Source organism: Theropithecus gelada, chromosome 12 (genome assembly GCF_003255815.1).
Source record: "Theropithecus gelada isolate Dixy chromosome 12, Tgel_1.0, whole genome shotgun sequence".
Classification (NCBI taxonomy): Eukaryota; Metazoa; Chordata; class Mammalia; order Primates; family Cercopithecidae; genus Theropithecus; species Theropithecus gelada.
In genome coordinates this window covers 62,983,674-63,055,762 of record NC_037680.1, presented here as the reverse complement: position 1 = coordinate 63,055,762, position 72,089 = coordinate 62,983,674, and the positions used below count along the sequence as shown (strand labels likewise).

Here is a 72,089-nt window from a genome sequence, read left to right as displayed (position 1 = left end):
CACTAAAGGTACAATCCATGAAAAAAGAATGGTAAGCTGGACTGCACTAAAATCTTCTGCTTTATGAAATACACTGTCAAGAGAATGAGAAGACAAACCATAGACTGGGATAAAATGTTTGCAGATATATTTGATAAAGGATTATTAAGCAAAATATATAAACAATTTTTTTTTTTGAAAAACAAAACAAAACAAAACTGTCACTCTGTCGCCCAGGCTCCTGGAGTGCAGTGGTGTGATCTGGGCTCACTGTAGCCTCCGTCTTCCAGGTTCAAGTGATTCTGCTGCCTCAGCCTCCTGAGTAGCTGGGATTACAGGCCTCCACCACCACGCCTGGCTAATTTTTGTATTTTTAGTAGAGATGGGGTTTTACCATGTTGGCCAGGCTGTTCTCGAACTCCTGATCTCAGGTGATCCACCCACTTCAGCCTCCCGAAGTGCTGGGATTAAACTCGAGAGCCATACACCTGACCCAAATATTACAAACAATCCTGAAAATTCAACAGAAACAACACAATTTTAATATGGGCCAGAGACTTGAGCAGACAACTCACTGAAGAAGATATATAAATGGCATATAAGCATACAAAAAGATGCTCCACATCGTATGTTATTAGAAAACTGCAAATTGTAATAAGCTATCACTATACACCTATTAGAGTGGCCAAAATTCAAAACACTAACACCACCTAATACTGGCAAGAATGTGGAGCAACAGGAACTCTCATTCACTGCTAGTGAGAATGCAAAATGGTACATCCACTTTGAAGACAAATTGCCAGCTTGGCAATTTCTTATAAAATGAAACATATATGATCCAGCAACTGTGTTCCTTTGTATTTACTCAAATGAGTTAAAAACTTTATGCGGGAGGCTGAGGCAGGAGAATGGTGTGAACCTGGGAGGTGGAGCTTGCAGTCAGCCGAGATCACGCCACTGTGCTACAGCCTGGGTGACAGAGTGAGACTCCATCTCAAAAAACCAAACCAAACCAAACCAAACCAAACAAAACAAAAAACCAAAAAAACAAAAAAACTCACGTACACACAGAAACTTGCACATGGATGTTTATAGTAGCTTCATTCATAATTTCCAAAACTTTGAATTTTGACATTAGAACCACAATGTCCCTCAGTAGGTGAATAGATGAATAACCTGTGGTGCATCCAGACAATGGAGTATTATTCAATGCCAAAAAAAATGAGTTATCAGTTTATAAAATGGCATGAAGGAAACTTATATGCGTATTACTAAGTGAAAGAAGCCAATCTAAAAAGGTTACATACTTTATGATTCCAAGTATATGACATTCTGGGAAAGGCAAAACTATGAAAACAATAAAAGGATCAGGGGTTGCCAGGAGTTAGGTGGGAGAGACGGATAAATAGGAGGAGCACAGAGAATTTTTAGGGAAGTGAAACTACTCTGTGTGATACTATAATGGTGGATACATGCCATTATACACTTGGCCGGGCATGGTGGCTCATGCCTGTACTTTGAGAGGTCAAGGTGGAAGGATCCCTTGAGGCCAGGAGTTTAAGACCACCTTCAGCAACACGGTGAGATGACCCCATCTTTACAAAAAATGGAAAAAAAAAAAGTTATCTGGGCATGGTGGCATATGCCTGTAGTCCCAGTTACTCGGGAGGCTGAGGTGGGAGGATCTCTTGAGCTCAAGAGTTCAAAGTGGCAGTGAGCCACAATTGTGCCACTACACTGCAGGGTGGGTAAAAGAAAAATATCCTGTTTCAAAAACAGACAACCCCTTCAAAATCCCCTGTAATTATACATTTGTTCAAACCCATAGAATGTACACCAAGTGTGGACCCTAATGTAATCTATAGACTTTGGGGTGATAATGTATCGATGCAGGTTCATGGATTGTAACGTATGTGCCACTCTGGTGCAGGGTTTTGATAGTGGAGAAGGCTGCACACATGTGGGCTTAGCAGGGAGGTATATGAGAAATCTCTGTACCTTCCACTTTATTTTGCTGTGAATCTAGAACAGATCTGAAAAATAAAGTCGTTAAAAAATAAAATAAAACCGGAAACAAACAAAACAAAACAAAGAGCCTTCCTGGACCTCATATCCCTTCCAGTCACCATCTCATTTTTCTGCTGCATCTTACAGAAAAATTCACGAGTTGCCTATGCTCACTGGTTGTCTTTATTTCCTCTCTTCCCATTCCCTCTTGAGTCTCTTCCCACCAGGCTTTTGCCCTCACTATTCCACTGAAATGTGGGCAATACTCAAGTAAGTCCTCATCTTACTTGAAATATCGGTAGCTTTGGCACCATGATGCTTCATCTTTCCTGATTAACTTATTTCACTTGATTCCTCGGACACTCATTCACCTCCTCCATTATGGGCCACTCTTTCTCGATTTCCTTTGTTGGTGTCCCCTGATGTCCCTAAATGCTAAGCATTAGAGTGCTTCTAGCTCAGTCCTTGGTCTTCTTTTCTCCATCTACACTTACTTTCTTGGTGATCTCATTCAGTCTTGTGATTTTTAAATCCTACTAAGAACTGAGGACACATCAATTCAAAATACCTCATTTACTGGCTGTAGTGAAGATTAAATGAATTAATGTTGATTAGGCACTTAAAACTGTCTGGGACAGAGTAAGTACTTTATATAATCAGCTATAAACTTGTAAGCTGTCTAATAGGCACCATAAATGTCACAAGTACAAAACCAAGCTTCCAATTGTCCTCCCTTAAACTCACCCTCCTGCAGACTTTTCTCACATACCTTACTATTGCTTCCTATCGTATACCGCATCTAGTCTATGAGAAAATCCTAGTGGTTCTACTTTCAAAATATACTTGGAATTCAAATTCTTTCCAATAACTTCATTACTACATCCTTATCCAAGGTATAACTATTTTCCACCCGTTTTATTGCAAATGTACTAACAAGTCTCCCTGCTTTCTCTTGTTTCTCTGTGGTCTAGTTTAACATGGCACCCAGAGTAATTCTTATAAAATGTGAAATCATGTGACTTCTTTTCCAAAATCCTCCAATCTTATGCAGGGCCATAGCCAATATCCATGCAATGCCCTATAAGACCCTATGTTAACTGGCCTTTTGATCTTTCTCTGATCTCATGTCCTACCACTCTGTGTGATCACTCTGCTTCTGCCATATTAGCCTTCTTGCTAGTGTATTTGCCACTAGTGTGTTATATTAGGTTGGTGCAAAAGTAATTGCTCTTTTTGGCATCACTTTTAATGGCAAAAATATTATATTAGTGTGTAATATATCAAGTATACTCCTTGCTCCATTACCTTTGCATTTGATTTCCTTCTTTCTGGTATGTTCTCCCCACAAGATAATCTGCCCAAATATCTGCTCATCCTCTCTTGCTTTCTCCAGTGTCTCTCTCAAAGAATTTTCCTCTCTCTCCTGCATCATAAGGGCCATGAGGGGACAACGCAGCCTGTGCACTAAGCAAAAACTACATATTCAGTTTCTTGATGAGATCCTCTGAGCATAGATCAAGGCTTGCCTATTGATAGATTCAGTTACAGGAAGCAATCATGACCTTTAGAGTTTATTATAATATTTAGCAAGTTCTTCAAACTTGGGAGGTGATATACATTGAAAATATCATTAGTAGTAGTATATTTTAATCATAAGTTGTTATTTTAATGTGGTAGAATTGCATAATGATTCATATTAGAAAGAAACATGTAATTTGTGTAAATAGAGGATAAAGAAATTCATGGCTTAATCTTTTCTTCTGGAAACATGATTATATTGTACAACATCAAAAGAAGTGAAAGAAGAGAGGGGAAGGAGATAAAGAAAAGGGAGGAGAAAGTTATGAACATTCAGGCTTTGTGCTAAGTGCTTCATATACATTTTCTTCTTCAAAACTCAGCATCCCCAGGGCGAGTCTTTTTTGCTTCATTTTACAGGTGAGGATGGTCAGAAGGTTACGGTCATCCAGCTATTAAGGGGAAAGAGTCAGGATTTGTGACTAGGGTTGTGTTACTCTGAGACCCATCCTCTTGCCATTTTACCATGCTGGGTTTGGTCTTTAAATCTTTCTACAATAAATAAGTCTTGTTTATTGAGTCAGTGAGTGAAGCCAGAAACCAAGTCGAAAAAAGAGTTCTTTTCAGTCTGCAAATGTCAAGCGTGATAATATGTAACTGTGTTCTTACCATCCAGCTTAAAATCTTGCAACTTAGGCTTTCACAAAAATATGAGGAAGGGAAGAAATTTTCCATCAGCACTTCCAGTGTATTAAAGAACTATGAAATGTTACTGCACACAGTTACAATATCCTGCCTCTTTCCTGGAATCCATTCTATGATGGAGAAGGATATGAATCAACTATAAATAGAATGCATTAACCCATCTGTTCTTGCCAGAAGCAGTGAAATTTAGTATCTAGGGTAAGGAGAGGTTTAAGGGTCTCCCTGAACTTACTTTTCAGGGGGCAAAGAATTTTGAAATAGTGTATGTCGAAGAAACTATGATTATTCACTGTATTATGATATAGATTGGGGCTTAAACTGTATCATATTAGAAATATTTCAAGAAAAACAATGTGATACTGTCTCAGGAGAGATTAACCTTAAGCTACGGGGAAAAAAATCTAGTTAATTCATTCAAGTCAACATTGTTTACTAAGTGCCTATTTGTACTTTGAACTCAGCTGGATACTGTGTACAAAGAGAGCATGGTGTACTCAAACGATTTCATAGCCCTAGAAATCCTTCAGGGACCCCTCTTCTTTTGTGAGCTCCCAGGAAATTCAAAAGCTACTTGGGATGAGTTATATCCTGGGCACAAAGAAATAATTTAAGTTGGCCAGCTCCACTCCTTCACAGAGCAAGAAGAATTGAAATAAGGGCAGGGTATTCTTTTTCAGTCCTTTGCCTAACCAACCTAAATATAATCCTTTAAATACCTTCTAAAATAGTTTGTCTTACACATTAATTATTTTTTGAATCCGTATCAAAATACATATTCCCAGTACTTAGAGATACTTAGAAATGGATACAATAATTTCCCAATAATTCTTCTGGATACATATGTGTTTAAAAAGTCAACATTCTGGTTTTTTATTGGGACAGCTGATCTGCAAGGTTTATTGTTGACATTCTGTTACTTTAAGTTTGATAGTCATGTTTTCCTTTTAGATTCAATGTTTAATTCATTTGTTGCTGAGACTGTCCTCACCTCCATTCAACTTTTGTGCTGTGTCAAGAACATGTTGTAATCTATATAAATCTTTTGCCTTTTGTTTCTGCTCTCTCAACAATTTGCAATAGTAGTCACTCTCTATTTGGGGCCACTAGTGTGTCACTGTGCTATCCTTTCATATAAAAGGAAGTTGTTCATGGTGTTATGTCATACAGTTAGAAGTTTCCAAGAAAAGGGTTATTCAGTTCCAAATCAACCATACCTTTCAATACACACATACAGCAGTGTCTGTACATAGATGGGAAAAACACTTGGAAAACAAGACTACAATACTCTTGCAGGAGAAGGAAGATGACATACTGGCTATGAATTTTTACTTCTGAGACCAAAAGGGCCTTTCTGTCTGCACTTTTATACTCTCTCATCCACTTTGGGCTTTTGAGTGTCCAGGTTCAAGAAACCCTTACCAGTTCTGGCAGCCTTGCCTTACTTGTATGGTTTCTGGAGTTTGGGTGGGGCATCTATGCTTGTTCTGAATGTGAGGCAATTTTCAGGGACCCTAATAAGCAAGGAATTATGACTACTACATAATTGCATTCTTTAACAGTTATGGGACATACAACTTTTGTCAGTTTGTGGTCTGTGCATAAGTTGGGCAGCATCCATGGAAGAGTATAAAGAGAGAGAAAAAACGTTTCTCTGTCCTTACATACAATATGTTGAGATACATTTTCAAACATGTAACTCTAAAACATATTTATAGGAACATCTTCCACTTTAGTGGGAAATATTAAGCTCCAATATTATTTTGCTATTCTTTAGAAAGAAAAGCCTAAGGTAATGGTTGAAAGACCTAGACAGTTGATAGAAACTAATTTGGAATTGAGGTAAACACTGGAAATGTGTTTTTTCATTTTCATGTTGAATATATGAAATAATTAAATAATAATTTTTCTAGGTTGGGTTTGGTGGCTCACACCTGTAATCCCAGCACTTTGGGAGGCCGACGTGGCAGATCACTTGAACCCAGGAGTTCGAGACCAACCTGGACAACATGGTGAAATGCTGTTTCTACAAAAAAATACAAAAATTAGCCAGGCGTGGTGGTGCAAGCCTGTAAGTCCCAGCTACTTGGAAGGCTAAGGTGGGAGGATCACCCAAGCCCAGGAGGTTGAGGGTTGAGGCTGCAGTGAGCTGTAATCATGCCACTCCAGCCTTGGCGACAGCAGGACAGTCTCTCTCTCTCTCTCACACACACACACATACACACACACACCATTTTCTGTGTTAATACTGGACATGTATAGCTTACTCTGTTTTAAAATTTTCATTTATCATGTAAATTAGTATTGTTTAATTCTTTTCTCTGGGTTATCTAAGTCAATAAATATGAGAGAACTTGGTCAATGTAGTTAAATCTAACTTTTGTTCTATGTTTGGCTAATGCCTATCAAATTATAAGCATATTAAAACAAGACATTATTAATAATAATTATATTTGAAAGTTATTGATGAGTAATTCATTCAGATTCAGAGGAAGCTAGGGAAGGTGGGATATATAAGCAAGGAGAACATCATTTTGGGGTTAAAAATCTGGCCCTTTTTGATGGCATAATAGTCAATAAAATTAACTCAGTTATTGCTTGGGTTTGATGAAATTTTTTGCTAAAGATCACCATTTCTGGCAACATTGAGGACTCAGTAGTGGCAGGGGCTTCTTAGCCACTATTGGATTTTAAGAAGCAGGAGCTCACTAGCTTTGTTGTGTGAGCTATTTCTTGAAATATCTCAGGAATGAGCTTTGCTATAGTCTTCATTCCTCTGCGCAAGCCACCTCAGAACCTCTTATCTTACTCTCTAGCTTTATCTAAAGGAAAACTGCATGACATTTGTTTATCATTAAAAGCCTTAGCAGCATCTAATAATTTGATCACTTTGGAGGAATGCCAAGACAAAAACATTCCTTTAATTTTAGCAATAATTATTTGACTGTGAAAGCTTGCTTTTGGAGTTCTGAAACTCTTAATTATTGTTTCCTTAGGTCTAGAATGTTTTTCAACTACTAAATCAGAAATCTCTTACCACTCCTCCTTAGCTTCATGTTCCAACTATACTGAACTAGTTTCATGGCCTTTACATGAGCTGGGCTCACTCACATCCTGTACCTCTGCTAATGCTGCTCAAACACCAACCTTCACTTACTCATCTGGGCAATTTTAACTTGCACTTCAAGTTTTAGTGAAAGCATTATTCCATCTTGCTCCTGCTTTGGTTAGATGCTCCTCTTACATGCTCTCATAGCACACATGCATCTCTCTATCACACAGTATTAGAACCATTTAGTTTTCTGTCTTCCTCATTAGGCTAGGGCTTCCTGGAGACAGGATTTTTTTTTTCTCCTGTTATCCCCAGTACCCAGCACAGTGCTTGGCATATAGTAGCTGCACAAGAGTTTGTTGAATAAATGAAGGAAATAAGTTGAGATGCTTAACAAAGGAACAAAACTGTAGGGATTTGACTACTTTTTGCCTCCATGTTTGAAAAAACAAAAACAAAAACAAACTGGAGTCATTGCTAAGCAGACACAGCACCCAAATGGCCAGTTTCCATACTGATCCCTGCTCCTAAAATTATTTCAAGTAAATTACTCTCTGTAGCAACAAGTTCTCCATGTGAAGCAAGCATGTTAGCTTCACATCATTAACATTATGTATAATGGCAGTACATTATTGATGGGGCACTTTGATCATTCTAATTAAAAAGTTCTAGTTATAAGGATTGCTATAAGGATGTCACACTGAGAAACAAGGAATAAGTACATATAGGAATGTAACAAATGGATTCATTTAATGGCTAAGTGGCCTGCTTTAGAAGTTCACTGCTGTCATTTCACAATCTTTTTTTGACACAGAGAGATCGGTATCCATTTTGAATGGATCTGTTATGCCTTGATTCAATTAATTAATATTGCAGATCCATTGCCCAGAAATGAGTTGCTGAATAGACTCAGATATTCTTCCAACTAAATCACAGTAATGTTGATTTTTATATTGGTAATTATAATAGCCCCACAGTATTCAAAGTTTAGGTTAGGAATAAAGAGCTACTCATAAAATAATGCCCTTAGGAAAGCTCTTAAGACAAATCAGGATTTGAATTCTGCTTCAGATGCTTACTAGCTCTGTACCTTGGGTAATCTTCTTAACTTTTCTGGGCCTCATTTACATTTTATGTAAATTAGGTATAACAGTACTCAGATCATAGGATTATTGTGAGGAATACATGAGATTATCATGTAAAGAATTTAGCATGATGCCTGGGACATAGTAAGTGCTCAGCAGACATAAATTGCTCTCCTCCTCTCCTCTTCCTCTTCCTCCATATCATCACTACTACTGCTCCTTATGTGACTGTTATTTCTCCTCAATTCCATTGGGTTTGAGCTCCAAGTAAAGGAAAATCAAATCTAAACTTAATAATTAACAAAATCCAAATTTTAAAAAACCCTTCAAAGTACTTTTAATTATAATATCTCATTTGTATAATTATATTTACAATAAAATGCAAATTTAAATATATATTTCTTATATTCATGCTATGTAAATATTTTAGAAATTTAGGCATAGTCCCATGAATGTTTCTGCCATTCAACTTATTAAAATGATTTCAATATAGTTTTTAAGATAGGAAAGTAATACTATAATGTAGAACAAAAAAATTCCCAATCACAATGGAGGAAAAATATTAACTGTGTTTATGAGTTGTGCGATTTGGTAACTTTTCTTTTTTATACTCTCTATATTTTTCAAATTTTATATAACAAAACATTTTATTTTAAGCTTTTAATACATTTTTAGGCAGTAAACATATTAATCTTGTCATGTATATATGCAAATATTACACAAACATAATTTTGTATTTTAGAATACACACTCCTTATAAAAATGGTATAAACCAAATAGGCATGTGTAAAACAGAAAGTTAATTCAACATATGAAAATCAATCAATGTAATACACCACACATTAACAGACTGAGAAATAAAAACCACACAATCATCTTGATTGATGCAGAAGTCTTAAAAAAATTTTCTTGTGAGATAGGGTATCACTCTGTCACTCAGGCTGGGGTGCAGTGACGCAGTCAGCTCACTGTAACCTCAAACTCCTGGGTTTAAGCAAAGAGAAAAATTTTGATCAAATTCAATACCCTTTAATGATAAAAATACTCAACAAACTAGGAATAGGTGAAACACAGTACCGAAAATTCTAGTCACAGCGGTTAGACAAGAAAAAGAAATAAAAGGCATCCATATTGGAAAGGAAGAAGTAAAATTATTTCTATTCACAGACGACATTCTCTTGTATTTAGAAAACCATAAAGATACCACCAAAAAGACCCGTTAATAATTTCAGCAAATTTGCAGGATATATAATCAACATATAAAAGCCAGCTTCATTTCATTTCTTTTTTTTTTTTTTTGAGACGAAGTTTCACTCTTGTTGCCCAGGCTGGAGTGCAATGGTGCGATCTTGGCTCACCGCAACCTCTGCCTCCCGGGTTCAAGCGATTCTCCTGCCTCAGCCTCCCAAGTAGCTGGGATTACAGGCATGCGCCTCCACGCCCAGCTAATTTTGTGTTTTTAGTAGAGATGGGGTTTATCCCTGTTGGTCAGGTTGGTCTTGAAGTCCTGACCTCAGGTGATCCGCCTGCCTCGGCCTCCCAAAGTGCTGGGATTACAGGCGTGAGCCACCATGCCCGGCCTGCCAGCTGCAATTCTATACTCTAAAAATAACCAGTCCAAAGAGGAAATTTAAAAACAAGTCCCATTTGCTGTATCATCAAAAAGTATAGAATATTTAGGAATAAACTTAACCAAGGAGGTGAAAGACTTGAATACTCAAAGTTATATAATATAGCTAAAAGAAAGCAAAAAAGATAAAATGGAGAGACATCCATGCTCATGGATTGAAAAACTTTAATTTTGTTAAAATGCTCATACTATCCAAAGCCATTTACAGATTCAATGCATTATTTATCAAAATCCCAATGGCAAGCTGGGTGTTGTAGCACATGCCTTAGTCCTAGATTCTTGGAAGGCTGAAGTGGATCACTTTATCCCCAGTTCGAGGCCAGCCTGGGGAACATAGTGAAATCCTGCCACTAAAAACCAAAAAAATCCCAAGGGAATATTTTTGCAGAAACAGAAAAAAAATCTTAAAATTCATATGGAATCTCAAGGGACCATGAATAGCCAAAATAATATTGAAAAAGAACAAATTTGGAGAATGCTTCTTCCTGATTTTAAAACCTACTTCAAAGCAACAGTAATCAAGATGATGTGGTACTGGCATAAATAGATATATAGACCAATGGAACATAACAGCCCAGAAACAAACCCTTGTGTATATGGCCAAGTGATTTTTGACAAGGATGCCAAGACTACCTAATGGGGAAAGGACAGTCTCTTCAACAAATGGTGTTGGGAGGACTGGATAACCATATGCAAAGAATGAAGTTGGACTCTTACCTTACACTATATGCAAAAATTAATTCAAAAGAAATTAAAGACCTAGATAAGACCTAAAACTATACAACTCCTAGAAGAAAACATAGGTGAGAAGCTTCGAGGACACCAGACTTGGCAAAGATTTCTTGGATATGACATCCAAAGCATACGTAACAAAACCAAAACCAGACAAATGTGACTATATCAAATGTAAAAAAAATGTGCATCAAAGGAAATAACTGAGAGTAAAAAGGCAAGGTATGGAATGGGAGAAAATATTGCAAATCATATATTGGATAATGTACTGATATACAGAAAATAAAAGGAACGTTTACAACTCAACAACAAAAACCAAATAACTCAATTAAAACATGGGCAAAAGGCTTGAATAGGCAATTCTCTATTATAAATGACCAACAAGCATATGAAAATATGCTTGACATCACTAATTGAGAGAAATGCAAATCAAAACCACACTGAGATATAACCTCACACCCCTTAGGATGGTCACTATCAAAATAACAGAAAGTAAGTGCTGGGGAGGATGTGGAGACACTGGAGGCCTTGTGCACTGTTGTAGGGAGTGTAAAGTGGTACAGCCATTATAAAAGACAATACAACATTAAAAATAGAATTCTCAAAAAATTAAAAATAGAATGTGATCCAGCAACTCCGCTTCTGGGTATATATCAAAAAGAATTCAAAGCGGGCTCTTAAAGAGAAATTTGCACACCCATGTTCACTGCAGAAATAGCCAAGAGGTGGAAGCAATCCAAATGTTGGAGAGATGAGTGAATAGAGAAAACATGGTATATACAAGCAATGAAATACCATGCAGCCTTTAAAAAGCGGGAAATACGGTCACATACAACAATGTGGATGAACCTCAAGGACATTATACTGGAAAAACAAGCCAGTCACAAAAGGACAAATACTGTATTATTCCACTTATGTGAAGTATCTAATGTAGTCAAAATCATAGAAATGAAAAGTAGAAAGGTAGTTGCCAAAGGATTGGGAAGAGGAGAAAAATTAGGGTTTTATGAGTTTTGAGTTTCAATTTTGCAAGATGAAAAAGTTCTAGAGATCTGTTGCACAACAACGTGAATATACGTAACACTACTGAACAGTACATTTAGAAATGGTTAAGGTGGTAAATTTGTTAGGTGTCTTTTACAATTTAAAAACAATAAAAACATGAAAATCAAATTCTCTGTAGTTATACCTCTTCCGCCCTACAAACACCAAAGACGACTACGGTTAACAGGCCTATAACTTCTAGATCTGTTTTCATTACATACACACATACACAGTATACACTCACCTAGCTTGAGTGCAGTGGTGCAATCTTGGCTCAGTGTAGCTTGGACCTCCCAGGCTCAAGCGATCCTCCAATCTCAGCTTCCTGAATAGCTGGGACCAAAATAAGTCCTGGCTTATTTTGTTTATTTTTTGTAGAGATGGGCTCTATGTTGCCCAGGCAGGTCTTGAACTCCTGAGCTCTAGTGAACCTCCTGCTTCAGCCTCCGAAGTGCTGGGATAACAGGTGTGAGCCACTGCACCCAGTCACACATGCATGAGATTCTCATATAAGCTTGCTTATTTATTTATTTATTTATTTATTTATTTATTTATTTATTTTGGGGGGAGGTGCGACAGGGATCTTGCTCTGTTGCCAAGGCTGGAGTGCAGAGGTGCAATCAACACATTATAACCTTAAATTCCTGGACTCAAGTGATCCTCCTGCCTCAGGCTCCCAAGTAGCTGGTACCACAGGCATGAATCACCACGTCTGGCTTTTTTTTTTTTTTTTTTTTTCTTTTTTGTAGAGACAAGTTCTCAGTACATTACCCAGGCTGGTCTCGAACTTCTGGCCTCAAGTGATCCTCTTGCCTTGGCCTCCCAAAATGCTGGGATTACGGGTGTGAGCCACTACACCCAGCCATACTTATCTTTTAAAAAAGGGAAAAAGGGCGCGCGCAGTGGCGCCTGTAATCCTAGCACTTTGGGAGGCCGAGGCAGGCGGATTGCCTGAGTTCAGGAGTTTGAGAACAGCCTGGGTAACACAGTGAAACCCTATCTCTACTAAAATACAAAAAATTAGCTGGGTATGGCGGTGTACGCCTGTAGTCCCAGCTACTCGGGAGGCTGAGGCAGGAGAATTATTTGAACCCAGAGGCGGAGGTTGTAGTGAACCGAGATGGTGCCACTGCACTCAACCCTAGGCGACAGAGTGAGACTCCGTCACCAGCAAACAAACAAACAAACAAACAAACAAAAAACAAAAACCACTAAACAGAACATCATGGTCATCTTTGTCAGTACATGGAAAAATCTTTTCTCATTCTTGTAAACAGCTGTGTAGTATTTTACTGTATGGATATACTATATTTGGCAAAGGCAGTACCATAAGTCTCAGAGTCTTAATATTTCCAAAGGAATGGTCCCTTTAATGAAAAAAATTTAACAAATATTAAAAATATTAATTAAAAAACTAAAAAAAGTTAACAAATATTCTTTGCCTAAATGTACAGCACTAAGGAAGAGGGCACCATCAAAGAATGACAGAGTTCCTACTCTCAAGAAAACAACATTCTTATTATAAGAGCCAAGATACATAAAGAAGGTAGAGAAACAGTCTTAATTGCCATGTGAATTTTGAATCCCCAGTTTCGGGGAATCAAAGTCTTCATGGGAATACATCTTCAAAACATTCAAGGATAGGAAGGATTTAGGAATGTGAACACTATCAAAAGGGATTATTTCATGAAGTAGGAACCCATAGAAAAGGCATAGAAAACTACAGTGTATGGGCTTGGTGTGGTGGTTCATGCCTGTAATCTCAGCATTTTGGGAGGCCAAGGAGGGCGGATGACTTGAGGCCAGGAGTTTGAGACCAGCCTGACCAACATAGTGAAAGCACATCTTTACTAAAAATACAAAAATTAGCTGGGTGTGGTGGCAAGTGCCTGTAATCCCAGCTACTCGGGAGGATGAGGCACAAGAATCGCTTGAATCCGGGACTTGGAGGTTGCACTGAGGTGTAATTGTGCCACTGCACTCCAGGTGACGGAATAAGTCTGTCTCAGAAAACAAAACAAAGCAAAACAAACAAACAAACAACCCTACAGTGTATGTGATAATAGCTACTAATACCTCAGTGCCTATGTAGTAAGTACTTGCTGCTAAGTACTTATATACCAACCTACCTTCTCTAGATATAATTACAGCTTCACAACTGAGGAAGAGACATTTTAATCCCTACCTTACTAATGAGGTAACTCGTTAAGCATTACATTGTGAGTTACTTGAAAAGAAGTAAGAAGGTAGGGGAGGGAAAATGGGGCCACCAAAGAAGAGTTTGAAGATCAGGCCTAAATATTTAGATTGTATTTGGTAGGCAATTTAGAGCCATTAAAGAATTATGGAGTGGGAGACCTCATGATTAAAACTATGCTTAAGAAGATAAATCTGGCAATGCCTTGGATGGATCAGTTACAGGAAGGAAAGGAAACACGTTAAATTAATTACAAGTACAGTGACCATATGCCCAAGTTTGCAAAGGACAGTTCCAATGTATACCAGTTAATATAAGTACTAAAAGAGTTTTCTTCACTCTCCATAGTGTCCCTTCCACACTCAAAAAATGTTTCAGTTTTTAAGATAAATTACATGTGACTAATTACAAAAAGGAGGTGATAGCCTGAGTAATATAGGATAGTGGCCATATGAATAGAAAAGAGGATGGATGTGGGAGAAATCTTGGTCTGGCAAAATAACCAATAGATATTTTTTAGTCCACTTGGCTGGACAATAAAATCTCAATAATAGGTAAAAAAGAAAGGGGAAAAAGGAGGAAAAGATTTAGGAAAGAAAATAACGAATCTGAAGTTTAGTTTGGAATCTGAAGAACTGGTGGATATTCATGTTGAGCTGTGCAGTAGCTTACTGGACATGTGAGGCTAAAGATATAGTTGTTCATATGGAAGCAGTTATTTAAATCATGAAAGTGAATGAGACTGCCAAGGGATAGAGAATAATCAAAGATGGCAAAGAGGTCCGGAGGAAAAGGAACACTTCTTTAGAAAAACCCTCAACGTGTAAATACCAAATGAGGTTAAAGACAGTTCTATAATTACTTGATCATCTTGAGCCAGTGAAAATTACCAATGGTTCACATGGAATGCTGTGTTTGACAGGAGCTGGCCAGGATACGAAAGGGCAACTTCACAATGTGCTTCCTGCTTATCATTTCATGGCATTTTCATCACCATTTTTCCTGTGAATGTGAACTCCTGAGGGTCATGTTATAAATGTAATCTGAGTTCAAGACTAGATGGATTGATACAAGAAGGTAAATACAGCAGTAAGTGATGTGGGCCACTCAGCTGTCTCCATTTTCTGTCACTTTCCTGTACATCAGCACATCTGTAATAACGCTATTGTTTCCCACATAACTTGCCTTAGACTGTCATGCTAAGGGTTCTCTCATCAGTGATGACATGAAGACTGAAAAACAGCATTTATCTTGGTTTTATCAGTGTATTCACAACCACATAGTACACTGCCAAGTCACTTAGTGTTCACATGTGAAAGCCCATGACTTACAGTTTCATTTATTTAGAGATATAACTCTCACCCAGGAAAGGCAAAGTATACCTTAAAATTACTATATGGAATTTATCTATGTAAAAAAGCATTTTGAATTTAATGGCTGCTGTGAATGAAAAAAAAAAGTGCATTTAAAAATTTTAGGCCAGGCTCGGTGGCTCACAACAGCACTTTGGGGAAGCTGAGGTAGGTGGGTCACTTGAGGCCAGGAGTTCGAGACTAGCCTGGCCAACACGGCAAAACCCCATCTTTAAAAATACAAAAATTAGCCAGGCACGGTGCTGCATGCCTGTAGTCCCAGCTACTCAGGAGGCTAAGGAACGAGAATTGCTTGAACCCAGGAGGCAGAGGTTGCAGTGAGCCAAGACTGCGCCACTGCACTCCAGCCTGGGCGACACAGCGAGACTCCGTCTCAAAAAAAAAAAAAAAAAAAAAAAAAAAAAAAAAAAAAAAAATAAAATTGTATAAGGCAAATTCATATTCTTTTGCCCAGAAAACAAAGTCGTATGGAAGCACATCCAAAACAAAACTTGTCTGGGAAGTTGAAATTAAGCAGTAGGAGTACTGGCATGCTTACTGTGGTTGTCTCTCTTTTTAAAATAACTTTGATGCTTCAGTAAGTACCAATAACATCCATAATTTACTACAGTTCAACAGAAAACACTAACTTTGCAATTATTTACCTATTTTTTTCCCCTAATTTAACAAAATTCTTTTTTTTTCAGTTGAAAAAGTTTTAAAGTAGACTACATATTTCCCCATGTATCTGAATACAAATGGTTCAGCCCACTGGGGTTACATTAATAGAGCAGGATAATGAATCTTTTCAAGCAACTCCAATATATTCCAAACCTTAAAACTACTGTCAAAAAGACATAGTGCAGTAACTCAACTATAACTCTCTGAGAAGCAATGTGTTTTTAATACCTGCTTGGAAGAGAAATATGTATGTATACTACAGTTAAGAATTCAGATTCTTTGCCAACATTGTGAAATGAATTCAGGCAGTTGTGAGAATGTGCAAAATGCAGAATTTATTACTCATCGATGCAAGCAATTTTTTCCAGGTTGACACTGGGTCTTTCAAATGTAAAACTGGTAAGTTTTAATATGGTCACCATGAGAAGCTTGTTAGTTCAGTGATAAGCTGTAGAGAGTTGACAGTTGACTCTAGCGAAACTCTTGCCAGACACTTGTTGTTTGACATTAGCTAAATGATTATACCAATGATCTGTTCAGGGCTTGAGGCAAAACAAAATGTCATCTTATTATATTCCTTGAATTTCTAGAGCTTAGTTTTTAAAGTTTAGATTTTGAACAAGTTGTCATTTCAAAATGTTTTTCCTGTTTTTACGGTAATCTTCAGGGTATGGAGAAGCAAATGAACCAAGGAAACAAAAGTGGTCAAACATGTCTCAATATTTCTTGAGTTCTAATATCCAATTTAAAGCAATAGTTTTAATCTGAACACATGAAAATAAAAATGAGACATAATCATATATCTGTATCTTTTCTGAGAAGGTCATCCACTGCATATTTCAGCCCCTATAAAGTTCTACAGGGTTTTAAATGATTTGTTAGTAGTTACTGTGGCTTCAACATAAGAGCAATATATTTGGGGGAATCTTTCTTGTTTAATGGAATCACTTTAAATACACATACATCTTTTTAACAGTGAAGTCAAAGGAAACATGTATTACAACAAAAACACTATGCAATTCAACAGACCTTTTTATTAATTTCTCCTACAGTTCTTGACATTTATATTACAACAGCCATTCATATATAAAGAATTTCTACTCAAATGCTTAAAATATCATTCATCTTGGCCATTAAAAAAGAATCTTGTTAGAAAAAAATCAGATTATTCTTTTCAGGTTGTCTTAAACCTTAACTTTCTCAATATTAGTAAAGCTATTTCTGTCAAAATTAGTGTTGACTAAAAACAGAAGCTACCTGGGTAAACATGGGGATCTAGCTGTGAGGAATTAGCTGGGGGTTCTGTAGTTCTCAATGCCTATTTTAGAAAAAGGATCAAATCAATAACCTCAACTTCTAGGTTAAGGAACAAAAAGCAAATTAAACCCCAAGTAAGGAGAAGAAACAAAGATCAGAGGGGAAATCAGTGAAACAGCAAATTTATACAGAAAAATCAGTGAAACCAAAAGCTGGTTCTTCGGGTTGATCAAAAGTCGACATTTATTTTTGCACCAACCTATATAAGTTTCAAGCTTTAACAGCAGAAGGGTCAATTTCTATGTTTAACCAAAAATAACTGTCTATGGGACTACAGAGCTGGTTTCAACAGCATTATCCTGATACAAAAACTACAGATTAATTCATCAATTATGAACATAGAAACAAGTACGCTAAATTTTTTCAAATCAAATCCAACAATATATAAAAAGAAAATGTATCAGGCTCAAGTGGGGTTTATCCTAGGAATTCAGGCTGTTTTCACCATATTAGTAAGTTTTTTTTTTTTTTTTTTTTTGAGACGGAGTCTCGCGCTGTGTCACCCAGGCTGGAGTGCAGTGGCGCAATCTCGGCTCACTGCAAGCTCCACCTCCCAGGTTCAGGCCATTCTCCTGCCTCAGCCTCCGAGTAGCTGGGACTACAGGCGCCCGCCACCACGCCCGGCTAGTTTTTTGTATTTTTAGTAGAGACGGGGTTTCACCATGTTAGCCAGGATGGTCTCGATCTCCTGACCTCGTGATCCGCCCGCCTCGGCCTCCCAAAGTGCTGGGATTACAGGCTTGAGCCACCGCGCCCGGCCTAGTAAGTTTTTTTAAAAAGCCATTTGACCACCTCAATAGAGTTAGAAAAAGATTTGACAAAATCCAAAATCCATTCTTGATTAAAACAAAATACAAAGCAACCCCCCACTAAGTCTCAGTAAACTAGGAACAGAAAAAAAACTTCCTCTGCATTTACGATATACAGCTGTCATTACTTAATCATGCAAGACTGAATGCTTTCCACTTAAGATCACAAACAAGGCAAGAATGTTTGCTCTCATCACCAGCACAGTAAGGCAGAGTTTGACCAACTTTTTCTGTCAGTCTCTGTGCAACTACTCAACTCTGCCATTGTAGCATGAAAGCAGGTATAGACAGCGCATAAAGAATAAAACCGTCTGTAAGTTCGCTGACTCATGCAATAACATAAGAAATAAAATGTATTCAGATTGGAAAGAAAGAAAACCATCTTTATTTACAGAGGACATGATTGTCTATGTAGAAGACAATCTTGTGAAATCAACAAAAAAGTTACTAGAGTAAGTGAGTTTAGCAAGGTAGCATGATAAAATTAAAATGCAAACGTCAACTGTATTTCCATATACTAACAACAAATAATTGTGAACTGAAATTTAAAAAAACATTTATTGCTGGAGTGATTTTAAAAGACCTAAATACTTGAATATACATATGGGTCACAAGGCTCAATATTAACATTGAGACATTGTATTAGTTCGTTTTCATACTGCTATAAAGAACTGCCTCAGACTAGGTAATTTATAAAGGAAAGAGATTTAATTGACTCACAGTTCAGCATGGCTTGGGAGCCTTAGGAAACTTACAATTCTGGCAGACGGCAAAGGGGAAACAAGTTACCTTCTTCACAGGGCGGCAGGAAGAAGTGCCCAGCGATGAGGGAAGAGCCCCTTATAAAACCATCAGAGCGCATGAGAACTCACTCACTATCACAAGAACAGCATGGAGGAAACTGCCCCATTATTCAATTACCTCCATCTGTTCTCTCCCTTGACACGTGGGGATTATGGAGATTACAATTCAAGATGAGATTTTGGGTGGCAACACAGCCAAACTATATCAGATGTCAACTCCATAAATCTGATCTACAGATTTAATGCAAACTCAATAAAAATTCTTGTAGTTTCTTTTGGTAGAAATCAATAGCTGATTCTAAAATGTACACTGAAATGCAAAGAATCTAGAATAGCCAGAGTCACTCTGAAAAAGATTAAGAAAGTTGGATTCATTCTATCAGATTTCAAGACTTATGTTAGTGTAAAGATGGACAAATACAAAAATGAATCAAAACAGAATTAAAAAAAAACAAAGCACTATTGACTGATAATCAGTTGGTTTTTGACAAAGGTGCAAAGATAATGTAGGATAGTCCTTTCAACAAATGGTTATAGAACAATTGGATTAACACAAGGAAAAAAGTGAACTTTGATCCAAACTGTGATTATATACAAAATTTAACCCCAATGGATTACAGATCTAAATTAAAACTGACCAGATCAAGTGTTACTGAGGATGTGGAACAATTGGAACTTTTTTTGACACAGGGTCTCTCTCTGTTGCTCAGGCTGGAGTGTAGTGGTGCAATCTTGTCTCACTGCAAACTCCACCTCCTAATTCAAGTGATTGTCGTGCCACAGCCCCACCTGGAGTAGCTGGGATTACAGTTGCACCACCACACTTGGCTAATTTTTTGTATTTTTGGTAGACATGGGGTTTTGTCATGTTGGCCAGGTGGGTCTCGAACTCCTGGCTTCATGTGATCCACTCACCTTGGCCTCCCAAAGTGCTGAGATTACAGGCATGAGCCACTGCACCAGCCTGGAACTCTTAAAAACTGCCGTTGGGAATATAAAATAGCACAACCACTTTGTAGAAAACATATGAATCAGATATTCCACTCCTACAATTTACCCAAAAGAAATGAAACCATATGTTCATACAAAGATTTGTATGTGAATATTCATATTGACTTTATTTGTAATAATTCCAAATTGGAAACAACACAAGTCCATCAACAAGTGAATGGATAGTGTCAGATCCATACAAAATACTATTACTAAGCAATTTACAGGAATGTACTGATATCTACAATAACATAGATAAATCTCCAAATAATTATGCTGAGTAAAAGTAAAATGAAAAGTATATATTATATGATTCCATTTATATAAAATCATTAAAAACTGTAAACTAATCTATGGTGACCAGTGCTTGTCTGGAGTTGGTGGGTGGTTGGTGTTTGGGGAGGAAAGGATTACAAAGGAACATAAGAAATCTTTTGGGAGGGATGAGTATGTAGATTATATCTTGTTACGATTTCACAGGTAAATACATTTGTCAAACACCAAATTGTACACTTTGAATATGTATAGTTTATTGTGTCAAATACACCTTAAAGCTGTTTAAAAAGTTTAGTAAAGATCTATCAAAAGCTATTTTGTTTTACCAGAGGAATTAATCAAACATATCTCTCAATTTACCTCTTTGAAATTTGGTTTTAGATTTTTAGATGTTAATAAGTCACCATATAAGCTCCCATTTTAAAAAAGAAAAATATATTTCACTTAAAACTGTGGCCAAAATTTCCATGTAAAAACCATTGCCAAACAAATCCAAAATATTGTTCTGTTTCTCATAGAGGGCTCATTCTCATTTCTACAGTCAAGTATGTTGATTCTCATTTACTTATGCGATTAAGTCAGATATAAAAATGTCAGTGCAAGTATAAACCTGTTAGCCGCCCTTGTTTGTTGTCTAGGCCTCTGAAATCCTATTGGCTCACTTTAATATTTTTCCTATGCTTTTACTGTTTGCCTCTGGACAAGTTCTGACAGTGAATTTTGCATTTGGTCTTCTGATCTTCAACTATCAAAGGGAAGAGATGAAAAAGATGGACAATCTTTCCAAAACTGTTAGCAGCAGGCAATTCTGTTTAAGAAGAATGAGCAGTAATACATTACATTAAAGAATCTTATTGAAACCTTAAAGAAAATTCTATTTGTATTTGACTTCTAATAAACCAGTACAGTTCTAGGCAGCATACAAAGTTTCTGTTAAATTTTAATGCGTGTTATTTCTAATAAAAACTATGTACATATAGATAAAATAAAGACAAGCTTAAGATGACTGACCACAAAATACTATTTTTAAATGCTAACAGGTTAAATCCATTCAGGAAAACTTAAATTCCACTTTTGCTGTTTCCTACTCCCTGAATGGCACTTTTTTTGCTGGGGGCAGGGAGTAGTAGTAGATATTTACCATTGTCTCTATCTCCTCATACTAACTAGTTCTTTTTAATTAAAATGTCCAGTAATGCTCTGAAAATCATTTTTGGAACATTTAAGTATTCAGTAAAAAGATTAAAAATGACTTTTTAATAAGTATAATATACTCTTCTAAACATAATAAAACTTATATTCTATACTGTACTTTCATAGCACTTCTAGTTTAACATGAAAAATTTCAGGTGCAAGCACTTTTTTGGCATGGCCATCTTATGCTAAAATTCATTCCTTTGAAAATTCAAACTCAGTATTTCTAAAAAATCAGCAAAAGAAGTGTACTATCTGGTATTCTCTCTTCAACAGAAGTTCACCTTATTTAATCTTGTATTTCTTCCTATAATGGTACAGATTACATAATCAAACTGGGGGAGGGGGAACAACATCTGAACAAAGAATATTTGGCTCTTAATTTTGAGGATTTTATTGTAGTTTATCCCTTATTAGCAATAGTTGATTGAAATTAATTGCCACATGCCTCTCTGGTGAGCCATATTCTGCAATTCTGAAAGAGGGAGGTCAGCGAACTCTGTGTGGAAGGGAACTGTGCTACCTTTTAAAACTGTTATNAAAAAAAAAATATTTTACACTAATGCATTCGAGAGATTTAAAAGGCATTCAACATGATTATTCAGTATCAAGAATATTTTGTCATCTCTAGCTATAGAAGTCTTTGAGATTCTCCCTTTCTTTTCCATGCACATGACACTCGCATGTATAGAGTGAAAAGTGCATTTATGTACTTCCCAGAAGAAACCTTTGATTTTGTGCAAATGGATTATCAAGAGAACTGATTCTTTAAATGATACTCACTTGTTCCTTGCATTCCTGTATTTTTAGATAGTATTATTTTTGTACAGTAGCATGCTGTATATGTACACAGAGGTATATAATCATTAGCATGCTATAGAACTGTTCCTGTGAATACCCCTGCAGCCTTTTAAACATTATGAGGTGGTAGCTCACTTTTTCTCATCTTCTTATAGACAACTCATCTGTGTTAATACTTCTGTCTCTTCTAATACTGATTCTGCTTTCGTTTTTTTAATAAAGGGTAAACCTTCACCCTTTATACAATTTTTTTTTTTCTTGAGATGGAGTCTCACACTGTCACCCAGGCTGGAGTGCACTGGAGTGCAGTGACGCAATCATGGCTCACTGCAACCTCGAACTCTTGGGCTCAAGCAATCCCAAAGTGCTGGGATGACAGGCATGTGCTACTGCACTGGCTTCACCTATCATACCATTTGGACTGTTATACATGTCGTCAATCGACAAGTACCTAATCAACCTGCCAATTAAATAATTTTCTTAGTTGTTATCCCTAATGTGAATATATAAAAATATTTAAATATAATAATTAAATAAAGAGAATTATTTGCTGCCAAAAACCTTCTTGAAAGAGGAACAGGGGTGGGAGTGGTGTGGGTGTCAAGGCATAGATGGAATCTCCTGTACATAAGGCATTTCATACATCTAAGAGTCCTTAAAAGCTGCATTGTAGATAGTTGAGGCTTTGCCCTTCCATTTAGAAGGTTGCTCTGGGAAAAAGTATTAAAAAAGGTCAGGTAATTAAAAAATGGCCATGATTAGCTTGAACTTGATTATATAATTCTTCTTAGTCCTAGGTTTTCTTAAAACTAGACTGAAGATATCAGTGGTAGGTATCTGACAGGCTGAAGATATCAGTGATTAAGTTTCTTCCCTACATGGGTAGAAATAGGTCCAGAGTGTAAAATAATTTAACCACAAATATACACAATTATCTATTCAATCAAAAAAGTTTTTTATACGTAAATTAAAATTTTTCTTTTCCTTCTATGGTGAGTCATTAGTGCCCTAAGTGTAGGAGTATATAATAATTCCCAACGTATCTGAAGAAAATGATCCATGGAGTGAATCACCAATGTAGTTAGTCTGTATACAACTGACAGACAACGTATCTCCACAAATTATCTAGTTTTTCAATCGAATATTCTCAAAATTAATTATCAAAGAAGATTTAATCATCCCCTTCCCTGCTTTTTTCAAAGAGATAAGGTCTCACTAAAGTTGGAGTGCAGTGGCTGGTCACAGATGCAATCACAGTGCACTGCAGGCTCAAACTCCTGGGACCAAGTGATCCTTCCGCCTTTGAATCCAGAATACCTGGAACTACAGGCACGTGTGATTGTACCTGGCAGATTTAGTTGCTAAAATTTTTACTTTCAGTACCTATTCAGCACAGTGTAAAAATTCACAGATGAAGATTCCTAACACATTGGATTCCACTTCTCATGCATTAAATTTCTCTTTTAAGTGAAATATGTCCAATATATACAATAATGCACAATCATGAAGTGATCCACATAATTACTATATTATATACTATATTTCTAACTTGAGGGATTTTAAATTTTTAATTATACATTCTCTGACATATTTCCATACATGCTGTAAAAAGATAATTCAAAATACATAATCATCAAATATGGTAACATAAAAAATTCTTAAGTCATATTGATGACCTTTGTCACTGAAATATACAGTTTCCTAAGACTTAGAAAAAATATAGTTTAAAGGAGTCACAGGTGGAATGAAACACATTTGGAATGAAGCTGATATATGGTCCTTTGACAACACCCTGGAGATTAACTGGCAAAAAAAAGTAGTATTTCATTGTCTTTTGGTTTATAAGGCTAACTACATAGGAATAAGGAAACTAAGTCTTGATACTTAAGTCCCATAAGGACAAGGTAATTTTACGTTTGAAAACCAGATCAGCTGTAACAGAAATGTATGCCTCTGGGGACTGAGTACAAAATAACCACCTTTGTCTGAAAAATGTCCATCACACTATCTTCACAAAGAAAATCTTTATTTAAAAAAAAAAAAAACACAAAAAACTCAATGAAACTGAATATAAAATACCGGAAAGTCTAATTGAAAAGGCATCTTTGTTAATGGTCAGGAACTTACTAGTTCTGCCTTGTATAGTTATGATTTTCTCATTCTAAAATGTATACTCAAATCAGGCTGAGACCATGTCTTAAACTGTCATACAGTTCATGCTATCTGTAGTGCCCAATACAAGTGCTGTACGTGTGGCAAAGCACACAATATTAATGAAATTAATGAAAACTAATCTCCTTTTCTCTTCTTTCGATATTAACAAAGAGTAACAATTAAAAAATACAACATTAAAAGGAGAAAATGTGAAAATACATTCTGCACTATTATTTCATTTGGGTTTGTTTCTAGAGATATTATAAAATTTTGCAGATGTTGTCAAATTCTAGTTAGAGTTCACCTTCCAGTAATTTCTACAATTGAAAAGTAAAGTGTTATGTTTGTTCTCAGAGAACCTACCTATCATCAGTAAGACACATGCTTAAAAAAAAGAGACAAAACCCCAAAACACAAGATTTTGGTAGTTTATCCTCTCATCTGGTATTCCTTGAAACGAATTTATTACAACATATATCTGAGTTCATATGATATGAATGGTGTGGTAAGTACCTAGAAGCATTAACATAATAGTGTATGTGGATATATATCTGTATCAGTATCACAGTCTTATACTTAACATAGGGAGAAATCTCGTTTGTGATTCTGAAAGTTCTTTATACAAAGTTAACTACCCAGAACAAGATAACTCATATAATAATACTACTAATTATCTGTATGAATGTCTACCGTAAGGTCCCTTTGTCCACTTTATGTGTTAAAACCTGATAGATGCAATGTTTTCTTAATGATCTGATCCTGTAATCTCACTGCTATCACATTCTGAATCATTTAATGGTCAGCGCTGAATAATACACATTAAAAATATACTGTACAATTATACCATTTATATCGGTCCATGTATGATGGGCTTACAGCATCTGATAAACCATCTGTGCAAAGATAAGGTAAAATTCACAATGTAACTTCAGTCATGCACCGCTTAACTAAGGGATATGTTCTGAGAAACCCATCGTTAGGTGATTTCAGTTGTGTGAACATCATAGTTATACAAACCTAGAGGGTATAGCCTACCATCTACCACACCTGCCAATAGGCTATATGAAATAACCTATTTTCCTAGGCCGCAAACCTGTACAGCATATTACTGTACTGAATACTGCAGGCAATTATAACACAATTGTAAGTATTTGTGTATCTAAACATAGAAAGGGTTAAGGTAAAAATATAGTTACTATAATCTTATGGGACACCTTTGTACATGTAGTGCAGAGGCAACTGATGTGACACATGACTGTATTTTGAATTAGAAAGACTGGCAAACATGGGATCACTATAGGCTGTAATGGTTATTTACATATAAATGGGTTTGAAAAGTAGAGCCAATTTCAAATTAACTGTACCAATATTGAGTAACTACATTGAAAATACAAAAATTATTTCTATAAACCTCTGAAATGTACTATAATTTTAGAAGCAGATTAAATTTTGCACTCTGATTCTCTCAGATTAAAATACTTTTGACATTCTCTGTGCATGTATTGTCTCAATAATGGAAGAAATTTCAAGGCAAGATAGAGGAAGGCCACCCAGTAATTAAAGACTTGTAGGTATAAAAAATTACCTCCACATTGAACCATTTTGCTTTATATCGATACTTACTAAAAAACACCTTGACTTTTGAGATCACATTATTTGCTGTAAGATAGTAATGTTTTAAACACACCTAAAATCTTTCAGCATCCTTTTGTTTATATGGCCCTACTTTATATACAGTTTAAAAAAAAAAAGCCCCCAAACTTAAGGTCGAAAGCAAGGGTGTCCAATCTTTTGACCTCCCTGGGCCACATTGGAAGAATGGTCTTGGGCCACACATAAAAGACACTAACACTAGCGATAGCTGAGATTAAAAAAAAAAAACTCATGTTTTAATTAAGTTTACGAATTTGTGTTGGGCCACATTCAAAGCCATTCTGGGCGGTATGTGGCACAAGGCTTCAGGTTGGAAAAGCTTGGTCTAAAGTAAATGCATTTTAACTTTTATTTATAAGATAAATTCTAAGAAAATGTTTTAGATGACTTCAAAATAGAAAAAAGGTTTAAGCTCTTTAGACTATTCTGAAAATGTTTCATTATTAAATAATGCAGTAAGTACCATTTAAACTTTTACAAAACAATGGAACAAATCTTTCATGAACATAAACTTTAAAACTCAAGCTTTTTAAAAAATATATAAAATATATATATGAAGTATTTAAGTACACTTTCATTGTAGTTGGGAAATAAACTTGGCTCCTGATGTTCTGTATTTAAAAACTGTCAGTTATATAGTACTAAACAACTAGGAAGTCAATTTCTTTATCAACTTTGAATTTATCACTTGACAAGATTTGCAATCATGAATTTCTTAGGTTTCACAACTTAGAAGTACGTTAGTGATCGTGGAGTCTTTTTTTTTGGTTTGTTTGAGATGGAGTCTTGCTCTGTTGCCCAGGCTGGAGTGCAGTGGTATGATCTTGGCTCACTGCAACCTCTGCCTTCCGGGTTCAGGCGATTCCCTTGCCTCAGCCTCTTGAGTAGCTGGGATTACAGGCATGCACTACCATGTCCGGATTTTTGTATTTTTAGTAGAGATGGGGTTTCGCCATGTTGGCCAGGCTGGTCTTGAACTCCTGACCTCAAGTGATCCACCTGCCTTAGCCTCCCAAAGTGCTGGGATTACAGGAGTGAGCCACTATGCCTGGCCAGATCATTGAGTCTTAACTTTAATATGCAAATAAAGAAACGAAGATTCAGAGATTTAAAAATCATATAATTTATCTAAGGCAGAAATGAGATTAGGGCCCAGCTCACCTGACATTTTAGTGCTGTTATCTTAATTGTCTTAAAATCCATTTATATTCGCAAATAACAAAAGCAGCATATTATTTGAAAATACACAACAATAAAAAAGGTGTAGCTAGTATTAAATATGTCATGAGCAAATTGTGTCTATTTTAAATGTATTATCACCCTAATTTTTCAGGGGATCTTAGTGCCAAAGACCCTCAGCCCAAAGTTTTCTGGTGAATTTGTTTATACTTACATTAGTATGTACTATTTTAACACCATGGATCTCAACAACGATTCTAAAGCAGTACTTGATTCAACTGCAGGTGATATTTAATTAGGTTGATGTTGTATCAATTCCGAAGTTACTCTTTCATATAACATCACCTATAGTCTTTTTGGAAGCTTAGTATTTGTGTTATTAAACTCATTGTAGTACTGTCAAGTACTCTAGATGCTTCTGTAGTAAATATTAAGAAACAATGCCTTATGTGATACTATTAACAGGTATTTTAAATCCTCAAGCTAGAAATGTTAAATTTTTCATAGAAAAACTTAAAAAAAGGCCCATATTTGGATTTTAATGTATGATGGTCTTTATTTACAACTTTATTGGCAAAAAAGAAAAGGGAAAACTTTTAAACAATTTAACACAGGGCATTGTAGCTGATCCTGTCAGATATAAGAAGTTCCATTTTAAATGTCCATCTAATTGTCCAAAGATATACAATACTGAATCTGCATATGCAGTTTCCTTTATGAAGTACAGTGTTGATGTTTTAGGCAGTCTTCTAAACATACAAATACAAAGGAAATGAAATCACTCATTAAAAACTGTGTCAAATGAAGGGTATTTTAAATGTAAGTTTGTTGTTTCTGGTAATAGCACATGCCCAAATGAAAACCAAAGATGGAAAAGCAGATACACTTCTTACTTGGGTGGACAGTTACAACAATCAATCATTTTCTGCAATGACCATTATATTTTCAATTTATCATGAACTACTCTGAACTTACTATGAGATGTAGCCAAAGTCAGAAGAGAAGACGTAGGGACAATATTCCTTTTTCGCAGGAGGTTAACTCCTCCAGAATCAGCATAGGAAATAAACATCCTGTTGATTCTAGGTGGAAAGAAATTAATGTAGTCAATTTCAACTCATGCTGAGCTGACTTAATTTTTTCAGCGACGTGTTTGATGTCATTCTTCTAAATCAAGTGTATTTAATTCTTCTTCTAGTTCATCCAAATCCTCTCCAGTGAAAAGATTTTCATCAACAGGAACAGCATCAATGGCTCCATTTTCCGGTCCCGCCCTTTCGTTGTCCTCTTCCAAGTCACTTCTTTCACCATTTTCAGCCCTACCTCCAGAAGCTTCACTTAATTTGTTTTCTAAAAATAAAAACTGGAATCAGTAAGGCATAGAAGCAGAAAACAACATTCCACATTAGCAATAGACAACACAGACTCATACTACACTTCCTCTTTTCCTTTTCTCCATGAAAGCCATTTCCCTAGAATTACTCCAGCAAGAACTGATCATTCTTTTCTGAGCTTATTTGTGCCAATTATCTATACCTAGTATAAAATACTGTTTTTCACTGTAGACATTTGATTACTTAATGGTTTATACATTTAAGGACAGGATCAATCTTCTACACCTCTGTGTTCCCGACATAACCTAGCAATTAGATTTTAAATAGTCAATTTCCATATAATATTTTATTTGAATAAATGGTTATGGAAACAAAAAAAGTGTTTGTAATATAAGCAGTTACTTGGTTTTTGGTTTTGCAAATAGTATTTAAATCACGCTGTTGTAATGCTGTGATTGTGACAGCAGAAAATCTTCATCATGTAATCAAATTGTTAAGAAAAAACATAGTGCTATACACAGCTACTTTTCCTTATAGATTATAAATAACTGACAGGAAAAAAATGCTGCCTTTTCTTATTCAATGCCATCAACATTTACACAGACATTTTTTAACAGCCTAATTTAGATTTTAGCTATTTCAAACATCTCTGAAGACAAAGTCTTGGGAATTTTATAATCTCTGAATTATTTGCAGTTGTGCCTACTGTCACCAAAGCCCCTACTTCTACAAAGAGCAAGTCAATCTGAATACAGGCAAGACAGTGGTTTGCTAACACACTCAGATCTTGGGAGGGCAAGCTGGTTTTTCAAGTTATAGTTTGTGTGCTTTTATTGTAAAAATAAGGTTCAGACTTTTCTGTCTCAGCTTTTGCCTTAATGGGCATTTCTTCTGCCGTTTTCTCCCAAACTTTTACCCCTTTCTTTAAGTACCTAACTCAAGGCACAATTAGACATAAATTATACCAACAATCCTAGATAGCCTTCCCTCCATTCTCATACCTAACTCATTATTTATACTTTCATGTCTTGCTTCTATAACTGATCTTTTATTAGCAACTTTTCCTCCTTACCAGATCCTCTCCCTCTGACCTACAGATACATTTAGGTTTTCCATATCCTAAAAAGCCCTTCCATGACCATGTCTTCCCTCTAAACATTAAGACAGAGAGGACTGCATTCATTTTTCTTCTCACTGTTATCACTGCAGTCTCAATGAAACTGGCACCTTATTCCTATAACCAATTACAACTATAACTTATTTATATTCTTTTTCATCCTACTTGCTTCTTTGGAAACTTGTTTCTTAATTTTTCTCTGACCTTCTCAATGTCTTTCCTTAGCATTTCTTCTTTTACCTACCCCAAAACACTGATGTTTTGCAGGGTGTTCATGTCTATACAATATCCCAGACAGTACACTTTTGATAATCAAAAAATCTCAAACTCATGAGGTCTCAAAGTGAACTCATTGACTTTAACTCCAAGCTCATTTATGTCTCCTTCTAGTTTCCATTAATGATTTTAATATATACCCAGCTGCTCATGTCTGGCCTTTTACTATTTATTACTCTTTTTAAATATGGTCAAACCACACATTTATGTTACCAGTCTGGTACCTGCACACATCTAAGTTTGCCAAGTCTGGTATAACCCCCTATAGATAATTTCCTAGTTCTTAAAATTAGGCAAAAGTTAGCATACTTACCATCTTTATCTGAAGTATATGTGCTGAATCTTTCAAGACTGGCTACAGTAATACCTGTTTCATCTACATCTCTTGGGATGTACAGGCTTAAATCTATGTCATTTACACTCACTGAATCATCAACCTTTAACAACATATAGAAAAGAAAGTTGTTACAAATAAGAACAGTTTTCTTTTACTCCTGACATTTATCTTAATTAGCCAAAATTATCACTGATCCAAGTGAAAAAAAAAAAAAGACCAATTACTGGCCAGGTGTGGACGCTCACAACTGTAATCCCAACACTTTGGGAGGTCGAGCTGGAGGATCACCTGGGCTTAGGAGTTTGAGACCAGCCTGGGCAGCAAAGCCAGACCTCGTCTCTATAAAAAACAAAAACAAAAGATCTATTGTCAAAATTATTTTTCCTAAGTTTCTTTTAAAAAGAATAGCAAGGTGGTATATGAAACTTCTTCCTCTGCCATCACATTTTTATATATAGAGTACGATTTTTTTCTTTCAACCCAGAGGCCAGAATTTTGTAAGTACACAAAAAATGAATAGTAACTTATCTGTTATTACTAAATCTGTCAACAACCAAATGACTGTGCTATTGTCTCATGCTCCCTACACTGTAGTTTTAAATTAGTGCACTTGTCCCGTAACTGTAAACATAAAATATTAAACAAAAATTACTTTTTCTTTTAGAGAGAGGACAAAACATACTTTTTACAGGTAATACATATAGCACTCAACCACCTACTAGGCACTATTCTAAGCTGTATAAAGAACTACTAATTTATGAACTCATTTAATTCTCACAAACTCCCTATGATGTAGAGATAATCATTATGTCCGTATTACAGATGAGGGTGGAGGCCTAGAGTATTAATTTCCCATGGTTGGAGTAAGGATTTGAACCCAGGCACCGTGGCTCTGATGTTGGTGGCTCTTAACCATGTTGTGGTATTATTTATTGTTTCTTTCAATTAACATAAGGAGATTAGGCACAAAGCTTCCTCTTACCTCATCACCACCTGTTCCCTGGGTGTAGCGGGTATCATCTGCTTCCTCATCATCATCATTGACCAGTTCAGGACGAAACTCAAACACTTCACGACCACTGATCTATTCAGACACACAAATATATCAACTCAGGTCAAAAATCTAAACATTCGTTGTCATTGATGAAATAGGGACAAAATATTGCATGACACAGAAAATTAAAAATGGAAGAATAAAGAATCAGTTTGGGTGAGTCTGAGACATACCACTAGTGCTTTCCCTGCTTTGAAGTCAGCTTTCCTTCTTTCCATATCTTGTTCAAGTTTATCAATCTTTTCTTGTCTTTTCCTTTTCTTCCAGGCAAGAAAAGATTCTAGAGTGATTTTGGTAACATTTGGACCTAGGGCAGAACGCTGCAACAATAAAGAGTTAATTTTTTTTTCCCACAGAATTCACCTCAAATAGTGTTTAGTAGCAGTTTCTCTTAATGTGATTAATTCCTTGCCCATGACTATCCTGAATATATTACATTTGAATAAGCTGATATATGTATATTTTTACTTTACATGGCAATGAGCAAAATGAGTATCCAGAGATACAAACACTAAAAATATACTATTCTGAGCTAGATTTCTTCTCAACATTGAAGATGAGTAAAACTTACTCGTCATAAGAAATTGTTTTAACATGAATCAATTGCTGAAAATAATATAAAAAGCACTATAACAATATCCAAGTTTCACTTGTGTTTCTGAGGAGATGAGAAATAAAACTAAACAAACAAAAAAACACCTGCTTCTCAGGGCCAATAATCAAATAATAAATATATAGAACAAATAATTTGCTGAACACCTGCCAGGTATTAAATGCTTTATACATGCTAATGCACGGATCCCCACAAATAAGTGAACAAAGGGTAATGGGGAATTTACCAAAGATGAATAGCTAACAAGTGTGAGAACCAGTACACAAACGATCTCAAATATACCTGACTCTGAAGTCTATTTTTCTATTATAGTACGTTATATCCTGACTGAGACACTAAATAAGGCAAAATGGATAGTTTTTAATATGCAACCCTAAATCTAATGTTTCTAATAATCTCAAAATTTTCATAGAATAAAAACTGTGTTTTGTACTAAGCCAAAGACAAGTGCTGAATATCCTCTTCAGACTTATTCCCTTCTATAAGCAGAGTGTTTTGAGTCCAGAGCTGATAAAACATGTAATTTAAAAACTAGAGTGTTGTCTTCTTCCATACATATGCTAATAACTAAAATACTAGTGAAAAAAGACAACAGGGCAAAAAATCTAAAACTACAAAAATTCAATCAATCTGAGAACTAAGCATTTTTAGTAACTCAATCTCACAGAAACAATTTGATAAGCCAGTAGCTAGTACTTAAAAAATTGTTTCACAATCCTAAAATTAATGTCATGATTGGCTCATGTTTATGGCTAGGTTAACACTTTACATATACAAGAATAATTAAAGTAGGGCAATTTTGGAAATAGATCACAATATATATATTTTTTCCTTTCATAAAAGGCTATTGCCCCCAAGTGGTAAGTATTAGAATTTCACAATACATACTGCTTTCAGTTTTTATGGTAGGAAAAGGATACTAGTTACCTCTCTCTCAATTAGATCTTCTAATGAAATTTCATCTTCTTTCTCTTCTTTCTTTTTATCTTTTTTCAACACAAATCCAGGAGGAAGTGCATGACGATACATGCAAATATCACCCCCTCCAGGGCATACCCAAAACCAGCCATACTTGTTGTTTTCAATAGCTTCAAGGAAATGCTTGCACACCTATAGAGACAATATTATTCACAAGCGGTGGCTCAGTGTAAGCCATTTCCAAGGTAAATGCCTAAGTATATGGAACAAGTATAGACACAAGTATGTTCTATTACACAAGTACATTCTATTCATTTCTGTACATAAGGGTGCTCTGTCTAGCTTCTATTCTCTACAGAAATGCAACATATGTTTATCTTAAAATACCTAAAACAATGACAAATTCCCTTAAAGGGGAATCTATACAAAATTTTCATCTGTTCTAAACTCTAAATCATACAAAAATGACTTGTTTCAGTTACCCTTTGTAAATATACACCCCCAAATCAGAATATACAATTGGCTATAAAAAAATAAAATCAGGCTGGGCATAGCGGCTCACACCTATAATCCCAGCACTTTGGCAGGCTGAGGCAGGTGGATCACCTACTGAGGTCAGGAGTTCAAGACCAGCCTGGCTAACATGGTGAAACTCCTACTAAAAATACAAAAAATTAGCTGGGCATAGTGGCACACGCCTGTAATCCCAGCTACTTGGGAAGCTGACGCAGGAGAATCTCTTGAACTCAGGAAGTAGAGGTTGCAGTGAGCTAAGATCGTGCCATTGCACTCCAGCTTGGGCAACAAGAGCCAAATTCTGTCTCAAAAATAAAATAAAAAATAAATAAATCGAATAAATAATTTTCTTTGGTTTGATCTTTCCTAAATAAAAACGAATCACAAGCAGTATACAGGAGCAAGGTACGAAAGGAACACAAAAGAGAGTCATCCTTCACAACATGGATGGAAGATACAATTGTATTTAAGCCTCAAGTAATAAGCTTTGCAAGTAAGAGAAAATTAACAAACAGTATCCGCCCCCTACAACAAACATAACAGATGTGTATTAACGTAGTATTTAGAATTTTTCTAGCACAGCAAGACTTTTCACTGTAACTACACTATAAATATAGACATAAATGCAAAGTTTGAGATATAAAGAACCAATTTTTAATGGTACATTTCCTGGAATTAGAGCCACTACCTACCAAAAATTCATTCTGGAATTTATATATAGTAATATTTTAAAACTTAACATTTAAAAATTTATCCCTATTGAAACTAAATAAATTATTAAGTGGGTTAGCTTAACAGGCCTCCTTCCACTCTATGCAAAAAAAATAGGGATTTTTGTCTGGGTATGTAATTTTGTTTATCCATATTTGAGAAAGTTCACCTCAGAAAATGGCATTTAAGGCCAGGCGCATTTAAGGCTGTAATCCCAGCACTCTGGGAGGCCGAGGTGGGTGGATCACGAGGTCAGGAGATCGAGACCATCCTGGCTAACACTGTGAAACCCCGTCTCTACTAAAAAATAGAAAAAATTAGCCAGGCGTGGTGGCAGGTGCCTGCAGTCCCAGCTACTTGGAAGGCAAAGGCAGGAGAATGGCGTGAACCTGGGAGGCGGAGCTTGCAGTGAGCTGAGATAGCACCATTGCACTCCAGCCTGGGCGACAAAGTGAGACTCTTGTCTCAAAAAAAAAAAAATAAAAAAAATAAAAAAGGCATTTAAAGGACTTCAGTAACATAGTTTTATTCTTGTTCAGCTATTTCTGAACAAGAATCTACAAAATCTAACTTGTAAACTCCAAAAATAAAGCTTCATGTACCTTATCTTGATGAAATCAAAATTTCCAGTAACTTACAGAATAATCTAATAGAAAATAGCAGCAAATACCTTGCCACATAATTCTCCCTAATGATAAATATCACAGCAACTCAATTCAAGAAAAGGACATACTATTTGAGTTTTTGGTTTTTTCTTTTCCGCCTCACCGTGCTTCTTGTTCACTACTTCTTCCAGCTTTTTCTCATCCCAATTATCCATAGTATCTAAATAAAGAAATGAAGATTAAATACTGTTATTTAATCTACTACTCCCACAACACGTATCTCCTTAGACATGAATGATGTGTTATAAGACTCATGGCTTAATATTTTTCTTTTTCTTTTCTTTTTGTTGAGACAGGTTCTCACTGTTGCTCAGGAAGGAGTGTGATGGCATGATGACAGTCTACTGAAGCCCTGACCTCCCTCAATCAGCCTCGATTGATTGAGCTCGATCAAGTCCTCCTGCCTCAGCCTTCCAAGTAGCTGGGACTAGAGGTATGCACCACAATGCCTGGCTAATTTTTCTATTTTTTTTGTAGAGATGGGGTCTCATTATGTTGCCTATGCTGGTCTTGAACACTTGGGCTCAAGTGATTCTTGCTGCCTTGGCCTCCCAAAGTGCAGGGACTATAGGTATGAGCTGCTGCTCCTGGCCTCATGGTTTTCTTAAAACACCAAAGGCAGAAATGAATAGTTTAAGATTATTCACCAAGGCCAGAACAGTGGCTCACACCTATAATCCCAGCACTTTGAGAGACCAGGGTGGGTGGATCATGAGGTCAGGAGATCAAGACCATCCTGGCCAACATGATGAAACCCCATCTCTACTAGAAATATAAAAATTAGTTGGGTGTGGAGGCGTGGACCTGTAGACCCAGCTACTCGGGAGGCTGAGGCAGAAGAATTGCTTGAACCTGGGAGATGGAGGCTGCAGTGAGCTGAGATCATGCCACTGCACTCCAGTTTGGGTGACAGAGCCAAGACTCCATCTCAGAAAAAAAAAAAAAAAAAATTATTCACCAAAGCTTCCTAAGTACTTTGGACAAATTGAGAAGGTAGTACTGAAGGAAACAGTGACAGACAAATCCAAAATAAATCACTGTTTTTTAAAGTATCTTCATTTACTTAAAGGGTATATTATGGTAATTTTCAGATTTTATAAAACATAATAAACCCAATTAATTATTCTTTATAAACACAGTCTATTAAGATTGAAATGTTCTTCATTTAATAAATATCTTAGTAACAAACCAAAAGTATTAAACATTTATTTTTAAGATAATGTTTTTAAAAAAATTACCTTTTTCAAGTTCTTCATCTCTTGCATCAATGTAAACACTTCGCTTTTCACATTTTCTCTCCAGAGTCAAGTCATGAGAGAACTTACACTTATCTCCTTTAGTACACTGTCCTTGCTTGAAGAATGCACATACCACAGACTTGGGATCTGCACCTATGTCAAATGGTATATGGTATTTGTATTATAACCTGCCAGACTGTAAAATATGGATTCTACCTGAAATATGATTAATTTTGGTTAACTTATTTTCCATTCACTGATGTGAAAGGAAAATGGCACTTACGGGTGATTAGCAAGACATTTCTTTAAAGTTCTTTTTGTAGCATTTTATGTCTACTTTTGTTTCTTTTATTCTGACTATAAAAGGTGACAGAGAGTGGGAAACCAAACAAGAACATAGGATATTCCACAGGCTTTGTCTAATTGATGTCAATAGGGCAAGAGGCAAAACAGGAGGCCAGGCATGGTGGCTCGCGCCTGTAATTCCAGCACTTTGGGAGGCCGAGGCAGATAGATCATGAGGTCAGGAAATCGAGACCATCCTGGCCAACATGATGAAACCCCCGCTCTACTAAAAATACAAAAACTAGCTGGGCATGTTAGTGTGTGCCTGTAATCCCAGCTACTTGGGAGGCTGAGGCAGGAGAATAGCTTGAACCAGACAGTCGGAGGTTGCAGTGAACCGAGATGGTGCCACTGCACTCCAGCCTGATGACAGAGCAAGACTCCATTTCAAAAAAAAGAGGCAAAAAAGGAATGAACATACATGGCAGAACAGTGCCAAAAACTTGAGACATACAGTTTATTCAACTATGGCTTTGCCTTGGCTACTACCAAAGACTGAATGTTATAAATCAATTAGCAGTCTGTTAAATTACTAATTTTGCCTTAAGTGTGGGGCGCATGGCTGCAGTTCAGCTGTACAATGACACTGATGTGAACATATACAGAGGAACCATAAGCAACCCACTGACATAGGTAATTTTGATGAAGGGACTAACATTTTCATTGCAGACACAACTGTCTTACTATCTAAAGAAAATAACATCAAAATAAACAGTTTTTAGCATAAACCACATTTGATAAAAAACACACTTCTGAAATTTAAAGTTTACCTTTACTTATTTTTTGAGCAGCAACTACAGGTTTGAACAGCTCATTTAGCTCCTGCAATTCTTTCTTCTTGTCATCCTTCTTCAATTTCTTTTCAGCTTCACTCTGTGCTACCTATAATATTCCCAGGTTTAAAATGTAAATTTGATTGTTTACAAAATTGTTTTTACTGCACAGTTAGCATTAATATAACAAGACACTTGCATATTTATAGTCCTTACCTTTTAATAACAGTGTTATAATGGCCTTACAGTGTCTATTCAATGTTGTGGTTAAACTATTAAACAAAATTGTAATGATGGTACCATGCCTAGTTAAAAGCAAAAGCTTACAGCAACAAGCATTTATTAAGCATTTACTACATGCCCAGCATTTTTAGCAAATACTTTTCACCTGCAATATTCTTCTGTGAAAACAGCCCACTACCCAGAAATGTACAGGTTCATTTTGAAGATCAGAGAAACAAACATCCTGAAATGTACAGTCCCACATGATAATGAATTATACCACCCCAAAAACCTATATAGTGCCCTCATGGAAAAACCCTGGGTTAGGTCAATGTAGGATATTAAACAAAACAACTCAAAACAAAACATGACATATAATATAGTTCCAGGCACACGATTTACATACCTAATATGATTAGAGGATTCATCCAAACATTTATATGTCAGGTCCTATGTTAGATGACAGAGAATACAATGAAAAGACAAAGATGCTTATTTAAAGAAGCTCAGAAACTAGCAGGATGACAGACATGTCAACAACTGTAACATAATATATAGTGCTCTGGGAACAAAGAATGCCCATATACCTGAGAAAATAAAATTGAGCCAATAACCTTATAAATGAATTCTTCTTGATGGGCAAGGAAAGAAATACAGAAAGGGCCAGCCAATGCAAAGTTACAGGGACTAGAGGGGCAAAGTATGAAAAACATCAATGAGATGCTTAGATTGTATCAGTAGATTGAACAGAGTTCCACTCAACTGTTTAAAGTAAGCCAGTAACAAGATCAGGTCACATTTTATAAAATATCAAGAGAGCAAGTTTTGTGGAGGATAGACTGGGAATCCAAGAATAAAGGCAAGAGCCTGTTGCAACTGCTGCACACAAGAAAACACAAGAGCTTAAAATGAGCATTACTGGTGAGGATGGAGAAAAGGAGACAGAGCTGATAGGACTGTGACTGAACATGAAGTACAAAGGGGGAGGAATCTAGGATTATCATGTATATGGTTAGTGCTGTTAAACAAGACAGGGAATACAGGAGGAACAGGTTTCAGGGTAAGAGGTGAAGATGAGCTTAGTTTTAGACATACAGAATGCAAGATGCTTACAGAGCATCTGGGCGGAGATCTTTTGAAGGCAGATGGACATGCATATTGATTCCACTGAAATCAGAGGGTCTGCTTTGAGATAAAGACTTTAGAAATAGCAGCTTACAGATAACAATTAAAACTTTGGGTATATTACTCAAGGACAGCATAAAAATGTGGCAAGAGCAAAGGACACTTCCTTGAAGAAAATCAACATGAAATGGGACAAAAGAACCTAAAAAGCCCAATAAAAGCACCTAGAAACATCAAAGAAGCAGAGAGAAAACCAGGACAAAATATGTTCAAGAAAGAGGAAATTTAAGGAAAGGAATGGCCAAATGCTATAATTAGGTCAAAGGCATCCCAAATGCTGAATGTGACCCTATATGGTGGATGTATTTAAACAGAAAAAATGTTTTGAAAGAAAAAATTTAAGTTGCTTTATTTTTAATAGAAGTATCCTTTGCTCATCAGGCCCATCTCAAACATTTGTGGGGCCCAGAGCAAGAATACAATGGAGGCCTACAAGCCATTTATCTAAATATTTAAAATTAGAAATCACGTTCATGATGAGTAAAATGTGGTCTGTAATCCTACTTCACAAATATACCTTATGACCTGGAAGGACAGGTTTAAATTGCTCAGACTCCATGGAGTTCCACACTGAAGCACGGCAGTAACACAAGAGTCAGCCTGGGGCTCTTTTTTCTCCTCTTCCTACCCCATTTCATTCCACTTTGGGTGTAGGGAGAGGTAAAGGTGCAGGAAGGAAGGAAAGGGTATGGATGCAGGCTCTGTTCAAACCCTTAGCATATGCTGTTGTTTTGGCTACCTCAGACATATTGGTAGCACAATGTACCTAGACAGAGATGGGCATGGTGGAGAGGCCTTTGTAGGCAGATAAACCAGGGTCAGACTGTTGTAGGAAGAGGTGTTGTAAAATCTGGGTAGGTACATCCCCTTGGCTTCAGTGACTCCTTACCTGAGGGGAGACAGCGGTCTGGAGAAGACACATATATCACAGGGCCTAGACCAGGATACCTCCTGTCCAGCTCTAAGAGCAGCACTACTGCTCATTTCCGATGTTATATATGATGGGTAGGTATCCCGCGTTCACAGATAAAAGTCCAGTTATCCACGCAAGTATCAAAACTATAATACTAAATATACTATCAAAGCTAACTACCAGCACACAAATTTAATAACTTTCCCAGGTTTATGAATTCTAATATTACCATTCAAAACACTTCCCACTAGAAGAAAAAGTTGGGGAAGAGGAAACAGGATTGAAAAAGGGGCTAAGTGAAGAAAGTGAGTTCTTCTTACATATTGATATCTATATTCACCAGAAAATTTACATTATTTTCTTATTTAACCACCAGAAGAATCCAACAAGGAATAACTGCACTTCCACAATGCATATAAAGACCAGGGTTGCTATTTAAGGATCATGTAACAAAAAAGATAGGAAGATTCACACCCAAGTCTATCTGACTGCAAATTCTCAGCTGATCTGCCCGCCGCGGTCTCCCGAAGTGCTGGGATTACAGGCGGGAGCCACTGCATCCAGCCATGGTCTAAACATTAATTTTTATTAAACCAGGCTATTAAGTTAGCAGTTTGGAAGAACAATAGTTTTAGATTCTAGAATCAAGCTGGGAAAATGGATGTGAAAGGAAAGTGTTGGGTCACTGATTTGTAGACAGCATGAGCAAGAGAAATTTATTTATCTCACAAATACATATTAGCAGATTTTTAAAAAATCTGTAAACACATGAGAAATTCTTTATTCTCTCCTACATTACAAAAATGTGTTTCCAGAAGTTAATGAAAAGGATATAGAAATGGTGGAAAAAATGTACTTTAAAAAATACAGATCCATGTCTATGAAATCTTTAGAAGTGAGAGGTCTAAAGAACCTGAAGAAAAAGGGGCTACATTTTTTTTCAAACGAGTTGCCAATGGATAAACTCATTTTAAAATTCATATGAAAGAACAAATGCCTAAGGACAACCAGGAAAAATAGAAAAGGTATACCACTTTGGGGAAAAGACTTGCCTTGAGACTTTAATGTACAGTCAAGTACAGCATTATGACGTTTAGGTCAATGATGGACCACATATGACAGTAATCCTATAAGGTTATAATACCATATTTTTACTCTATCTTTCTAGGTTCAGATATACGAATCATTACTAATGTGTTACAACTGCCTACAGTATTCAGTACGGTAACATGTTTTGTAAGTTAAAAGCCTTGGAGCAACAGGCTATATCATATAGCCTAGGTGTGTAGTAGGCTGTAATATCTAGGTTTGTGTAAGTACACTCTATATTATTTGCACAATGACTAAATCACCTAACGACACATTTCTCAGACTGTATTCACATCACTAAACAACGTATGACTATGACTGTACGTCAATAGTGGTATTTCAGTGGGATAAATAATGCTGGTGTAAGCAGCTATTCATTTAAAAGAAAACAAACTTAGTCTGAGCATGGTGGTTCACATCTGTAATCCCAGCACTTTGGGAGGCCAAGGCAGGCAGTTTGCGAGGCCAGCCTGGGTGACACGGCGAAATCCCGTCTCTACAAAAAACACAAAAATTAGCTAGGTGTGGTGTCATGCGCCTGTAGTTCCCAGCTACTTAGGAGGATGAGGTGGGCGGATGGCTTGAACCCAGGAGGCGGAGGCCACAGTGAGCCAAGATCACACCATTGTATTCCTGCCTGGACAACAGAGTGAGAACTTTAAGATATATAAAATAAATTTATATGATGAAATATAGACTATAAAAATAAAATAATTAGAAATGATCTAGGAAAAACACACAGAATCCAGTGGCAGGGGAGACCTTTTAACCATATTTTTAAAAAGGTAGCGATGTAACTGGCAATATTAAACTCTATATATACATATAAGTTAAAAATTGGTGCATGGCAAAACATAACTGAAATATCACCAAATATCTGCAACGCAGACAAAAGGTATCTCATAAATTGACAAGAAAAAGACAACCAATAAAGCAAATAATTTCAATAGGCAAGTCACAGAAGTGCAAACTCAAACAGCTAACATGTATACAAAAGACACTCTCTAGTAGTGAGAGAAACAATGTAACACTAAGATATCACTTTATACTTATCAGATTGGAACACATTAAAAAGAACGTTAGTATCTATTGCTCATGTACTACAAATGAAAATGTGAAGTACTACAGCCTCTACGGAAAGTGATCTGGCAAATTTATAATATTAAAAATAGAAATCCATTTCCCTTGATCTGGAGTCTGTTACCAGACAATTTATGCCACAGAAATAAAAGCACAAACACATGTAAGAACTCCTGTATTTCTTCTAGAGGTGGTCTTAGCGTCAGAAAGCTGGAAACGCCGGGCGTGGTGGCTCACGCCTGTAATCTCAGCACTTTGGGAGGCCGAGGCGGGTGGATCACAAGGTCAGGAGATCGAGACCACGGTGAAACCCCGTCTCTACTAAAAATACAAAAAATTAGCCGGGCGCGGTGGCGGGCACCTGTAGTCCCAGCTACTCAGGAGGCTGAGGCAGGAGAATTGCGTGAACCCGGGAGGCGGAGCTTGCAGTGAGCCGAGATCGCGCCACTGCACTCCAGCCTGGGCGACAGAGCGAGACTCCGTCTCAAAAAAAAAAGAAAAAAAGAAAGCTGGAAACAAAGTGATCACTTATGAATAGTGAAATGGATGAATATAACACACCTGTACTGTAGAATGGCATGCAGTCATTATTAGAATAAATGAGAGCTATATCACAATGGCTTGGACAACATCCAAGAGGTACTGCAGGTAAGGAAGGCCAAGATGCAAAAACGTTTAGAGTAGGATTCTGTTTTGAAATACAATTATATAATAATACCAGACATTTTATCTGAAACAGAGGCTGTATTAATATTACATTCACAAAAAGATATGGAAATTTAAATTACTTACCTGACGTGGATTTTGTTGACCAAATTTAACTTGATGTGTGACAGCCTTAATAAACTTCTGTTGCTTTGCTCCTTTCTTATTCTTCAAACCAAAAGTTTTGTCCTACATGAGAAAGAGCACAGAAATATCTTAGCAATTTATGTTACCATATATTTCCTCCAATGATACCTAAAAATTATTCTTTTATTTATTGATAATTATTCTTTACTAATATAAAAACATGCAAAACACTGAACATCAAGTCAAGGCAATATATGACCTTTAATCATCACCCAGATTCTTTACAATTCAATACGTACTCACCATTATCATCACTAAACCTGTTATTCTATGAAGCTTTTTCTAAAGCCTGTTTTGGATTATCAGTTCTATGGGATGTGCAAAGTTCTTATACCGGGATAAGAAGTCCTACAGTTAAATACATTTAGGAAAATGCTTGATTAAAAGGATTCTTAATTCTTAAGCACAAGGTATCTTACAGCCCTTATCAGAGGGAATATAATATGCAGCACCTCCAAATCTTCCTTTGCAGCAGAATCCATTTTTACTCAGGGTATCTTGAGAGGCTATACAATACTGAACATATGTTTGGGACTACTACATAAGAAAAGGAAGATACACTCAGTTCTGGACTGGTTTTTTAGTTAATAAATGTTATCCTCTCAAAAATAAATTTAATAAATTGAATCAAACTACTGAAATGTATACATTTCTAGTTATTGCTAAGATGGAAATATTGAAAGTATGTAAACTAAAAGCAACATTTTCTTTAAATCTGGAATATTAATACAATAACCTGGTAATATTCAAATATAACAGCAGCTATCACTTATGGAATGCTCATTATGTGCTAAGCACTAATGGTGATCCTTGGCTATCTACTCATATTTAGTTAGTATGCAGTATGGGGTTGGGGGGAGAAAAATATAAAAAAAAAATAAGTATGCAGTACAAAAACATTTAGAAGCCATTGCACAAGTATGAGTAAGTGTGTGTGTGGAAGGGGGCAGTGGTCTGTAGTGGGCTGAATTTTGGAATGCCCCCCAAAATTCAAGTCCACCTGACCTTAAATTTGACTTTATTTGGACGTAGGTCTTCACAGACGTGATGAGTTAAGATGACATCATACTAGATTAAGGTAGGACCTAGATCCAGTAACTGGTGCCTTAATAAGGACCACACAGACACAAAGAGAAGGAAATGTGAAGACAGAGGCAGACAGACTGGAGTGACACTGCTATATAACCCAAAGAAGGCCAAGGATTGCCAGATGCCACCAGAAACTAGGAAAAGGCAAGGAAGAATTATTCCCTAGAGTCTTCAGAGGGAGGGAGCATGGCCCTGCTGACACTAATTTCAGACTTTTAGCCTCCAGATCTCTGAGAGAATAAATTTCTGTTGTTTTAAGTGACCCAGTTTATAGTCATGTTACAGCAGCCCTAAGAAACCCATAAAGCAGGCTTGACTAGTGAGCTTCTCCCTAAGGTGAATGCGTGACAAGCCTGACAAGAAATAAACAAATGCTAATATCTGAAGTATTTTTTTTCTGGGTCTTTTCTGATTCTCTGGAGAAAGATCCTCTAGCTGGGAGGGTAGTAAGTTAACTGTAAACAGGAGAAGAGAGTAGGTAGAAGGGGTCTCAGTTTACCATACAGATTTACTAGCTTCCATTTTCAGGCTTACATCCCACCTCCTCTGTGCTTAGTGTTTTGGAAGCAGAGAGGCCTGTTCCCCGCCACCCCCTACCTCCAAGGAGACACCTCCTGTTTCTTGCAGAGGTGGTCACCTGGCTGAGTTGTAGTAGGTAAGAATTATTAATTACTCCTAACACTTTTAACTTCTAGTTTTCAGCCTCTTGCCTTCTGTATTACCTAGTGCTTCCCATTGCTGAGGTTTTTTTCATAATTTTGTAGAGGAAATGCACTTGATTTTTACTGGCACACTCCTAGACAGGCACTCAGACATAACCGCTCTGCTCTAAGTCAGTTACCAACTGATCCATCCACTGCCAATCTTCATATGTTGAGGTTCAAGATTATAGATGTCTTCTAATTTCAAAATAGAATTTGTACTTCTTTCTCATTCTCTTGTTTATGGGTGGTTTTAGAGAGGAAGAAGAGGCAAAAAGGTCTTCTCAAAGTAATCTGAGACCTTTTAGTATGAAACAAATTAAGTGGCCATTTTACAGCCTTTATTTTGCTATTATTTCTAAGGGAAAGGAAAAAGTAATAATGAGTAGAAAGTATTATAGAAACAAAATACCACCACGTGGACAAGCTAGAAATAGAAAACAATAGTACTGAAACAATTAGTATTTAAAAACATCCAACATGACATAATGTTTATAGCAACCTCAAAATCAGTAAAAGACCTTTCAATAGTCTTAAAACAAAAAAGTACAGAGGGTTTTGCTTCTAAATGGTTATCTCTCATTGGGAAATATCTCTTTATTAATGACATCTATCTCCATATACCAAAACTTTGCTTTCCTCTACTTAAATGCTTGTTTCATGATTTAACATCCCAACATGGTATTATACAAAATTCTCCATGAATTTTCTGCAGCCTATGTGTATGAAAAAAGGTAGGATGCACACAAACAAGTTGGATGTCTCTGCACTGAGCCTTTTACGGATGGCTTCCCTTGTTTCTATAAAGTTTAACACTCAATTCAATTTGAAGAAAGATGGTCAAGATAATGTGATATATACAGATGAACACAGTGCAGCAACTAAGTATAAAATGCCATACTTTTCCTTTACAAAAAGTGAGCTCTCACGGGAGGCAGAGGAGGCTCTAGAAAAAAATATGATCAGGATTAAACAGCATCTACAGGTGCTCTGCCAGAGAAAATAAACGGGTTCAACCCATGCTCCACCTGTAATTACAGAGAAGAAACAATGAATAAATAAGGCCAAATAGCAAAGTAGATACTGCCAGATAGACTTAGGAAAGAAAAAAGTCCCCTAAGGGGACCTGGCCAGTAAGAAAAGAAAGTACTCACAATGGCAGTTACTGGTAAAGGTGTATAAACTCCAGATCCCAGAAGAAAAAAAAAATTCAGGTTTCATTACACTGCTCTGGCACATAAATGACCAGTTTAAAGAGATAATAAGTGAGTTGTGTTCACCTTTAAGTTAGAGCTCAGAAATTAACATTTTTCCACAGAGAAACGGGACTACTTATTCATCTAGCATTCACTAAACATAACCCCTGAATATATACTTTATTGAATCCTCTCAACAATTCTATGATACACAGAAACTCAGAAATCATAAATTCATTTGAAGTTAAGTCATTAATAAGGGGCTGGCTGTATAGTGCAAAGATTTAGAAGTATAAACTCTGGAACCAGGCTGCCCAAATTTTAATCCCAAACAGAGCTGGGTAAATTACCCTCTTTGCCACAGTTTCTTATTTGTAAAGTGAGTCTCACTTAGGGTTGTTGTGCAAGTTAAAAGATTTACCTCAGAGAGACAGTGGTGGACAGCAAGGACTCTAAAGGCAGACTTCCTGTGTTAGAATCCCTGGCATAGTTACTCACCAGGTTAGTAAACTTGAGCAAGTTATTTAATCTCTACGCATGTTTTTAAAACTGTAAAAAGGGTAATAATACGTATCCCACTGAGAGAATCAAAGGAGCTAGTATATTTATCACTTGTAGTTGGCTTGTTTCTCTTCTCTCCTTCTCCCCAAACACTGAGAACCTTGTCTGGCCCAGTAAATGTTAACTATTAAGTCACAGATGATATTTGAACCTAGGTATATTTCACTCCAAGCAAATTCCTTGTTCTTTCTACAGTTTTTAATAAACTACTTCCCAGAGACACCTTGTTAAGTTATTGAGCTGGCTGGTGCTCAATAAGCTTTCTCACATCACACTGCAGATGTGAGATACCAATAGCACCTCTTGAAAACAGAATGATTTGCAATTTGGAGAAGTTCAAAGGCTTCTTCCTGAGTTTAGGACAGAGCCTTACCTAAAGATTAATCTGAACTATAAGGTAGAAAAAAAGAAGGTTACAATCAACCCAAACCACAGTTAAAATAAAACTAGGGGAATAATGGTCCTCATTGGATTAATAAGGTCTCAAAAGTTAACGTGATAGTAAAGGAACTTTGTGTTTTATGTGTGTTTCAGAAGACAACTTGGGAAATGAATACAGGGGAGTCTAGAAAGTGGGTAGTAAGAAAAGGACGACTTCCTGAGGCTCCAAGAGCCTTAACACTCAGTGAATTCCAGGCTTCTCTTAAAACTCCCCTCCCATCTCTAAGTAATCCCATTCCTTTTACGGGCCAGCGTCCACTCCCTAAATAAGATGTTTGGAAAAGGGAAGCAGCGGAAGGGCAGGTCCACACTGAATAGTGCTCCAAGATAATGGGAGTCCACCTCTTGGGACATTCGGGTAGGCAGAGGCTGTCACTGTTTTATCTCGTTAGTTTTCTCCCACATGCACTAATGTATTTTTGTTGTCCATCCATGCAATACATATTACACAACTGGTTAACCCACCTTCAAGTAATCAACATTTGATTTTGGCTGTTGGCAGCTGTTCTACACTGGCAACCAATTTCTCTTGCTCCATCCTTCACAACACTTGGATCCTGTCTCTATAGAACCCTATTACTATTTCCTTGCTGATACAAGTTCTTAGCTGGGTATCATTTATTTGCTTGCCCTAAGCCCAAGATTATTTCCCTCTTTCCATATTCAAACTTTCTATTGCTCAATGCTGACTCCATTTGTCACTAAATTTTAGTTGTAAGAAAGAAAACGGCATATGCCATTTCGGACTAATGTGTTAATTTCTAACAGAACCATAATCTTGTTTGACATATTCATTTCGGAAAGCATTAATAATACAAATGAATTTATAAAGTTTTGGGGCATTTGAAGAGGCAAATAAAAAAATGGAGGCAGTATTTAAAAATGGGCAAGAACTAAACACTGTATAAACAGTGCAGATCGGTCTGATTATTTCCCCCAGTTTTTATTTAGAATACACTATCAAAATAGGCAATAAGAATAGCTGCCATTTACTGAATATACACACCATATGGCAGGCACTTTACATGTATTATCTCATTTAACTCACGGGAACTAGCTGCATTTTGCAGATGAGAATTGCAGTCCAGTTAGATTTTGTAACTTGTCTAAAAATATAGAGCTAGTAATTTGAAACATGGGACTCAAACCCAGGTCTCTGACTCCAAAGCTAGTGCTATCTGATGTCTTTTTTACTTCCTTAGTGTTCCCAAAACCTGCATGTTGATTTTTGCACAGTGAGGGTCCATAGAGGTGGCAGCAGAACAGGTACAGAAGAGGAAAGAGGTAGGTAGGGCAACCATTATTTTCAAGCCTATTGAAAAATGCTGTTTAAAAATACATGTTTTAGTTAACTATTAATTTTGAGCAATTTAGAATTTCAGGTCATACAGCTATAAAACCTCCTAAAGTTAACCAGATTCTGAAATAAGTATCAGTCTTTATATGTCAAAACAGACTATAAAAAAGTAGTATTTCCCCCTCCAAAATTATAACAGCCACAGAGATCAATTGTCTTCTTGGAATAGTCACTGAGACGTGCTAGGCTTTTAGGGAAGTTAAAAAAAAAAAGTTGCCTGTCTAATGAAGCAGACTACAACATTTCCTAACCAGGCTGGATTAACAGAATAGTCTCTATAAATCTAATTTCACAAATGCTGTAACTTAACACTACAATTCAAAATATTGTTGTACCTCTCCAGTAGTAGCAAATATTAATGTTGCACATGAGTCTGAAAAACTTTATTGCAATATTTTTTGAAAAAGCCCATCAGGTCCCTGGACCGGAACATAAAAGAACATCTAGATTACAAGATGTCAGGCTAGGAGGACCTTCTTAAAGGCAAGCAGACACATTTCAAAGGAAACAAACTATGATCACTGAGAAACAAACAGAAGATCTGAACATCTTGTTCACTAAGAACCCATACCCAAATCTCAGTCTTCAGAAAGAAATCGCCTCAAAGACATACGTCTAATGGTACTGCAGGTTAGGTTAAAGAATGATAGTACAAAACACAAGAAAGCAAAATGCAAGCATATTCAGCAAAAGCAAGAAGCTCAACAATTGCAATTACCTGAGGGTGTAGTCAAGACCAGTCCTTCCAAGAGAAATACAGGCACAGCACCCAGATCTCCTAATGATGCCTATCCTGTAGCTCTAATGTATACAGATGATTGGACACTCTCATGCCAACTCAGCGTATGCCCCAAGGTTGAAGTCCCTACACATGACTTCATTAGCCACAAAATAATTCATTCTGGCTCCCAAGATTTTAACCAACACTGCCTCTAACCCAATTTGAAATCCTAAGTTTGTTCTTCAAGCGTCAATTATAGTATCTTTTGGCTCTTCCAAGTAGAGAGAGACACTAAACACAAAAGGTGACATATTGTAATGATTCTCATACAAGAGAATACTTTCCAGCAATAAGGAGCATACTAGAAGTATACACAACATGGATAGATCTCAGAAACGCTGCGTGGTGTGAAAGCAAAAAGAAGGACACAAAGGCTACCTACTGTGTAATTTATATGAATTCCTAGAGTGGTAAAAACTAATCTATCCTGTCAAAAAAATTAGTGGCTGCACGAGTGGAAAGAATTAAATAGAGGCACAAAACAAATTTAGTGGGGTGATGGAAATGTCTCAAGTCTTAATTAGGGTGGCAGTTACCTGGGTGAATAAATTCCTCAAACACATAGAACTATACATCTAGAACCTATACATTTTATTTTACATAAGTTATACCTCAACAAAAAATAAATTAAAAAACATTGTATTAAATGTGGAAAACACAGAATCAGGCTTATTTTCACCACTTTGTTAGGATATTTTTAGTTAAAAAGTGCAGTTGTCTTATTTTGCATTTCTCTTTGGCGATATCTTCATTATTGAAACTAAAATTGCTTTCTTTTTACCTAAAAAATAACTGTCACAAGATGACTAGAATCATAACAAAAGCATCATTTTAAAAGTTGATGGATACTATAAACAACTTTCACACGTAATTCCTTAAAATAAAAATACTAGTTCTACTAATTAAAAATAAAACAATTAGATATAGAGAAAGCCCTACAATGCATAAAGTATAATTTAAATTGTCTAAATTGTTACATAACATTTAATTTCAGTGGAAGTCTTACTTTGTACCATGGTCCAAACTCAAGGAAAACAACATCCCTAAAAGGTACTTGGTTTTCATAAAACTGAATGCCATCCGATCAGAAACCCCTGAAATTTACCTAAGTGCCACAAATCCAGGTTGTTCAAATAAGGTAATAGAAAACACAGATGTGAAGGTAATATTTTGTTTGTAAGGGTCTGGCTATAGTACTTCATGACAGTTTTAAACTGGACAAATTAGCAATAAGAATACCAGTTCTGCTTCAAAGTTGAACTTGACCAAAGAAATTCTTAAGCATTTTCTTAAATCCAATGAGCAGACTTTACACCTTATGCGGTGAAATGGTCATAGCTTTTTCTAATTATATTCAAAGTACAAGAGGTCCTATTTAATTATGAGGAGGCTTAATAGCAGAAATAGAGGGAAGAAATACCTCGTTGGGGTCTGTATGGTATGTTTATGTAATGTCAAATATGGTTCATCTTTTAAGGAAACTCACAATTCAGTTGTTGGAAAACAAGTGCAGAACATGTAAGAACGTCAATAGGGTTCCTTGGCCACTAAAGGGCTACAGGCTCAATATGTTAAACGAATATATATACACACACACACACACACACGTATACGTATATACGTATATACACACACACACACACATATCTCAGTGTCACACAATTAGTGACACTGAAACCTAATCTCTTTTAAGGCGTTATTCTATTTAATCCACTTCAGAATACAAGTATCAAGCGCTGCGTTCAAGACCCTGGGTTGTGATGGAAAGTCCTTCCATTCTTTATGGGACTTCAAACAGTTCAGAGGTGGATCGAAAAAGCCACCAAGTAGTAATTTGTTGGTTCGAAAGCACAGTACCACCCCTGGGTGACGGGTAAAGAAATAAGGAACACAAAGACTCGTCATGAGTCGGTCTTCCAGAAAAACGCTGGCCCAAGACCGTTCAGCGAATTTCTTCACACACAACCCTGGAAAATCTCCTCAATTCTGAGAGGACTAGCGAAGGATAAAACCCTGTGGCAGTCCCGAGGGGTCATTTAGCACCCGGGTGCATGGGTGGGTGAACACGGGCGTGTGGGCGGAGAGGCAAAGCCCAGGTGCGGGGGCGCCAGCAGCGTCACTATAGTAATGAGAGACAGCTAGCGTCATCAGGGGCTGGAGAAGGGACAGTGGGCCACACAAACCTTAAGGGAGGAACACGTGGCCCGAGGAAGAGAGCCAGCTCCCAGGGAAGCCCGGAGCGGGGAAGTGGCTTTCCGGAGGGCTCGCGGCACGAGTGGGGGAGGGGTGGGTACTCACTTCGATAATCTTCTCCTTCTTTTTTTGCTCCGCCTTTTTGCTGCCCCCGGCCTGAGCCTGTTTCTTCGGGGGCATTGCGGAGACAGATGACACCGGCCAGACTTAAGCGCAGCTGAATACTGTCAGGGGTTCTGGCCCTGCGGCAGGAGGAGGAGGACCGGGGCCTCACTAGCCGCACCGCACGGAAAGCGAGTCGCTCATTCGCCCCGCAAACGCGGCCTTTGCGACAGGTCGATGTCGCAGAGCATAGTGGGTAGCGAGGAGCGGCTCCCGGAAGCGGAGCTGCGCGTGCGCATCCACTGAGTCCGACAAGGAGGGGGCAGGGACGGGACGTGGGAAAATGACTACGCGTCACACGTGAGGTCGCGCATCCGATAGGCCCTTTCCAGATGGCAACAGGCCTGAGGATGAATCTGGGCAAGCTGGTTGAGTCCATGCGTTTGTGCTTCCTCTCAGTCAACTTTCGCTTACCATGGGGCAACTCTTGTCTATCGTCGCCTCACCTGGAAACTTTTCCTGCCGGCTCAGTTAATGGTCCCCTGTACCATCCCCATCCTGAGTGACTACTGAGCAGCCGCAGGGACTCGGGGGTTGCCCCGTGACCACGTGACTCAGTTACCTTCTTGTTCCTTGGAGAGGCGGAGCTGAATGGCCCGTGAGTGCAGTGTACTTCAGATTCCTGTGAAGGATTATGAAAAAAATGGAAAAAGTTAACTTTCATTTGAAGAGCATCTGAGATGGCGTCCCAGATAAGGAGGCACTTGAACTCCTTAGAAGTACTGTATTAAGTTATTTTGAGACTTTAGGAGAGTGCCTAGGTGATTCCTAAAAATTCCTTTATAATGTGAAAGTAACCAAACTTAGTTTGAACTTAAAGTACTTGGTAGCTCCAGAAATTGCTTGGCACATTACACACACTATTTCATTTAGTTATCACAACGACACTTAGGTGGGAATTGTTACTGTTTTCATTTTATAGATGAAGCAGAGAAAGGAAGAAAGATACCCAAAGTTATACTAAGGACAGAGCCAGAAATTGTAATCTTGGCAGTCTGGCTTCAGCCTATATGCCTATTACCTAACATTACAAACTTAGATCCTGTTTGAAAAGGTACCTAAATGATGAATGGGACCCATTGATACTTGTACAAACCAAAATACTGGTTTTTTTTAAATGTACAATGCTTAGCTGTTATTTTTAAAAATGATTATTTTTTATTTCTGTTAAGAAGCATTGTGGAACCAAGAATCATCTTTATAGATAAAAGTTTTTTATCTTTTTCATTAATTCGAATAGGGAGAAAACGATAAGCCCCCCTACTTAGTCAAATTGATTATTTACTTAGTAATTTTCTACGTAAGATAATGTCAAGGAACCCCAAGTATGTTGTGTGTGCGTGTGTGTGTAGAAGAAATGTGATAGCTACTAAAAAGAATTGTGTCGAGAATGATAGGTGTGTGTAGACACAATGTTTTTCATTTGGGCTCCTATTGCAGGTTAATGGGTTCCCCCCTCTTTTACATATTTTCATCTTTATTTTTTGTTATTGTCATGGTTCTTGTCAGAGGATGAAGGGATGCAGCCAGCTCCCTCTTTACTTAGTATTATAATGCATTTGATTATTTGGAGACGGTCTCCTTTGAGACTTTGTTTGCATATGGAATGTAGTTGTCTTAACTTCCTACTTTTAGTGCCTCAAAGATACCCTTTGGGTCTTTGATTTTGAGTAATTGTACTGATTATTATGAGGCAAATGAATTATAAGTAACAAATACGGGGAAGTTACAAAAAATCTAGAATCTCATAATGTTATGATAATGGCTCCAGTTTTCATGATTCGTAGCTTCCTCTGCCTCCTTGTGACCTTTGCTTTCGTTTTTTTCCTCTGAAGTGTGGCCCTGGTAGAGAACAAAGATCCTTTCTTGCCTCAAATGGAAAATACACATTTCTGAATATAGTACATGCTCTCATAGCACTCTCCCTCATACATTATTTCTTCATACATTTTAGAAATAACGAAGTCCAACTCATTGAGTTCACTAGTTTTTGAAATAAGGTAAATGGTTTTTCCTGATCTCAAATAGCAAATGGAAGCAGGGCTGGGAATTTTATGTTTTCTACTGATATTTTTATTGACCTTACAATTCAAACGAAACTTTCACAAAACAGTGCTTAGAAGGCATAGTCCAAGGGTTACAATTCAAATACCCAAGAAAGCAGGGCTATAAACTTGAGCGTCAGGATGAGTGAAATACATTAGGAAGTTGTGGGAACAGTGTTAAACCTGAGGTAAATACCCATCATAAAAGACCTAAAAGAAAAACTGCCAAACCTGACTGCTTTCATTTGGTGGACAGGCTGTGAATTTACTGCCTTGGATATAGCCATTTGGATATCTTTACATCTATTGGAATGTATCAGATGTAATAGATTAAGGCAGTAGATTTTGTACTGAATAGAAATTATTGTTTGCTATCCAGCATTCTAATGTCCTTCTGTATAGGAAGGAAGCCCTATGCCTAGGGCTTTTAATCTCAAGAAAATGAGAAAGACTACCTTTTAAAGTGTAGGAATTTTTCAGGGCATTAGAATGCATGTATGGTATTACCAGTCCAGTGGTGGCAGGCCAGTGTGGCAAGATCCATATATGTCCTTACTTCATTCTTTGCTATTATTTCTTGCTTCTTTTGTTTTCCAAGCCTGATTTTCCAAGCTTCCTATAGATTCTGTGAGGAATATTTCCATAAACACATTTGAAGACATAGCTAGAAGGTATGTCTGCAAGCCAAGAGAGAAGCCTCAGAAGAAACCAAACCTGCTGACACCTTGATCTCACAGTACTAGCCCCCAAAACTATGAGAAAATAAATTTCTGTTTTTTAAGCCACCCAGTCTGTGGTACTTTGTTATTGCAGCCCCAGTAAACTAAGACAGACTCATTGATAACAGACCAAACTATGCTATGGGTGGTGGGCAGAGACAAGACTACTAGTTTATCTAAGTACATTTTTGTCATAAGGACAGGCCTAATTTTGCCATATAAATTGTTGATCTGTTTTATGGGTTGAGGCAGTACATGTTAGGAAGTATTTTGGTTTAAATAGTGAATGCTTCAAAATTCTGACAGGTAGTCAGTCTCCTTTAATACTTTTTTTCCCTCTGAATTAAGATATTGCAAAAGATTTGCCAATGTTTCAGTAAAGCATATAAAATGTCTTTTACCTTGTCAGTTTGAATTTCAATACTGTAAACTTTCACTCCAGCCTACACTGACACAAAATTTTCTTAAGTGGGTGACTTAAGTGGGTGAATTCTCTGTTTCTATTTGAAATATTTCTTGGTGCCATTATGATAATAGTTATTATGGCATTTGTCAAGAAACCAAGATGTACGATTTCCAAATATTTTTTGCCTCATTGACACTGAAATTATTAACAATGATTTAAATCAACCATGTCATTTCCCTAGTAATAGTTTTCTAATGGCTTTTTATGTCTTTCTAAATGCAGTATCAGGGATTCCACATCTTCCTCAGCGTATAACATCTGCTTTTTATCTTCTGTTATTTCAGTTCTTACTCCTCATTTTAGGCCAGCTTTTCCTATTCCCCACCTTCATATTCCCTCGCTAATTTTATATGCCTTAGAACTTTTCATAGTCTTATGTATGAGACTATGAAAAGTATGAGTCTTATGTATGAGACAAGCACAAACACATGGACCCCCCAAAAAAGAAACCTATCTACCTTCCATCTAGGTATCATAACTAGAAACTTTGGTGAGTCATCTTTGATTCTTTTTTCAACCTCCAAATCCAGTCAAGTCAAGTCATAGTGATTCTACGTCTTAAGGATCCTCTTTCAAATTATTTCCTTCCTACTTCACTATCCTATTTCAGGGCCCCATTTTTACTTGGACTATTGCAAGTGCCTCTTGTTTCTCTTGATCTAATTTCTTCAATGTATGGTATTACCAGTATTACATACCAGTATGTGTGGTAATACATACAAAATTCTGTGAGACAGGTCTTTCCAGCAACAGATTATTCTGGAAGTCCTGGAGGGGGCCAGCAGTTGTCACTAGCAATTATAATTTCTTCACAACACATTACTCCAAAAGTAAATTTTCTAATATATGAATTTGATAGTGTCCCCCTATTTTGTAACTTCTTTGAAGACCTCCCATAGACATATATATAGGTTTTAATTTGCATTGATGATTATTCTATAGCTACAATAGTTAATTTTCCTGTAATAAGCATAAACATTTTTCATACATTTATATAGTCTTAGAAGACAAAATCAAAACCCTGTAAGGAATTTTTTTTCTTCTCGGTAACTTTGTAAACTGAGACATGATATTTTATTCTGTTTTCCCATAACACATTGCATATTTTCTTAAATATAGGTGCTTAATAAATGTTTATTTCAGTGGTTCTCAAATTATGCTCATATGAAAGAGTTCAATAGGTTGGACTAAGATGATCGACTAAATTGAATGATGTATTTCTAGTTAACAGAAAAATATGCATTTTTTTCAATTTTAAGCTTTTTTCCCTCATAGTCATTCTTAAAAAATTAGTAGATTGCTAGCGTTTTTCAGCTAGCAACTTAAAAAAAAAGAAACAGTAATGGATCATATATTTCATGTGACTGAAAAACCTGTATATTCAAAATAATGTGGGGACATTTATGTAAAATATGGTCTTATGTTACAGTCTTTTTGGTGAAATTAAGTTTATTAATATATTTTAAATTTTCCCATATAACACTGCAAGTTCCAGGTATTTGCTACCTGAAAACATTTCAGAACTACTGTTTTAATGGATTGAATACCATCTTACCTTATAGCTGTATTTAGTGTCATTTATCCTTGAATCTTAAAACCTTTGAAGTGGGAAAGTTGTTCCTAAAAGAACTATCAAATTAGTTTCTTATTTTTTCTTATGAAAGCTAATTTTCTATTTCTTTTTTATAGCACACTGTATAAAAGGTCATGTTTTAGAGTCAAAATATGTGGGTTAAATTTCTTCCCTTCCACTTATATAAGTGACTTTAGGCAAATTGTTGGACACCTGTAAGCTTTACTCTTCTTATATATGAGGAATAATACTGTTCCTAGCTAATAGGGCTATTGGAAGGATGAAATGATACAATGCATGTAAGTCCCTTATTAGAGTACTTGGGACATGTAAACACATAATTAGTGGATACTACTATATAATTCAGGTCATAGTGTAAAGAAGCAAAGAATTCAGCATTGATACATTAATTTCTAAATGAGCTTACTCCAGTAAATATGGAGAATATAAAATCAAGAGATTGGGTGACTGAATGTGGGAGCTGAGGGGAAGAAGTCAGAAAGTAGAAGAGGATCCAGGTGGCAAGCATGGGCAAGTGATCAATGTGGGTGCTAGGGAGGTTACGTAGGCCATGATTGGAATGTGTGGCCAGGGCAAGAAATAACATATCTAGTTTTGGCTCTGCTGAATTTATGGTCCTAGTGGGTCATTTATGTGGCAAAATCCAACGGTATATATTTGACTTGTAAACTCAGAAGAGTTTAGAACATGGGGGCCAATGGGAATGGATTACTTTGAGAAAGATTGTAGAGAGTCAAAAAAGAATAAAAATGTGAGGAACAATGTTTAAAAGGTAAATACAGAAACGTAAGTTTAGGGAGGAAAGTGAAAAGAGGCAACTGTGGCAGGGACCCTAGGGAGAAGAAACTTTCGGGTAGTAGAGTATCAACAGGGCCTGGTAATTTTGCTTTGAGTTGGCTTAAAAAATACGGCTACTTACTTATTCCAAATTAGGATGAATCATACTGGACATCGAATTTAAGACATGGCTATCTGAAACAAGTGTATATTTCAAATTCTATTGACCTATATTTCTTTTCTTACACTTTTCTTACATATGTGGATACTGTCATCTGCTGATAACTGGCATTTTTGAAGGGTCTTTTTTGTAATTATGACATTGTATTTAAGGTATTGTTGCTGTTGTTCCTTTTTTGGGTATATTCTTCCTACAGGTCTCCACGTGGCTGGCTCATTTTCATCCTACAGATACCAGCTCAAGTGGAAATTCTTCTAAACAGTTATCCCTGACCACTACATCTAAACAACTTCTACCCTCTGACCCTAGTCATTCTACCCTCTGACCCTATGCCATCACATATTTCACTCCTTTAATTGTAGATTTATCTTAATTTGTAATTACTTTGTGTTTTTATGTCTTCATTTCTTACTTGGGTGTCTCTTGTCCCAGAATATAAGCTTCATGGGAGCAGGAACCTTGGCCCTCATCAGGTGCCTAATGCAACCTGTCTCTTAGAGCTTAATAAATGTGCTTTTAAAAATGAGTGATGGCTGCTGGGCGCAATGGCTCGCACCTGTAATCTCAGCACTTTGTGGGGCCGAATGTGAATCACTTGAGGCCAGGAGTTCGAGACTAGTTTGGGCAACATGGCGATACCCCGTCTCTACTAAAATCACAAAAATTAGCCAGGCCTGGCGGCACATGCCTGTAATCCCAGCTACTTGGAAGACTGAGGCACGAGAATAGCTTGAGCTAGCTAGGAGCGGGAGGTTGCAGTGAGCGGAGATTGCACCACTGCACTCCAGCCTGCGCAAGGAGAGAGACTTGGTCTCGGAAAAGAAAAAATAAAGAAGATGGCTGAGAACTAGAGCTGACTGAGAGTTCTTGCCCCATTTGTGCTATAAGAGTATATATAGTTTTGGTATTTATCTTATATTTTGAATATGAATTTAACAAAAGCTTCTGTGCCAAGAGGTTATGATCACTCTGATACTTCTGGGGATTTTTCCAATAATAATAGTGATGTGCTATTTGTCCCTAAGTCTAAGATTATACAATAAAGGAACAAAATTAATAGATGGCACTTATAAGGATAAATGTCTTTAACTAGGTGTATGCATACGTTTGTAGGCACCTTTTCTTTGAGTTCACCTGTTGATACCTCAGCTGCTTATCATGGAATGTGGGTTTGTAATAGTGGGGAATACGAAGTGCGCAATGTGGAAAGGAAAACGTTCCTAATATATTTACGTGTGCTGTGGACTTGAAATAGCACTTTGTCTTCTTCAGTGATGCAGATTAACAACACAAAATCAGAATAGATTTCAAAAATTCTGTGAGACAGGTCTTCTCCGGCAACAGATTATTCTGTAAGTCCTGGAGGGGGCCAGCAGTTGTCACTAGCAATTATATTTTCTGAATTAAATAATGGAAAACAGTCTGAAACATTTATTCATGTTCATACAAAGACAAAAGGACAAAATGTTTGAAACTGAATCAGTCCTAAAATCATTCACGAAGTATAGGTTAACAACGATATGCCATCATTATATGCAAGATAATGTGGAACCATAGTGGATGAAATGACTTCCCACCTAGGGAAGTCAGAGAGAGCTTCGTGAAAGAGGTGCTGTTTGAACTCTGGAAATAGGAGTTTCCCTAGCAGAGCAGAGAGTAGTGGGTATTGCAGGCAGAGGAAATAGCATGTGCAAATATGTGAATGTGTGAAAGTACATGGCATTTTCAGGGAATGACAATGATTTGGTGAAAATTTGTTGAGACATTTGACGAGATGAAGCTAAAACATATTAGGATCAGATTTTAAAGGGCCTTATATATCATTTTAAAGAGCTTGGACTCTTTAAACTGGTTATTGGTGGGCTATTCAAGGTTTTTATAGAGATATATGATCTCGGATCTATATTTTAGCCAAGAGAAATCTGACAAAAAGTAAATTAGAATGGGGAGAGACGAGACAGGAAAATCAATTATTAGGCTACTGCAGTAGAGTTGGAGAGGAATGATGACAGCCTATACGAAGATGCTAATGATGATGAGAAGAAAATAAATTGAGAGTTATTTAGAAGGCATAAACAGTAGGGATAAATCCATATCAAGGGATATGAGAGGTAAGAAGGAGAAGTAGGAATTGAAGATGATTCATGTTTTCTAACATGGGTAATTGGGTTGAAGATATAAAGAGCCAAATTGGAGCAAAGGGGAAGAAAAACAGAAGTTTAGTTTTGGACAGGTTGTACTGCCTTTCTAGGTGAAGATGTAGGATAAGCAGTTGAAAATACAAATACGGGTTTGGGAAAGGGATCGAGGCTAGAAACTGATTTTAGATTCATCTATAATGTAGATGACAATTGAAACAATGGGAATAGTTGAGAACACCCAGGAAAGGTGAATAAGATGATAAGAGGACAGAGGTAAGACCCTTAAGTAACAGCAACATTCAGGAAATAAAATGTAGAAGTTTGTGGTAGTATAAAATACGTTCATAAATTAATTGATACTCTTAAGAGGTGGAGCTTAATTCTTCTCCTTTTTAGTGTTGGGCTGGATTTAATGGCTTACTCCCAATAAATACAATTAAAGCAGAAGTAACAGTGTATAATTTCTATGGCATAAAAAGTACTGTAGCTTTCTCTGTCTCTCACTCGCTTGCTTGCTTTCTCTGTCTCTCTCTCGCTCTCTCTGTCTCCCTCTCCCTCATTGTTCAATCTGGTGAAATCTATTTGTCATGTTGTGAAAATACTCAAGCAGCCTGTGAAGAGATCCATGTGGTGAGGAGCCAGGGCTTCTTGCTAATAGCCAGTGAGGAACTGAGACATCTGTAAAACGCTAGTGACAGACTAAGACCTTTACCAACAGCCACATGGGTGAACCATTGTGGAAATGAATCCTCTAGCCCCACTGAAGGCTTTAGATTATTATGGCCCCAGACGTTATCTGACTGTAACCTCATGACAGACTCTAAGCCAGAAGCATGTTTTCCCTTTCCCCCAAGACATTTCTAAATTCCTGACCAACAGAAACTTTGAGATAATTAATGTTTGCTGTTTCAAGCTACTAAGTTATTGTCTATTTAATTGTTACTACTATTATTTTTTGAGATGGAGTTTTGTGCTTGTTGCCCAGGCTGGAGTGCAGTGGTGCAATCTCCATTCACTGCAACCTCTACCTCCCGTGTTCAAGTGGTTCTCTTGCCTCAGCCTCCCGAGTAGCTGGGATTAAAGGCTTGAGCCACTAAGCCCAGCTAATTTTTATATTTTTAGTAGAGACGGGGTTTCGCCATGTTGGCCAAGCTGTTCTTGAACTTTTGACCTCAGGTAATCCACCCACCTCGGCTTCCCAAAGTGCTGAGATTGCAGGCATGAGCCATGGCACCTAGCCCTGTTAAATTATTTTAACTTTTATTTAGGTTTAGGGGTACATGGGCAGGTTTGTTATACAGGTAAACTCGTGTCATGAGGGTTTGATGTATAGATTTTTTGTCATCCAGGTACTAAGCATAGTATCTGATAGTTACTTTTCTGGATTATCTCCCTCCTGCTACCCTCCAATCTCAAGTAGGCCCAGTGTCTGTTGTTCCCCTCTATTTCTATTGGTTCTCATTATTTAGCTCCCACTTACAAGTGAAAACATGTGGTATCTGGTTTACTGTTCCTAAATTAGTTTGCTAAACATAATGGCCTCCAGCTCCATCCTTGTTCCTGTAAAGGACATGATCTTGTTCTTTTTTATGTCTGCATGGTATTCTATGGTGTGTATGTACCACAAGTTCTTTATACTGTCTGCTGCTGATGGGCTTTTAGGTTGATTCCTCGTCTTTGCTATTGTGAACAGTGCTTCAGTGAACATTCACGTGCGTGTGTCTTTGTGGTGGAACAATTTATATTCCTTTGGGTATATACCCAGTAATGGGATTGCTGGGTTGAATGATAGTTCTGCTTTTAGCTCTTTGAGGAATCATCACACTGCTTTCCACAATGGAACTAATTTACACTCCCACCAACAGTGTATACACATTTCCTTTTCTCTGCAACCTCACCAGCATTTTTTTCTGACTTCTTAATAAAAGCCCTTCTGACTGGTGTGAGATGGTACCTCATTGTGGGTTTGATTTGCACTTCCCTAATGATCAGTGATGTTGAGCTTTGTTCATATGCTTGTTTGCCACATGTATGTCTTATTTTCAAAAGTGTCTGCTCATGTCCTTTGTCCATTTTTTAATGTGGTTGTTTTTGCTTGTAAATTTGTTTAAGTTCCTTATAGATGCTGAATATTAGACTTATGTCAAATGCATAGTTTATAAATATTTTCACCCATTCTGTAGGTTCTCTGTTTACTCTGTGTATAGTTTATTTTGCTGTGAAGAAGCTCTTAAATTTAATTGGATCCCATTTGTCAATTTTTGCTTTTGTTGCAATTGCTTTTGATGTCTTTGTCATGAAATCTTTGCAGGTCCTATGTCCAAAGCAGTATTGCCTAGGTCGTTGATATAGTTTGGCTGTGTCCTCACCCAAATCTCACCTTGAATTATAATAATAGCCACATGTCAAGGGCGGGGCCAAATGGAGATAATTGAATCATGGGAATGGTTTAGCCCATACTGTTCTCATGGTAGTGAATAAGTCTCACGTGATGGTTTTACAAAGGGGAGTTCCCCTGCACAAGCTGTCTTGCCTGCTGCCATATAAAATGTGACTTTGCTCTTCATTCATCTTCTACCATGATTGTGAGTCCTCCCCAGCCATGTGGAACTGTGGGTCAATTAAACCTCTTTCCTTTATAAACTTCCTTTATAAACTGTCTTTATTAGCAGCATGAGAAGAGACTAATGCTGTTGTCTCCTTGGGTTTTTATAGTTTTGGGTTTTACATTTAAGTCTTTAATCCATCATGAGTTAATTTTTATATATGGTGTAAGGAGGTGGTCCAGTTTTAATCTTCTGCATATAGCTAGCCAGCTATCCCAGCACCATTTATTGAATAGGAAATCCTTTCCCCATTGCTTGTTTTTGTCAGCTTTGTTGAAGATCAGATGGTTGTAGGCATGCACGCTTATTTCTGGGCTCTCCATTCTATTCCATTGGTCTGTGTGTCTGTTTTTGTACAAGTACCATGCTGTTTTGGTTACTGTAGCCTTGTAGTATAGTTTGAAATTGGATAACATGATGCTTCCAGCTTTGTTCTTTTTGCTTAGGATTGCCTTGGCTATTTTGGCCCTTTTTTGATTTCATATGAATTTTAAAATAGTTTTTTTCTAGTTCCATGACGAATGTCATTGGTAGTTTAATAGGAATAGCATTGCATCTATATATTGGCTTGTGCAGTATGGGCATTTTGATGATAGTGATTATTCCTATCCATGAGCGTGGAATGTTTTCTCATATATTTGTATCACATCTGATTTCTTTGAGCAGTGTTTTATAATTTTTATTGTACAGACCCTTTACCTCTCTGGTTAGCTGTATTCCTAGGTATTTGATTCTTTTTGTGTCAAGCCACTAAGTCTTAGGATAATTTGTTACACAGTAATAAATAATTAACACGAAGACACTGAAGAAGAAAAGACAAGGAGTAGAAGGGAGATAAGGAAAGAGAGTTGTGTTGAGAAAACGAAGAAGAAAGAGTTTTCAGAAGAGAAATGGTGTCGAATGCTGCAGGAAAATGATCTTGATACAACTGAAGAAGCCCTTTGGGTGTGGTTAGAAGGACACTGGTGGCTTAAATGAGATCAACTTGATTGGAGTTGGTGGTGATGGAAGCCGTATTATAATGGCTAGAAAAATCAAATAGAATGTGGGAACAGTAAATATAAATGACTTAAGGATATTGGCAGTTAAACAAAGTAGATTGTGGGAATGACAAAAAGTAGGAAAAGATACATTTAAGATGGTGGGGAAGCTTGAATGTGTTTATAGATTGAGAGGCTGAAGGCATCCTAGATGCAGAAATTGTAACTGAATTATTGACAAAGCACAATCAGGGAGGTGAAAGAAAAGATAGAGAACATAGAGAGAGGTGTTCTCCTTTGGAAAGTGGAGAAAGTACCAGTCTCTGTGAGATAAGAGGAAATAGAGTATGAATTGACAAAAATATAGATATTTGTAGGTAGATATAAGCAGAGGTGAGTTTCTGTCAACAGTTGACTGTTTTTATTTTTTGAAGTGGTCATTGACTAAAAGTAAGGGGGCAGGGATTGTAGTAACTTATGAACTTACTGGGATGCATTCTGAGCCCATGTAAAATCATCTTTCCCTCCTTTTGATCTATCTTTCCACAGTACCTTTTCTCTCCTTTCCTTTCATCTCCTATTGAGTACTGCTAGAGAAAATCATCCTAATTGGTGTTTTTGATGTATTTAAATATATCCTTTTCTATGTGTTCTTGTGAGAAAAGGACTTTTTAAAAAAGGAATATACTACTTTTATTAGAGGAAAAACATTTTTGTTACTTCATTGAGGCCTGCAGAATGGTGTGGAGGAAGTAACACGTTGATTCATGACCGAATGCCTTATTGAATAATATAGCCTGATTTTCTGTGCGACTTTCTGACTCCTATTTATTACAGAAAATAAATGGCCTGCCGACTCACAGTTTATTACCTGACTTACCTGCAGTTTTTTTTTTTCTTTTAACCAGCTACAATAAACATACAAGTAAATTGGAGGGAGAATTGGGATATATTAATTCAAATATCAAGTACAAACAAGACCCGAAAATCTACATAGCAAATGGTATCCTGCAGTTAATGGTCTCCTTTTCACATTGTGGGGCAAAAGTAGCACACACAGATTTGGAAAAGCCATTGTGTAAAAGGAGACTAAATAAATGCAGCAAACCTTATTTCATGACTTTGATCAAGTTATTAACTTCCTATGGAAATGTAACAGATCCTCCAAATGGAATACATTTCCGATGAAAAATCAGGGAAGTTTTTCTGACATTTATGTGCAAATCCAATTTGTAATTCGTGTTTTACTGCCATATGTCAAGGCTAAAAATCAAGATACACTTTTTGTCGGTTAAATAGAAGGAAGTTTTTAAATTGCTGTAATATGAAAAATAGTTTTAATGGCTATTTGTGATATCTTTTCCTGGATAACTACAAGAATCATATAATGAGTTAAATGTTTCAAGGTGTATTCACACGTCTTACCTAATATGAGTTCCGAAAACCTGGTTTTGATGGTGTAGTTATGATAATCTCTGTTTTTGTTAGAAAACTGAGGCTTACATTAATTGTCTAGAGTCACTTTTTAAGTAGAAGAGCCAGGACCCTCTTCCTACTTCAAAGTCCAGGTTTTTAAATCATTAGGTAGCACAGACTTTACTAGTGTTTGGTTTTCAGTTTGACCAGTATTTATCAACTTTCTTCTTGATACTCTGCTCGATATACCTTAGGGAAATTGTTTTTTTACAAAAGTGATTAACTTATAACTGCAAAAATTTTTGTTTTGTAGTTTTAAATTAACTTAGAAAAGTATGTATTTTTCTGTCCATAAAGTTAATTTATTAAAAAAACTCCAGTTTTTGCATACGATATTAACTTGAGATATTAATAAGACATAACAGTCACTTTTGCTTATTTCAGATGTTAAATTTCTTAATATTAAAAACATCATTTTTACTATGTAGGAACTGTGATTCATCGTTTTTACCAAAGGGAGTGGGGAGTAATTTTCTTTCTTATTTGTATGGCCAGACATTTTCTATACATAATTTAAACAATTCTTAAAATGATCTCCTTCAGCAAGATTTTTCAATTGCCTTTTTTTTTTCCCCCTCAAAGTCGTCTCTGGCGAACACTGCATGACATCATATTTATTATCAAATCAATCAAGTATTGTCTTCTCATATTTTACCTGCCTGAGTCTTAAGTTTTGGGTTTTATCCATATGTTTTTTTTTTCCTGAAGAAATCTTATTTCCTCTCATGGCTTTATCTAATAACTGCATGTAGGTGGTTCAGAAATGATTACATGTAGACTCCTTGGTTTGATTCCTGAAGTAGCAGCTCCTATTGAATCAGTGCCACTTGCCAGAGCCTTAAATGTGCTCAACCTTTATGAGCTATTCCAAATGGTAGTGAAGCCTTCTCAAATAGAGTTAGTTATTTTCCTTTTTATAGTCTCACATAATTTGTTCCTATATTTGCATTATAGGTATTGTATGCCATCTATTTTCCTATTTATCTCCCTCATCAGACTGGTTCCTCAAGGGTCGAGGGCCCATGTCAGAGTCACATCTGCTTCTCCTCTCCTCTTATAGTAACTGGTACACACTCATTCAATCCATACATTCATTGAATAAATAAATGAGTGTTGAGCAACCATTCCTTTTGTATTAGTTCTCAATGGCAATGTAATGAATTCCCGGAAACTCATTGGTTTAAAACAACAAACATCTATCATCTCATACTTTTTGTCTGTTAGAAATCTGGTCTGGCTGGGTGCGGTGGCTCATGCCTGTAATCCCAGCACTTTGGGAGGCGGAGGCAGGCGGATCACGAGGTCAGGAGATCGAGACAATCCTGGCTAACATGGTGAAACCCCGTCTCTACTAAACACACACACACACACACACACACACACACACACATATTAGCCGGGCGTGGTGGCGCATACCTGTAGTCCCAGCTACTCGTGAGTCTGAGGCAGGAGAATGGTGTGAATCTGGGAGGTGGAGCTTGCAGTGAGCTGAGATTGCGCCACTGCACTCCAGCTTGGGTGACAGAGAAAGACTGCATCTCAAAAGAAAAAAAAAAGAAAAAAGAAATCTGGTCTTGGCTTACTGTGACTTCTGGCTGCAATCAAGGGGTTGCCAGGGCTGTGATCTTATCTGAAGGCTTGAATAGGGGAAGATCCACTTCTAATTTCACTTGAGTGGTTGTGGACAATATTCAGATCCTCATGGACTATTAGACTATCTTAATCCATTTTCCAGCTGTTTTCTATTAAGAGAGACATTAAAGAGATTAGAAAAATTGTGAAACAATGCTACCTTTCTTATTACTTTACTTTTCTGGAAAATATAGTTATTTTTCATAAGATATGCTATTATGTAAATAGAAGTGTACTAAACATGTCAACCTATTTAATAGGTTTACTATTGTTATTTTAAAATGGATATTAATGAAACTTTTCAGAATTAATTTCTAATATGGCAAGGATTGAGAGATTAACTCTCATAAACAGAAGCTCTTTGGTTTCCCAATATTTTTAAGAGTTCAGAAAAAATGGTCATGAGAACAAGTTTAAGTGCAGCTGTTATAAATGGTAACCAACGAGTTGATCTCATAGCCTGGGTGACTGTTCTCATTTGAGCAGGCCAGGTTTGTCTGTCTGTCCTGAAGAGGTGAAAAAAAAAACTTTAGGTCTACTTCCCTTGTTTGCAGAGGCAGAGCCAATTTTCATTACATAGGTAGTCTTAGTCTATTGCTGCTGCTGTAACAAAACACCATAGACAGGTAATTTATAAATAATAGACTATAACAGAAATTTATTTCTCACAGTTCTGGAGGCTGGGAAGTCCAAGGTCAAGGCACCAGCCTCTGGTAAGAATTTGCTCTTTGCTTCCAAGATGGTGCCTTGTTGTTGTGTCCTCACATGGCAGAAGACACAATGCTGTGTCCTTACATTGCAAAAGAGATGGAAGGGCCAGACAACTCTGTGAAGTCTCTTTTATAAGGGCATTAATCCCATTCATGATGGCAGAGACCTCATGACTTAATTACTGCCCAAAAGGCCCAACCTCTAAATACCATCAGCTTGGGGTTTAAATGTCTGTATTTTGAAGGAATACAGACATTCAGAGCATAGCAAGTGTTCTTGTCTAAGTCATGCTTGTGGTCTTTCATTGTGTGGTTAAGATCAGTGTTGTACTGTAGCTTACCATTTGACTTTTGACATTTTTTGTAGCTAGTATTGGTTCATAAAAGTGGATTGATAAATTTTCAGAAATTGTGTGCCCCAGCCATGAAAAAGCCATTATTTAAAAACTAAATTATTCAAATGTACAAGAAAATAATTTGTATTGTTAACAAAGGTAATGCATATCAGCATTATCCATGCTCTTGAGGTTATGTCTATTGTATCTGTGTAGTAGAAATATTACATAATTATGTGCTACTGCACATCTCTTTCCAACTCTGTGCTCAGTGATGTCAAATGGTTAGCTTGAAATCAACTGCAATGGGAACATTTACAACATGGAAACAGGCAAATCCTACAAATTAGAGTTATTTTTCCCTCCTCTTTCCCACAGAACTCGTTGGTTAACATACCACTGAATATGATCATTTTTTGATACATTGAATTTTGTTCCTCTGATGTTTATACTCCCCTTCATTACTGGTAGAAAATTTTGTCTGTCTTCTTTCTCAAGACAAATTTTTATTACTTGATAGAAAGGAGATGTTGCTTGCTAATAGCTTGCCTTCTTGGATTTTGTTTAATGGAGAGAGCTTCTGAAAAATATTCAGGATAGAGGAGAAAGCTGAATTCCTTTGATGGAAATGAGTGAGGGAAGATAAATTCCCCAAAACTGAGACTAGAGCTTTATGACTACCAAGAATAGTGGTGATCCACGCTATATTCTCTGACAGTACCCGCAGGAACTGGCAAGACAGTTGAGTGGTTTAACTTTGTGTTTCTCCTGGGCCCAGGGCAACGGGACTCCCTGCTTTGACAAATATTCCTGCACTGAAGTTTGACATGGGATAAGCGGAGCTGTCTTCCTTTAGGGACTGACTGTATTAGTCTGTTTTATGTTGCTTAAACAAAATACTTGAAACTGGATAATTTGTAAAGAAAAGGAATTTATTTCTTATGGTTGTGGAGGCTGAAAAGTCCAAGGTTGAGGGGCTGCATCTAGTGAGGGCTTTCTTACTGGTGGGGGCTCTCTGCAGAGTCTCAAAGTGACACAGGGTGAGGGTGTTGAATGTGCTAACATAGTAGCTCAGGTCTTTTTTCCTTTTCTTATAAGGCCACAAGTTCCAATCCCATGATAACCTATTAATCCATTTACCTTTTAACCCATTGATTCATGAATATATTAATGTATTTATGAAGGCAGAGCCCTCATGACACATTCACCTCTTAAAGGACTCACCTGTCAACACTGCCACTTTGCGGATTCAATTTCAACATGAATTTTGGAGGGTACAACTATTGAAATTATAGCAGGGACTAAGTGACCTTGGAAAATGAGAATCAAAGGAGAACATGATAATGCAAGATGAAAGGATGCTTGTGACCTCTTAGGACCTAGGTTGAATTTCCTGCTGGCCTGTGTGATGGGCACTTGGAGTTGGAATTAATTTGATTTAAATAAAATAAAAGAAATTTGATATTTCTTGCATACCTGTTTATAGTTGAAAATACCATTCATACCTATTTTATCCATGAGGGTTCTCCAGGGAAATAAAATTAATTAATTAGTTTCTTTAGTTTTGGATTGCTTCATGTGTTTTTGGGGGCTGATGAGTCTGAAAATGTGTAGGGCAGACCAGAAGGCTGGAAATTCAGGCAAGAGTTGATAATGCAGTCTTGAGTCAGAATCTCTTCTTCTCTGAAAAACTTTGGTTTTGCTCTTATAAATCTTTTATTATTATGGTTACCTGTATATTTGCTTTTGTCACCATAGACAAAATAAAAAGGATATCAAAATGTCCACAAGGAAAAAATAGGAAGAATAAAAACCTCAAGCATTTGCTAGTGCCAAGTTTTGTAAACTAAAATTCTTTTAAAAACAGATTTTTTAAAAAACAAAATTGTATTTACTTAAGGTATACAGCTTTTTTTTTTTTCCAATAGCTTTTAGGGTACAAAATGGCTTTTTGTTACATGGGTGAACTATATGGTGGTGAATTCTGAGATTTTAGTGTACCCATCACCAGAGTAGTGCACATTATACTTAAAGTGTGGCTTTTTATCCCTAGCCCCCTTCCCACCCTCATACTTTTGAGTCTCTGAAGTCCATTGTGTCACTCTGTATGCCTTTATTTACTCATAGCTTAGATCCCACTTATAAGTGAGGGCATATGGTTGTTGTTTCCAGTCCTGTGTTACTTCACTTAGAATAATGGCCTACAGCTCCATCTAAGTTGTTGCAAAAGACATTATTTCGTTCCTTTTAATGGCTGAGTAGTATTCCATCGTGCATATATACCACATTTTCTTTATCCACTCATTAGTGGATAGGCATTTAGGTTGGTTCCACATCTTTGCAATTGTGAATTGTGCTGCTATAAACATATGTGTGCAAGTGTGTTTTTCATATAATGACTTTTCCTTTGGATAGATACCCAATAGTGGGATTGCCAGATTGAATGATTGATCTGCTTTTAGCCATTTAAGGACTCTCCATACAGAAAAACAGATTAATTCTTAAACATTCACAAACTTTTTTTTCTCTAATTTTATAGAAATCTGCTATAACTGTTTCATGTGCTACCTGTCTGTTTTATTCTCATTCCTCTTATTCCCCCAGCATTTTTTTAAAAACACTGAATAGTTGGTATTTGAAAAACTTTCCGTCAATCGGGAAAAAATAATTCTTATAGACAAAGAGACATGCTATTATATTTGGAATAAAATTGAAAGCAAAATTGTATGAATTAATTGATGTTACAAAGGGACATAAATGGATTGTTTATTGCACCTTTCTTTCTGCGGCCACTGCCAAGGTCCTTTTGTTCTTCATAATAAGACAAAAATAAAAGTTTAATCAATAGGAATGAGCTTGGTTCCAAGATAAGAGTTAACCTTGGATTTGAATGATTCTATTGATTTGGCGTTATGAACCTGAGGCAGGATTTCATCTAAGGATTGGGGTGTACTTTAGTTTAAAATGAGTGCTTATTAAGTTGTTGGCAAATAGACTGGAATTGCCAATAAACTTGGCTGAGATGGGCTCAAACAATAGCTAAGCTCATAGAAAGATAATAACTCAGATAAATATAGGAGTCAGAAAATGTTCCCTTTAAAAAAACCTTTCTACACTGTAATTATCAAAATAAATATCACCAGTTAATGAGAAGTGAAGCTAACCAAAATACCTCAAGGACACTTATGACCTTCACTGTGGAAAATAGGAGCATAGTCTTAGTTTTTTCTTTCCCTTGAGAACTATATTCTTCTTTTTACCTACTCTCACTTTCAATTTCTATAATCTAAAACATCAAATATAATCTAAAACATCAAATTCACCTCCAAGAAAGTCATGTTTTTGGCAACTTCTTAACTTCTTAAATACCTTGTTTAAGAGGTTCTGACCCTGAAACCTTAGACAATGACAGTGGTTAGTTGATTAGGCATAGGGGTGTGGAGGGCAGGGGGAAGACTACAGGAAACATTGTAACGTCACACCCAGGCCTCCCTTCCCTTCCCCAATTCCCCGTTTGTCACACCACCCCATTGTAGATCTAGTTCAGTCAACGAAATAATCAGCTTATTGCAGAGGGAAGGAAGTTTACTACTGGAAATAATGCAGGTTTGTTTTAAATGTTTTGATGAAGCTCCCTGAGGTTTTAATTCAAGTTGTTAGTATATTCTATTTTGTTTTATTTTATTGCCTGCTAGAGGTTAGGGATGCAATGTTGAATAAGGTGTGGCCCCTATTCTTAATTTAATAGTAGATCTAGACGTGAAGTAGTTACTATACAACATGTTAAATTCTGTAACAGAACTCTGCAAAGTGTTCTGAAACTATAGTGCCAAGAACCACTAACTCTGCCTTAGGGTAACAAGATATTAATTTAATATAAAAGTAGGTCTTATAGTATTTTAGAAATGTGTTGATATAGTAAAAACTAATTTAAGGGAAAAAAGGCCTCTTCCAAAAATAAGAAGCCAAAATGCAAGGATATGAGAAAATAGATCAATTGATCTAATATCAGCAGAAACAGGTAGGTATAACAAAAATGAGATGTGTAACACCCTATAATTACAACATGCAAATGAGGAAAGCCTAGGTGTGCATCTTTGCAATCCCTGGTCAAGAGAAGAAACATAGCTGGGTGAGGTGGCTCATGCCTGTGATACCACCAGCATTCTGGGAGGCCGAGGCAGGTGGGTCATCTGGGGTGAGGAGTTTGAGGCCAGCCTGGCCAACACGGCGAAAACGTGTCTCTACCAAAAATACAAAAATTAGCCGGGTGTTGTGGCATGTGCCTGTAATCCCAGCTACTCAGGATACTGAGGCAGGAGAATCGCTTGAGCTTGGGAGGCAGAGGTTGCAGTGAGTTGAGATCATGCCACTGTACTCCAGCCTGGGTGAAGGAGTGAGACTGTCTCAAAAGAAGAAGGAGGAGGAGGAGGATGAGCAGCAGCAGGAGGAGCAGGAGCAGGAGCAGCAAAGAGAGGAGCAGTTTTTGATTTTGTTTGTTTTTGTATGGATACATATATTTAAGCCTGCACATTTGAGAATTTTTTGGTTACTACAAACCTATGGCACTCTCACTGACTCTGATGAAGTCAGTATAGGTAATCACAAGAATACCAAGCCATGTTGCCACATTTATTCTCCTAGTCAGTGTCAATGAATAGAAGAAACACTTAATTGGAGGGAAAAAGCAAAAGCTATACAAGGAGACAACAGAAGGAAGTGAGAAAAGTTCATAATAGAAGTAGCCTTTTCCAGGTGTGAAAGCAATGAAAAATGTATTCCAGGAAAAGCAAACTGTAAGTGCAAAGGCTCAGGAGCCTAGGAAAATTATGGTGAATCTGATGAACAGGAAGTTGACTGAAGGAGCTAGAGTTGCAGCCATCATCTCCAGAGTCATTGGCAAAGCTACAGGGCATGACATTTTGTACATCACTACTCTTTGAACTGATCTTCAACTTGATAAATTGGGTCAAGACTGTGTATGAATTTTGGGAATTCAAGGGAGCAGAGTGAAGTCTCTGATACTAGATTAATTTTTAGATCATTCGAAGATCTGTTTAGAGGTCCCAAAGTAGGTATATGAGCTCATGGGGATTGGCTTTATCTCTTCACTTGTCCTGGTTTTCTTTTACTGGTGCCCATTTGTCTCTTCACTATTAGAAGCCTCTTGACTTTAAGTGCCAAAATAGCACTAAATAAGAAGAAATAAGAAGATGCATCACTGCTTTAAATTCAAAAGAGCTCTGGGTTGAAGCTATTATAATTTACATAGCACAGCTCAATTGAGAAGTTTATATTAAATTTGATATGATTTCCTTGTTTTTATTTCTGTTTCCATTATGTATGCTATGATAAAATGCATGCCATAGTAAACTATATACTATAATAAAGTTATGGTTTTCATTGCTGATTTTGATTTCTTATGATGAATATGTCTTAGATGAAAAAAGAAAGAAAAACCAATGATATTCTAACACAAAAAATAAAGTTACAAAAAGTTCAAATCTTAAGTTTTCTACTGTTGCAAAACATTACCACAAACTTAGCAGTTTA

General features: G+C 36.8%; 1 protein-coding gene across 1 annotated transcript; it reads right to left on the bottom strand.

Moving 5' to 3' along the window:
* Positions 1-27,685: 27,685 nt before the first annotated feature.
* On the bottom strand, positions 27,686-51,128 carry ZC3H15 (zinc finger CCCH-type containing 15). Its single transcript, XM_025404425.1, has 10 exons — positions 50,818-51,128; positions 42,334-42,435; positions 37,050-37,161; positions 35,935-36,087; positions 34,765-34,856; positions 32,814-32,996; positions 31,447-31,593; positions 31,202-31,303; positions 30,196-30,319; positions 27,686-28,505 (listed from the first exon to the last, which is right to left on the bottom strand). The coding sequence occupies exons 1-10, from the start codon at positions 50,890-50,892 to the stop codon at positions 28,315-28,317; spliced, it is 1,281 nt and encodes a 426-aa protein (XP_025260210.1). The 5' UTR covers positions 50,893-51,128; the 3' UTR covers positions 27,686-28,314.
* Between the last annotated feature and the right edge of the window lie 20,961 nt (positions 51,129-72,089).

Coding starts and splice junctions, on each gene's coding strand:
- ZC3H15 (XM_025404425.1), bottom strand. CDS start 50,892: ATGCCCCCGAAGAAACAGGCTCAGGCCGGGGGCAGCAAAAAGGCGGAG. Junction 31,594..32,813: donor AAGATCTAATTGAGAGAGAG/GTAACTAGTATC, acceptor TTATTGTTGCAG/CGTTCTGCCCTAGGTCCAAA. Junction 31,304..31,446: donor AAGCAGGGAAAGCACTAGTG/GTATGTCTCAGA, acceptor GTGTCTGAATAG/ATCAGTGGTCGTGAAGTGTT.